The 72089-nt window shown below is 42.0% G+C and overlaps 1 protein-coding gene across 1 annotated transcript; it reads left to right on the top strand.

The window, feature by feature from the left end:
* Window positions 1–31260: 31260 nt before the first annotated feature.
* SLC22A15 (solute carrier family 22 member 15) lies at window positions 31261–65619 on the top strand (the record flags this gene model as incomplete). Its single annotated transcript, XM_080363674.1, has 12 exons — window positions 31261–31347; window positions 43041–43253; window positions 48337–48469; window positions 49468–49632; window positions 50641–50770; window positions 52547–52762; window positions 54790–54930; window positions 55743–55828; window positions 57896–58016; window positions 58956–59028; window positions 62362–62550; window positions 65533–65619. 12 exons carry the CDS (start codon window positions 31261–31263, stop codon window positions 65617–65619), a joined length of 1641 nt encoding a protein of 546 aa, XP_080219800.1.
* Between the last annotated feature and the right edge of the window lie 6470 nt (window positions 65620–72089).

The raw sequence follows: 72089 nt of genomic DNA, 5'->3' as shown, positions 1-72089 counted from the left end.
ATTAGCTGCTGCAGGGACAGATGTGCACAAGGGCACAATTACTGCACTTCTGTGGGCTTTCCCTTGGATTTGACCTGGTATTTTTACACTTTTCTCCTCTTCCTCTATCTCTGTCAGCCTCAGCCTCCACCCTCAAAGCAAGGCAGACTTGCAGGCAGTGTAAATGATCGCTGCTCCACCCAAACAGGTCCCTCAGAAATCACACCAGCTGAGGACTGGCTCCCATCTCTCCCTCTTTCCTTTCTCTCCCCTTATCTCTTTGCTTCTTTGTCTTCCCCCTCTCCACCTTTTCCTTCTTTGTCTCTTCTTTGTCTCTCCCCTGCTTGCTCTCTCTGGAGACAGGTCTAGTGGCCTGGTTGCCATCTGCTGCCTGTTTTTTTTCTCTTTTTTTTTTCTTTTTATTTTTTTTTGTGAGTGCGTGCACGTATGTGTGTGCGCGCGGGTGCACGTGGGCTTTTTTTATGAGGTTGAGATCAGATGGCATCTAATCGATCGTCATGGTCTCCATGGTTACCCGGGTGACAGAGTAGTTGGGAGAGACACATACTCCAGCCTGGGGCTGTCAGACCATTCCTGAGAGAGAAATAATAATAATAATAATAAAAATGTAAAAAAATAAAAATAAAAGGAAAATAAATCCAACATCTTCCATCATGTTTTACGCATTTACATCTTCCTCAGATCTAGGAAAACATAGCTCATGCTTCTGTTTTACACTGTTGCCCCTTGACTTGGCTTCAGGAGGAACAAAGCAAACTGGTTTTCCTCTCTGCGCAGCACAGGCACTAAGGTGAAGTACATCTTTAGCAAAGCAATAGAAGATCTCCTTTCCTCTTTTGCTTCTCAAAAAGGTTTGATTTTTTTTTTTACTTCTTTTTTCCCCCGGTCACTGTTGTAACCATAATGATTATTTTTATTCTTCTAAATTGGATGGTTATTCTCTTGAATTGGCTAAAGGCGAAGATATCCTCCGGGAAAAGAATTACAATCTATTAGTATGAGCAGCATCTTTTTCTCCCTGGCCTCAGCCCCTAATACTAGACAGTCTTTAGCCCTTGTTGTGACAGATCAATCAATCAGTCTATGATTCCTGGAAGCAAGTGAAGTGTGATGCTAAGGATGAATTATGGAATTAGGTGAGTTTTTTGTCTTTAAAAACAGATTGAGTTGGGCAAGGTAACATCTCTGACCAAGGCAATTAGTACATCAGAAACATGGAAACTGAAACCGCACAGCACAGAATACGATCCTGAACAAATCATGGGAGGAGAAAGAGGCTGCATTTCAGGCAATATTGTTGTGGTAGCCACCCCCAATAACTGAAGAACTTCACAAGGTTTGCCTACAGTCCACTGTCCAGGTACACAGAGACCTGCCCAACTCCCTGACAGCCTCATCCTGGCTGGGCAGACATGAATTAGTCTTGGTTTGACCTCAGCATGGCCCCAGAAGGCAGTCAGGCTACATCTTCTGTCTGCAGCCACAGCCTTAATGTTCATCAAAGCTCATCCATTGTAGTGCTGTGGCTGGTGCTGCCCTGGCCACATTCCTGTTCACAGGAGCACACAGGGCTTTGGAAAATTCAAGTGTAAACACATGAAAAGAGAGCTAATGGCACCAATGCACACAGCTGCAATGGGCTGAGAGGCTGGTGACCCAGCAGAGCTCTCCAGAGACCTAAAAGTGCTGACTTATGGCTGCTAACTAAGCAATGCATCAGATCAGAGCATCCCCGGACAAGCAGAGATCTCATGACCTACACATGGTTTAACAGCTGGATATGTCTTCACATGTCTTTTCCCCAATTCTGAATTAAACTGATTTTCAGTCAGAGTCTGTGTGTGCTTTTCTCTTTTGCCTTCCTAGGAAAAGCAGCAGGTGCCCAAGCTGGGCTGCTCATTTCAGGCTACAAATATGCACTAAGGGTAGGATTAAACTGTCTAAAAGCTGTCACCGTAGGTGACATCCTATCCACCCTACATGCACTGCCCCAAAAAGGCACAGGTCTTCCACTACCCACATGTGTGATCTGCCAGACCCCTTTGAATGCTATAGGGGTTTAAAAGACCACTAGACAGTCAGGCAGCTCAGCCCCAACCCGACTCTGGGAGCAAAACATCAGCCTGATGCAAATATCCAAGAGGTGCAATGATATGACCACTTCCTCCCCCTGCAAAGGAAGAGTGAGGCTGGGTGTGAGGCAATGAAGCAGGAAATGTGATGGGGCAGGAGGAGGCAAGGTGGCATGTCAAGGACTCTCCTCATCTTTGGAGAGGGGACCAGCTTGCAGGGAGCTGTTTCAGCTTGTACCAGCTCAGGGCTTTGCACCAGCTGGCTGCTTAGGCTCTGAGAGAAGCAAGGGATCATGAAGACAGGCTTTGCAGCCATGTCAGGTACTCCTTCCTCCCACAGGGACAGCAAACAGAGCTTTTGGTGTGGAAGAATGTGGTGTTTGTACCACAAAAATCCTCTCCTCATTCTTTGAAAAATACGTCACCCAATCCCCCTATGCCCCAGTTAAAACTGTCTTGATTAGAAATATTTCCTCATTTGCAGGCAGCCAGGGGTGATGTTTCTCTGTATCCTACTTAAAACCAAAACAAAACAAAAACAAACAAACAAACAAAACTGTCATCTCATCTATTTGAATTCTGATTCTGCTCCCTCTGAGCAGCATAACAAGCATAACACCCCTGTTTCTAACCAGCAAGGTGGAAAATCCTCTGCTCTTCAATATTCCCTAACATTAAATACCATGGGCCTCCTAGATTTTCATACTATACAAACACAAACTAATTAAAGTCGTACAAACACATCCCAGGAAGAAAATAAGATCTGTTCACTTGAGGGACGACCACTGGCTTCCATGTCCCAGGGAAAGCTCCCTTGCAGTTTACGTTGTTCTTTTTGCAAGGGATAATTTACAGTAAAGCCAGTTTCCACTGAAACAGCAGATGCCCGCATGGAGAGGAAAGAAAAAATGTAAATACAACAGCATCTTTGTGAATGCAGCAAGGTGCTGGTGCCTGCCTCTGTGTGCTCCATAATATATTAATACGCACTGGCTAGCCAATCCCACTGGAGCATTCAATCATGCCATATTATAATAGAATTTAATGGAGTTGACAGCTAAGACTTAGTTGCTGGAGACATGCGAAAGACCTTTGCAATGAGGATGTACAATTAATAAAGGGAAGGGCCATAGATTTTTGGAGAACCTCATAAAAAAAGTAAAATATCGACATTGATCACGGCATGCAAGGATATTAGACACGTAAATCTAGCTATTGCCTTTATTTATTTATTTGCACATCCTTAATATTATAGGCACAGGTTTCCCTGAGGCCAAAATGCAATTTCTCTCTCCATTTCTCAGCAGGAGCTTTTCATCTCCCTATTCACCAGCTTTTGAATTGCACATTTAATAAGCGATAAAGAATTCCTGTCTCTTTTCCTTGGGCTTTTAGCCCACCGTTTTTCCTTCCTTCCTTTCTGTTTTTTGATGGAAAAGACAATCCCTTTTACCTGGCAGTGGGTTCCTGTTTGACGAGGGGATGGTGCAAGAGGGGAGCCCACTGGGAGCACCTGGACTTGTGTCTGTCTATGTGCTTTGTGTGCCAGGATGCGCTAGGGAAGGCAAAGACTGCATGGGACCAGCATAAAGAGGGGGAAAAAGGGTCTACAGCACTGTGAACCACTTCCCCCAGTTCCCTTCCACAGAAGTTTTTGGCAAGAGGAACAGCTTGTAGCTTCATTGCCTTCATCCTGCTGTCTGGGGAGAACATGCATAGCTGTTTTAAAGAATTGATTCTGCAAGTAAACTGCATCCACCTCCATCCTCTGCTCTGACAGAGCTGGCAAAAAATTTGTAACCCTGCAGCTGGGAGCACTGCTGGGCTCCAACAGGCTCAAATCCCTCTGGATTTTCCTGGCTGTGTGCAGTGAGCACACTCCTGAATCAGGTCTGGTCCTTGGCCTTTGGCCTCGAAGGGGTTCAGAACAAGATCCACAAAAGTATTTAGATGTGAATTGGTACCCGGTGGGTTTATTCAGGAACACCTGAACTTCTCACTGTCCATGGGTGCTGCACCACTCAAACACCTGATGCCTACAGTCCCTGCACCTGTAAATGTCCATGTAGCACTGAAAAGCTTCCCTCGCAGGCTGACACACTTGAGCTCCTTACGACTTCAGTTTTACATCACTGCAAGCCCACTCATCTCACTGGGCACCCTCCTAATTTACACCAATGGATGACGAGGTCAGGATCAGACCTCAGTAACCCCAAGCCCCTAGTGATGTAAAGGTCTGGCTTTCAGCGGTGCAGCCTCAGGAGCTGGAGCTTGTGGTGTTCAGCTCATGTCAAAGCCTTTTGGAGCAGACAAGAAAAATTTGAGGGGCTGAATCCATCCCTGGTTTAGGACTGTAGAGACTGATGGGGTTAAAAGAGGGGTGACTTTAGCGCCATGTTTAGAAATGAAAAGCAGCTGAATGGATATCTGGTAAGCAGGTGAGATACAACAGTAAAAAAAGCGATGGAATAATTAGATATTTCAGTTTGAAGACCAGCTGCAGTAGGTTACTTTCTTGTCAGGTAAATCAACCTTGTTTTCCTTCCACTTACCTATGTACAGACACGTTTCCCCAGGATAGGTGATGTCTTGTTTGGAACGAAAGAGGCCATTTGTCCATATCACAGCAACAGCGACTGCTTGGTGTCATCTCACACTCTTCTTTAGTAAATTGAGTTTGTCAGTGCTCAGCCACACAGCTGAGCGGAGTGCTGCGTGATGCCTCACCTCTCCTGGGAGAGAGGAGTTGGCATAAGCCATATCGTAATGGGATCCAGAGACAAAGAAGCGTGAATGAAGTGCTAATTGCATTCATAAAGACATTAACAAAGGAATTAAAATGGCAGAAGCTTCCTTTCCCCCCCAAGATTCATATAAACAACCAAAAATATATTAATAATCACTGTGGTTTACACTATTTTGAGGAGATTATACAGACACATTACACCAGAGCTTGGAAAGACCATTTCAGTGGTCTTTTTTGTTGGATTCTGTGTTAGAGATTAGACACTTTACTGCTTCTGTTTAATCATATTTGCTCTCTTCTTTTTGTTTTTTCTCCTATCTTTGTGCTTCATTCGAAGAACAAGAAGATTGCTCCTCAGTTTCCTTGGAAAATCTAACATGTGGTAAAAATAATAAAGCCATATTAAATACTGTAAATTTTCCCAAAAAAGCCCACCCAAACCAAACCAAAGCCAACCAACCAGACAAACAAAAAGACTCCAGAAGGCTGGCTAATGACACAATGGAAATTTGCTGTATAAAATAGGCTAAAATATCCTGCCTGTTTTGTTTTGTTTTGTTTTTTCATGTCATTCAGTTCTGCTTACCTTTTCATGGAAAAAGGAAAAAAACCCATGCTTTCTGTTTTTTTCCTGTCAGTTTCTACACAATTTCATCCTTCTGTTACCAAACTCCAGCACCATGCTGTCATTTGCATTGCTAATACTGAGAGAAAACATTTCCCTGTTAAAATTCTCTCCAATCAATGGGGTCTTTTTCCCCTCCTTGGGAATATTGCTATTAGTCTTAAGCTTAGAAAGAGCTTGTTTCACAGACCCTACATTTAGAGGCTACTCTAACTTGCTCATATCAGCAAAATGGTAGGTCTTTGCTTTTTAGACTACTTGGCTGTATTTATTGCACCTTCCCATCTCTTGTCCTGCCTTTCCTTCTGCTTGGTGGTGTGGGTGCTGTGCTAGCAACAGCTGCAGCTAAAGCCAGCTAAACATTTTTGTTCTATTTGCCAATTTTCAGTCACTCATAACTTTCTAAAATGTTAATTCTGGAAACTGCAACCTGTCAGTTCCTCATGACCACTCAAAGGTGGACTGATCTGGGAAAGACAAGCCCAAGCCTTTCAGCAGTACTGTAGAAGCAGATATCTCTATCACCTTGGTGACTGTAAATTCTGACTGGAAGGATGAGGCTGAGAGGTGGCAGAAAGGCATCCTTCTGGGAGGAGAGGACCCTTAATGGATGTAGGAAGGTTTCCAGACTCCTGTCCTCCAGTTTGCTCCATTGCCAGGCTGTAGATCAGGACTCAGTGGGTGCCAGGATCAGTTTTTCCAGCTCTGCAGGCAGAAGACAGGGAGATGGAATGTGCCGTGAGTACCTGAACATACGAGGCTCAGATCTTCAACGAATGTGGGAGGTTTGTGGGATCATGGGGATGGGGTCCAGGATGAGGGTTGTGACAGGATGGTGGGGAAGGCATGGACCAAGTGGGGAGGGTTGTATAATGTGGGACAGTGTAGACTGAGAGGGCAGAGGGGCACAGTCCATCCAGCATGCCCCTGCCATCAGGAAGAGGGTCTTCTCCAACTGATGTTAGGACACGAGCAAAGAAGTGAAGCCTTACTCAGAAACATTTTGAAAGAAGAAAGAGAAGAAAGCAAAGACCTTTGTACCGCATGGAGTATGGCGGGAGAGACTACACACCCACCTCTGAAAGAACAGAAATACCCAGGCAAGCCTCCTTTGTTTGAGATAACACCTCAGCTCTTTCCATGAAAGCCAGAATTGAGTTTGTTAGGATGATGAGGAATATCAGAGCTCATGCACCCATAACAGCGGGATGATCAGTAGGACAAGAGGAAATGGTCTCAAGTTGTGCCAGGGGAGGTTTAGATTGGATATTTGCAAACATTTCTTCACAGAAAGGGCTGTGAAGCACCGGAACAGGCTTCCCAGGGAAGTGGTGTAGTCACCATCTCTGGAGGGGTTGAAAAGATGCGTAGATTAGGTTCTTAGGGAGATGGTTTAGTGTTAGAATTAGGTTTTGGTTGGACTTGATGATCTTAAGGGTCTCTTCCAACCAAGATGATTCTATGACTCTATAAACCCTAATCCTGAGGTGGATTCAAAGCCTGTAGACCCTCCCACACTAGTGTGACATCTCCCAGCCCTGATTTCCCCACCTTTGCTTGCCTTCTTTACTCCCAGGCACACTAAAATCTTCCAGACATACACCCACAGCCTATCCTTTCCCCTTTGCCCCTGCCCTGTCTCCACGAGGTCCTGCAAGGACCTCAGTGTGACCCTAGTCCCTGGTGTTCCCCTGGCACTACTGCAACCACCCCAAGAGCTCCTGAGTCTGGGAGCTAAAAGCATGATGGAAAGAGTGATGAAAATGGACAGCGATGAGAGGAACAATGAGCAATGCTCCTTCATTAAATGAAAAAAGTAAAATTAAAGCAATTTTCTATGTTGCAGACAGCTATAGAAAAACTGAGTACCGGTTAGCAGCAGTAGGATTTTTCGGGTGATGTTGGGAGTGAGCACAGGGCTCAGCTGTCCTAGCTGTCCTTCTCATCTCAGTATCCCTGGCTCAGGAAGGAAACATGCCCTGACTGTCACTTAAGTGAAGGTGAACAAAGAGCAAGGGCAGCCTCAGCCCAGGTCTTGTTTCAGAATAAATGGAATGTGTATCTTCCACGTGGCCAGTTGGGAGGGAGAAGCCTATCTCAGGAGTGATGGCAGGTGCTGCTGAGCTATTTCCATTTTCCAGCTCTGCAACCTCAGGAACCTCTTTAATGCAAGCCAGCCCCAAGCTCCATTTACTGGCACTAAAGATCAGCCAGTGTTTTTGGATTAATTTTTAAGGCTGTCTTCAATTTTTTGAAGCATTTTGCTGGCAGATTTTTGGTCCCACCTGTGACTCAAGAAGATATTTGAAAATCTCATTTTCACTTTTTCAGTAATTTAAAGGAACATATAATGCCAATAATTTAGGCTCCATTTTTAATAGAGGGAATGTGGGGGTAAAGGGATATGAGAAGAAAACCAGGAGGTACAGAAATGCTTTAGTAGATTTGTTATCAATGGAAACATTCTTTATTTAATTTCTGTGTTTTCTGGGGCAGTGAGGGGAACACATATGCGATTGCATTGAAGTAATGTATGAGAATCAGAGAGTGAATTTGACAAGAAGTTCCACCAAACTCACCTAGAAGCTCAGCAAAGTGCAAAATGTAAACCTAGCAGAGTAAAGAGTGGTGTAGCTCAGGGGCAGGATTTCAGATACTGTAGTTTAAGCCGTTAGTAACAGGAATAGAGGGAGGAAAATCACAGAAGATATACCCTGCCATGATTTTACTTGGGGCTTATGCTCTACAGTGTTGAGCGCTATTGATAGATGTCAAAGGTAGATAGCTATTTTTTAGTAAATTGTGCTTTTTGTCAATTGTGCAATTTTTTAGTCAATATGTGCTTCACAAGCATCTATGCAAACACACACACAGACACACGTGCACAGCTCTTGGTCCAAGTGTTTTCTGCTGTCTGTCTTGTTGAAATGCTTTCAATTAGGGTTTGGAAAAGGTTGACTCAGCCTATATGACACTTGCCAAAGACAAAATTAGTTTTAGCCACTGGTGTTTTCTTTCCAAAAAGACAAAGACCCACCCTCCCTTTCTCTATTCCTTGTATATTAAGTGGAGAGTATTTCTCAGATAGGTGTTTAGCTGATTTTTAATGTCATGGAAACTTCATCTGCAAATTCGTTAGAAACTCCTTAGTAAAGCAGCCTAGTAAAACAGATGATTAATATTGCTAAGCTCCTCATTTGCATATTAATTAGTCTCTGTACTCAACTAATTAAAACGAGCCTGACTGTTTGTAGACTTTCTGAATTCCAGATTGTTGCTATTGCTCCCATGTAAGTGCATTTAGCACAGCTAAGGCAGACCATTGATATCACAAACCAGACACCCCAAACAGCAGTAGCAACATTTTAACGCATTTGAGGGAGGCACTTGCAGTGTTTTCTTCGAAAAAACACGACTGATGCTTGAAATGGCAGGATGTAATCACTAAGCAGTGCTCCTGCTTGCCTGTGGTGCTCTCAGGGAACAGGACAACTACAGAAACCAGACAAATCCAAGGCCGGAGGGAGAAGAATGTTGAGGGGCACAAACAAGCTCAGGCTGAGCTGCCTTTAAGCCTTATGGTACTTGCTTTTCTCCAGAGATGCAACCTAAAACCAAAGCTCAGCCTGACTCCAGAGATAAAAATTCAAGGTTCATTCTGACCTGTGTTGCTGTGGCAAAGCTTGGTTCAGCCTCCCCAGGCTGGAGGTGGAACTGGGACTTGGAGTCCCCTGCACATCAGCCAGAGTTGCACTTGCAAGCCCAGCTCATGGCCCCACATGCTCTGCAGAGATGTCGCAGAGGCCAGGCACTGGCTGAACTTCCATAGGTGAAGAGTTGCACTTCCCCTAGCCCTCATTTCCCTGACAAGGCTGGCTGGGTACATGGATTAGAAAGAAACTCCTTTATTGATTCCTTGCCTTCAAGCTTTAGCACTCAAAATGCAGCACTCCTAGCCCCAACAAAGACCTCCTCAGTCACAGAACCAGCCAGCACCAGCTTCTCCGGCAGCATCCTGCCTCCTCCTCCTCCCTTTGCCTGACCACAGACACACCATTACCCACTCTCCCACCCCAGCCAACAGGCAGCCCCTTCATGAGCTTCTCAGCCAACACACCTGTTGGTGGCCATGACCCTCGTCTGTCCTCCTACCACCCCTTCCAGCTCCTCCTGCTGTTCTTGCTTCTGGACTTGTTTCTTGGCTCTTTTTCTTTCTCCTTCCCCTCCCTGTGCACCTGTTTTTTGTTCCTCCTAGCTGCTAGCACTCCCAACATTGCCAACCCTGCAGTAGTGCAGGATTCCAGTAAAAAATCAGGAACTGGGGATAAAACACTACAGGCTTAGAGGCACTTTATGAATATATATTAATTGCCGGAAAATATTTTGCATGGCAGTGACAAGTAGGTTTTCTCAATCTGTCTCTGCACAGAGAGTTTTTCCTCACCCTAGCTGCCAATAGCAGTTTGACAGGTTTTATTATACTCCATTATTCACAGCAAGCCAGGTCGCTGTGCCATATGCTGTCCAGTCCTGCTAAAGCTAACCATGTGCCCATGTTGGCTGCAAACCAAGGCTGGTTAAAACCTGCTCTTTTTTTTACATGCTATTTGTTTTGAAAGAATTGGAGACAAGGGTTTCAGGTCAGACGTTCCAGTGTGTTTTATTGCACAGCTTTGCTCAGCCTCAGCAGCCCAAAAGCTAATTCAACTGGAAAATCTGTGGTCCTGGTACGGTTTGGACATGAGGTTCTTTTAGAAACCTACCCTGCCCTGGGGCTGATGCAGTTTGAGGCAGGAGGAGAGCTTTAAATCCCCCTAGGGCCACTGGCAGTGGATTCAACCTGGAGTACAGCTTTTGAGATTATTTCATGCTTAGCAGGACACACAGCAAGGAACAGTGCAATGTTTCTAAGCCTCTGTTTAGTCACTGACAACAGCTGTTTTAGAGGGATTGCAGCTGCAGCAGGAGTTGTACCTGCATGTGGGTGGACAGAATTCCTGGGGCAACATCCAGACTCCAGGCTCCTCCAAGCCTGCACTCACTGCTCCATGGCCCATGCAGCTTGCTATTGCATCCTTTTTACCTGCTTTTGTTGCACTGTTTTGTTTGAATGTTTGGTGACTTGCTATACCCTGCAGTTACCAGTGCACAGCCCCATCTAGAAAGAACATCTGTTACTGCCTTTCAAGTTTGCCAGACTTTGAATCCCTCTCTTACCCATTGTTTGCATTGTTGCTGTTATCAGGGGCACAGTTTCTTTTCCCTTGCTGCATCCATTTTGCTGATCCTTCTTGCTGCTCCCACAGCTTTTTCTTTCCAACCCTCCTATGTCAAGCAAGCTAATGGCAGAAGCTACTTGTAAGTGCTCTCACTTCTGGGCATAGCTCTTGTTTCTTTGGGTGTGCTGTCTGCTGCTTCTCTTCCATTGCCTTGTGTGTACCCTTCTGTTGTGAGACTGCAGCTACCTCAGCACTTGCATCTCACCGCAGCTCAAACTGTTGCCTCCCGCTCTCCCTCTGCATGACTACTTGATAGCTGAAGCAAACCTACTCAACCACAGTCTCAGACTCCTTTGCTGTAATGCTGGCCTGCCTATCTTCATAGCCCTTTCAACAGTTCTGTATCCCACACATCATTCCCACCATGGGTTACAGGAGACTGCTTATCAGGTGAAGAAGCATTGCTCTTCTGGCCAAGCCTTTACACTGGGTGATTCTGTTACATGAGGAGGTTGTCCTGTGATGGCCTGGCTCGGCATGTACCCCTTTCTACTGCCTTTATTGCTTGGCTGCCTTTACTACTGACTCTGCCTTCCCAAAGATTGCTGTGTTCAAAAGGGACAGTATCTGGAGGAGAGCTTCTCAATTAGTGCTAATTAGTCATGTCTTTCAGTGTCCTCTGATCCATCCTGTGAGTAAGGTGGGTCTGGTAAGCTATCCCTTGCAAAACTCACTATCAACTTTCTGATCACAATTTTTGCTCAAGTAACTTTTCATGATCCTGTCTCTGAACAGTGAACAGCCCCTCTGGCCCTTTCCAGAGATGGGCTGGGGTTTTTTAAGTCTACATAGAGTCTCTTTCAGTTACTAGTCGCTACATTCTTCACTCAGTTCACACATCTCACACACATGGCCTTCCCGGATCAGATGAAATGTACTTCAAGCCCGGTGTGCTGCCTCCAGCAGCAGACAGCAGCAGCTGCCTAGGGAAGATTGTGAAAAACAGGATACACAGAGGGGCCTTTTCCAGTGTCACTAGTTTAGGGATCTCTCAAAGAAAAGTCACAGAGAGTGTAGCACTTCAAGTTTGATTCCTTCCATGTGTTTTCCTTTCAAAGATCTTTTTGCAACTCCCTGGCTGTTCTCACACCGCTTCACTGGTTGTGTTTACATATTTTCAGGAAACGGGCAAAAGCTGTGTTGCGTTCCCCTCACCATGCTCCACTTCACCAGCCTGTGACTTCTTTGATCTCGCTGCTATAAGGACGCTCCAATCTTGGACTACCTATGAATCCCAAGGGCCCTTGTAGTGTGTGCCACTGTAAGGACCAAACAGAGGTCTTATCTGCCCAACACTATCCAATTGATATCACTGCGATGGTATGTATGAACCATGGTGGCAGCCTCAGGCTGAAAACAGTGTGTTTCACATTGCCCACTCCGAAGGCAGGTGCTGCCTATGTGTGTGCTGATGATGTGAGGTAAGTTTGATTCTAAGTGTATATTCAGATTTACACTTGAAATACAGTAGATGTACCAATGGGGTGTGGCCTGATTCAGAGTATTGTACACTTTTCAGTGATGTAGGTAGAATCATAAGTTCTTGGATTCCTATCACACCCTTAATGTATCTCAGTTTCTAAGGGTCCAGTCATTCATGGAAATTATCATTTTATTGCTGTGTGTGGTCATGAACTCTCAGCATGTCTGTGGCAGACTGCATACTCCATTTTCACTATATGACCAGGGCTTGTCTGGCCACTGGCTTTTCCTCTTCATGCTGGCATAGAAAGTCTGTAGATGGCTACAGATGTGGATCTGTTCTTTGTTGTTTGCTGGCTTGACAGAAAAGGCCAGCAGAACTCTATACTGCAGTAGTCTCACAGGTGGCACAAAGGGGTCAATATCTAATTTAACCTCACAGAGCTTTCACCTCTTGAAATATTTTGCTACAGTGCTGGATAGGATTTACAGTAACCTCCTAATCCTTACACTTGCTTGAGGATGTTCAAGCATTCCTCCATGATCTTATATCTTAAACTAAGCAAGGGCATATCTTGTTTCCTGAGGTTTTCAAATGGAAAGTTTTAAATATTCGCTACTTGAAAAGGGCGTTTCTGTGTACTTTTAGGACCCTGAGGGCACCAATTAACTTTAATTGACCTGCCCATTGCTTATTAGGCTCTCCACCAACACACCATCTGCCTGTAGGCCCAAGGACTCTATATAAGCTCAGGGCAGAAGTGCCCAGGTCTATCCCGAGCTGTGTCTTAGGTGTACCTCTGTCTTGTCCACCCTCACTGGCTGGTTTTCCAAGGCTGGATGCCAAACCTGTGTTGTAAGCAGCTTTATTCTAAGCCCTGGCTCTGACCCTGTCTCCTGCTGCTCCTGATTGGGCTCCCTGACCCATCACTTCACTTTATCTGGGACTGTCACCTCTTTGCCCTGCTCAGGTACCATGGGACTGTGCTGTGCTGGTGAAGGTGCTGCCCTGCCTGTGCTGAGGTCACCCTCAGGTCCCTGACTTCCCTTCCTTGCAGAGTAGCCCTTACCATGCTGCTCCTGGACATGTGTCATGTCAGGCATATCCTGCTATGTCCACTTAATGGCAATAACATGCATTCAACTTTCTGGTTTTTTGTCAGGAGAAATGGCTGAATGTTGCTGCGATGGGTCCAGAGAGACAAGGAACTTCTGCTTAGAGCCCTCAGGGAGGTGCTGGCATCCAGGTAAGCTTGCTTTAGTGCACTGCACACATCAGTACTGAAATTCTTCCCATTGTCGTGGTTTTGCTCTCTACTTTTCTGAGGCATGGTTGTGGTTTTCTTCAAATTCTTCCTGAGAGCAGGATGTGTTTAACTGTTTCAAGCACATAATAGGCTGCTGTTTCTTGTACAGAATAATGCATTTCCTACTTTCAATTGCATTTGCCCTGCACAGGCCAATGCATATAATCAGCACACAGATGTATTTCTCCCAGCTCATTTTCCTGCTTATCATTTTTGCTAGTATAACATGGCAGCTGGGTCTGCAGTCCAATAGAAATCAAATTGGTCATTGATCTTAGAGCAGAGTTACTACAATGGCAGCTGAACAGCTAGCAGTCTTCAGAGATGTCCCTAGTATGTGTGAATCTCCCTGGCTCTGTCACCATACTACAGAAATTCTCTTTGCTGGATGTCTGTGTCAGGTACCTTACAATTCATTACACAGCTGTGCTTCTCTTCTCCAGAGGATACCCCACTGGGAGGTGAAATTATGCTGTTTCTCCAACATCTTCCACACCTGCTCATGACCTGTATGTTATCCACCTTGCCTCTTGAGTTGTTTCTGCGGGGGGCTGTGTGTATGATTTATTAGTTGGCTTTCCTGCATCATGAAAATACACTTGCTCTGATGTAGGAACCATTGTTTTGATGCTGTCTTTGGTTCGGTTCAACTGCCCTTAGTGCTCTTTCCCTAAGCCTGGATCTGTGTCTCTGGACAAACTGGAGTTCCCCAAGTTCAGAGGTGGGGTCGCTTACAGAATCTTTAGATCTTTAGTGGGTCTCAACGCTAGATTTGTTGTTGTTGCTTGAAGTACATGTTTCTTCGTCTGTGTATGTTTCTTCTACATTATATGTTTGTATAAGCACCAATACATTGTAACTTCTCCAAAAGCACCTCTCTGAACTCTAATATCCTTCTGGTCACTGTACTCACCAAATATATTGCAGGTTTCCCTATATCATGTGGGTGTGGGGTGTTTATCTGCAACCAGTGAATCTCACCTACTACTCAATCGTTTTCCCCAGTGAAATGTGAAAACAGTAGCTTTAACTTTTTCAACTTAACTCCATATGCCCCTTGACCAACGGATGTTAGCACCAAAGCAGGAACACTGCCTTGCAGGCTTGGGCACTTGGTTTTGAGACTGGAAATAAGAATATCCCTGCAGCATTTCTGCAAGCTACTTTCTTTCCATGCAGTCTCATTCTTGCTATGGATCTTGCAGAACTACAGGCAGTCATCCTTTTTCTCATTGCCACATGCTCACTGGGTAAGAACCAGAAAGGGCTCCACCTAGAAAAGAGAAGTCTCCTTAGGAATGAAAATGTCTTTTTACAATGATATGGCAGCCAGCATTAAAATACACGCATGTAGACTGACTTACCAGGTCCCTCAATATTTCCTTACCACTTCAACACAGACTGCTACATCAGAAAAGGTGTCCTTTGATGGATCTTCAAAATCACTGCAAAAGATGTTCAAGGAACTGTGAGTCTCAAACAATAGATGGGTAGGTTTCAAAGGGTGTGGTCTCCACTTTGTTTAGTAGTAATTTTGCTATTGCAAAGCAAATGTGTGTCAAATCCCTTCTGTTGGAGGCAATGTCTTCGACCCCTGGTAACTTAGCTATTCATCTGTGGAAGGAGTCAACAGCTCAGCTCTAGTAACAAATTGTTACCCACTCCTTCCTTACTCCCTAGGTTCTCTCTGAGATGAACTGATGGCTTTGGCTTATTACTTGACAGTCAGAAATAAGGTGCTGGCAGTTTGTTCCAGAGGTCCTAGGCTACATAAACTGAAATCTTCAATATCTGTCCTTCAAAGATAGCCCCTGAGGATGAATGCTGCAGCACACTTTTGTAACAGGATCTGAAGACAAACTTGCTGATCAGAGAAATGTACCCTGAAACCTACTGATTCCTGCATAATGCTGTTCCTTTTGCCCAGCCCTGGGAAGCAGCTTGTGAGAAGCAGCATGATTGACTTTTCCTGCTTACCCACCCAACACGGTGTACATGCATGAGCGGCACCACTGAAAGCGAACAGGGGATTCTCTGCATGTGGCACCACTTCTAGGCCAGGGAGAGCGAAATGTCTGTTGTGGTTGGTGTGACTTCAGAGTGGCAATTCAGATTTGGGGACTGTACCTCTGTCCTTCGTTGACAAACAATATTACAGGGTGTATGATCCAAAGAGCTTGCTGAGTCTCACAGGTCAGTGCCTTTGTTTAGACATATAACACACTACTTCCAACTGCCTGGCAAAAGGAATGTGTTTGGAGATGTAAATGATTTTGACAATTCAAGTGCTGTGTGTTAATACACTGATCAAAATGCTGAGAATTTTCAGGTCGAGGAGCATCTGTTAAGAGGTAAACCCTTATAGCCTGCGAGACACTGAGGAAATGTTGCAGGATTTCTCCGTCTGGCAGTATTTTTTTCCCAGTTTTAACTAGTGCTGCATCTTCACCACAGAAAGGCTTCTGTCAGTGTCTTGAACACTAAACAGAGACCTCATCAGATCAGTGTTAAACCAAATGGGACCTAACAGGACAGCAGTACCTCCACACTGCTTCACAGCATCAGCACTGATGAATGGCTGAAGCAAACTACCATTCATCAACATGGCAAAATGAATGCAAGGAGTTTAGACAATGCTAAAAGAAGGAGCAGAATCATGCAGCCAATCTGCAGAGCTACTGTTCACGTGAGGTCTGGGTCAATTCCCTGCCTGTGCTACCGATTCATTAGATAAATCTGGGCCCTTCTGAGGTTAATGGGAGGTTTCCTGTTGTCTGCTGTGAGCTTGGCTTTAAACTGTCATTGCCTCCTCTTCCCTATATAGGAAATAAGGATAGTTCTGCTCACCAGGGAAGGTCTCTCCAGGCTTGCACTGCCCAAGATGTAACAAAAAGCTCAATGTCCTGTGGCCATTAAACTTCCTAAGGTGTCAGTCCCACTGTCTAGATGCGATGCATCTTTTCTATGAAGAAATGCCCCAACTCACTTTTGGTGAGTTGCTACACTTCATTCCTAACAAAAGCAGAACAATTTACATTACAAGTCAGTTGCTTTAGAAGATAATGGGTGAAATCTGGAGCTCAACACTTGGCTTTAGCTCAGTCTGTCTTCTGTGGGGAATATTGTCAGCCGAAGAACTGACTGAAGATGGTATAAGACGCACTAATACTGAAACAGTGCATATCTACAATGCTGTTTGTCCAAAGACTTCAGAATATATTTATTAACTAAGGTGAAGCCTGGGAAAATCAGTTTAAATCTTTGTATTGACCTCAAGCAGCTTTTGGATCAGTGCCAGAATAAGGAAATATGCACGTTCTGGAAAATCCTGGCGTGTAGCAAGAAGAATAATCTGTTTCTTTCTGGGGAGTGGAATGGAGGCACAGAGGTGAAGTGGCTTGTCTGGTTCTGCTTGGATAATCTGAGATTGACACTAGGTAAATACAGACATTTCAAGAAGTGCTGACCATAGGGTGAGGATGTTCAGCTGATGTGGGATGGGCTAAACTTCAAAGTGCAAATTCAAATTGCTTCAAGAAACTTTTCAATTAAAAAAAATCTCAAAACCTCCCATGGATTTGGTATAGCACAAATTAAGGGCAAATGTCTTCTAATTGAATCCAAAAAGCTCCCTTGACTATTCTCTCTTCCCTTTCTGCTTTCCCCCTCCTTTGGTGTCTGTGTAGCTGTTATGTTTTGTTTATAGATAATTGGAAATGGAATACGAATTCATTCAATGGGCTCAACTAGAACTCCAAAGAAATCAGCAATTAATGAGTGTATACTTACAACAGTCTCATTTAGAGGCAATAATGATGGATGGAGTGGCAGCAAGTATATTCTGGCACATGGGGTGAAAATAACTTAGACTATCCAGATATGGCTCCAGCTTTTCCTGGCTTAGGGAAAAGCTTGGTTCCCCAGCCTAAAAGCTAGGAACAGACTTCCTGAGCTGCTGTGGATTCTGTGTAGGACTGACATGGCTATGATCACAACTCTCAATTGACAAATCTCTATTGACTTTCAAACAGCTGAAAAACTAGATCCCCATCTGAATTATTGAGTATGGTTCCTATTTTTGTACTAGGTATAAAACGTAAGTAGCTGTCAAGATGAACCAGAATGTAACAGAGGGGAACATGGGACTACTAAAATCACAGCAGGTTTTGAAGAAGGGACTGTTCAGTTCTACTTTCAGTGTTGCATTCCCTTTTCCAGGAGATGTATCATCCATGCTGGCCGATGGGTAGTTCTTGTCTCCTTCCCATGGTCAAACCTGGGGGTGCCACCTCTCAACTGTTTGCTTGTAAGCCTAGCAGTGCATCACTATGAAAAAGACTCTCCACTTTGACTTTTTCCCCTTCGGTCTACTTAGACATACATGCAATTTTTTTTCACTTTCTTTATTAGCCAATATTAAACTATAGAGAAGTTTAGGTTGCAGTTCATATGGCAGATACGATAAAAATAGAGTGGTTCTAAGTGTCACTGTGGACTAATCACTTCCCAACTATTCTCTGCTCATGAGGAGTAAAGGCAGGTCTGCTTATATTCTTTGCAAATCTTTCCTTGCTTTTATTGGCAGTGCTTCTGTTTTGGCAGCAACCTGTCAAGTTTAGAACTGGCAACCACAGTTTTTTTTCACATTCTCAGATGAAACGTAAGCAACATGTTTTCTATGAAAACAACCTTCCTACTCATCATTAGTGTTTCCAACATTATTGTTCTTGGTACAGAAAGCAAACATTGGTAGCTTTCCCTCTCTCACCACTGTAACTTGAATGGAGCAGGGCTGAACTGATGTGGAGTTTTTGACCAGAAAAAGTGTCCAGTGAAGAAATAAACAAAGTCCCTCTCAGCAAGTCCAGAATAGCTGAGTCTGTCATATAGGTTGATATCAAGGTTAAGAGTTGTAAGTTGTTTTTCGAATGAGCTGGTAGATCCACACTGTGCCATGCAGAGATACTTGATTCAGGATATTGGAAATGCTATAGCATGTTAGCATCACTGCACCATGCTCTGTCCATGTCCCATGCACCTCTTTCAGCTCCACAAGCTGGTTCTTCAAAACACATCACACAGGAAGCAAAACAAGTCCAAGAAGATGTGTTTCTTCTCCCACTCAGTGTGTATATGTATATATACGAAAAAAAAATGGCATGCATCTGAGTCATCAACTGGATCAGGATTCTTTTTGTTTGAGCAATGAGCTTGTTAAATTATTTAAAATCCAAATCCCTGTAGAGACCTTATTTTATCATCCTAGATCTCTGTTGTCCTATTGTGTACCCTTATTGGGAGTTTTCTGCTGTTGGTCCCTCTCCTGCAGGAAGGTTGCCAGCTCAGAGCATGCTAGACTCTGGTCCTTCCTCATAAAATATATGTTTCTCTGTTCGTTACACACTCTCACTTTGCAACAAGACCAGGGACAGTGGCAGTCCACTTCACAGCTACATGTGCAAAAAGACCTCTTAACATCTTCCAGCACTGTTGTTGACTCTCTGTGCATTTCATAAAGCTAACAAAATCAGTTTAGCTCATGGCCTCTGTTTTCCTAAGCCTCCTACACTGATTTCTGAATTCTTTCTCCACTCTACCCCTTGGAAGATCTGGTAATCTAAGGTGGGATTTGGTTCCCAATACCCACACATGAGGATCTTAAACACAAACTGTGAGGAAGCTAATGTCTGCTGAGAAGCTTGGAGCCTTTTCTCTTGCCCACCCTGGGGTTAGGATGGATATCTCAGCCCCAGTGAAGAGTTACACAGCTGTTCACACTTGTGCTTCCTTTATCCCTCCTAATAGAGCCTCTGTCCCCTCGACACAACTCACTTCAGTGACTGCAGTCATTAAAGGGGTTGGAAATAGGGTGTGAGACTTATGCAAACTCATGCCTCAGGTGTCATGACCAATGAACCGATCAAAAATGCCAGCTCCTCTTAGAGTTCTGTCTCTGAATTCATACCCGATGGCAGATCTGTCACACAGTAGCCAAACATGTTAATACAGCTGAAGCCTTTAGGTGCACTTGTACCCTCAAAACTCAGTGGAGTTGCTGTCATCCTCCAACTGTTCAGTGGCCTAGATGAAATTAGGTAGAAGTCTAAATGCAGCTGCTAACAAAGATCCTGTCTTTCCGCCACAGAAAAAGCACCAGCTCCCTTTGCTACCAGATGTCCGCTTTGGCAGTTCGAATCAACAAGGAGCTAAGTGATGAAGAATGAACCTGGTCTCTAAGAGGAGCCCTCAGGCCCAAGTGGCAATAGTGGAAATGGCAGAAGATAAGTTCTCTGTTGCTCCTGCCCACTGAGGCTTGGAGTTGATGTCAGTTCCTGCTAACGTTGCTTGTCACCAGAATCCAATAGAGCTGCTTGTGCTAACTGTCTCTTGCTCAGGAAACTTTTTCCCTTGGCTCCACACAGGTCTCCTGGAGACAGGTCTGGGAGTGGATGGGCAGAGGAATCCCAGGAAAAACTGCAGTCTGAGGCCAGATGACAAATACAGCTTGTGCATGTTCAGATTTTTTTGGGAGGAACATGTATTCTACCTTCTATGCCTGTCTGCTACTATCAGAATTAAACTGGGAAACCAAACTCAGTTGGATGGACTATTCTCACAATCCAGAGCTGGAAATAGAGCAGGACCACTGCCTGCAGCTTTCACTGAGAGTGTAGACATGAAGGCTAGTGTAGTTTGAATTCAGCACCACCACCACCTCTAGCAGCAAAAGTTCTCTCCAGCTTTCATTTCATTTACAGCAACAGCCCTAAATCAGATTGCTCCAAACAGCCAGCTTTGGACTGAGCACAGTGGTTTGGGAGCTGGTCACAGAAAATCAATTATCTGAGAAACTTTTACACACTTTCTCCCTGTGTTTCCAGCTATGGAACTTTCCCCAGAAGTTCTTCCTCTGTGCACTGTCCCAGAACAGTGGGAGATCTAACAGTGCCCGTCAAGGTTTATAAAACTATAAGTGACGTAGAGGATATGAACTGTCCTCTTTGGGAAATGGAAGAAAACCTGTCCAGATCTACTAAGTATAAAGGCCTCAGCTGCGGCTGAACCACATGTTGTAAGAAGACTGGGAAAGGGGGCTGAGAAGTCTTAGGGTAAGTTTTTCCCCTTCCCTATACTCTTTCCTTGATATTTGCAGCTGGTCAGTGATGGAGACAGTTCTGATCTTTGTTCAGACCCAGTACAGCTCCTTTTATATGAAGCCCATACCAATGATACTGGTAAGGGTGGATGGAACTAAGCAGGTCCCCAGAGGAGCTCATTTCAAAGCCAGATAGGCCACTCTGGCTAACATGGGCAGAGTATGCCTTCCCTGCAGTCCTAAAGCATTCACAAGAACAGAAGTGCAGGCATTCGTGGATTTTGACTCTGGATTGATAGGGATGTCCAGAATCACTCCCATGGGTCTCAGAACTTTTACTAAAATCCTCCCAGAACAGCAACACTAAGTTTTGGAGAGACCATCCACATTTTCAACAGACCCACAGAGAACAGAGTCTGGCCTGGAATGTGAGCACAGCAGCAGAGGCACCAAGCTTGTTCAGGCAATCACCCACATTTTTTCAGGATAAAAATACACATCCAGAAAGACCAGCAATTGGGTTGCCTCTTGCTGAAAGTGTTTTAAATTCCTCTAGAATGCATTGTACTAGAAGAGCATGTATTTTTAATGCAGAGGCATCCTTCTCCTTTTGGAGGACAAGGGTGACTCTTTCAGATTTCAGTATCATCCAGATCTCCTAAAAAGTCTTTGAATTGCTGCACAAGACATGGATTCTGCCATTTTAGTTTCCTGAAAGGATTTCTCCCATCCAGCCTAAGCTAGCTCAAATTTGTTTCTGTGCAATAGCCCAGAGGCTCAAATAGGTGTAAAAACACAGCATACATTTAACTCCAAGAATTCAACGATGTGATTTAGGCTTGGCATGGCCACACTCTCTGTCTTCTCCTTTCCTAGGTTTTGCCATTCTAAACATTTTTTTTGCAGCTATTCTGTATCTATTATGGTAGTTTAATACTTCCCAGCAGTCTGGAAAATGTGACCATGATGTCCAAGTGGCCAATACACTGGTAAGCTAGGTAGTTAATGTTGCCACATCAAGTGACTTAATCCTCTATAGAGCAGCTGCTTTTCTCACCTCTGGCAGAAAAATGTTTGTTAGCTTTTGTTGTATGTTATAGCTCTATGCCTGTACAGCCTGGTACAGTGATCGGCACAGTGACTGATAGCAATAGAAATTAAGAACTAGATTTTTAAAAGTCTGAATGGCAAATTTGTGTACATTTTGCCAGCAACATATGAGGACACTGCCTTCATATTCTGACAAAGACCAATCTGGGCTACAGCATTCAAACACAGATTTCAGACATGCCAGTGTCTTCATTTAAATAGTGTATTTAAGCAACAACATGTGAAAGTTGTTGTAATCACAGAATCACAGAATGTTAGGGATTGGAAGGGACCTCAGAAGATCATGTAGTCCAATTCCCCAGCTGGAGCAGGAACACCTAGATGAGGTTACACAGGAAGGTGTCCAGGTGGGTTTTGAATGTCTCCAGAGAAGGAGACTCCACAACCTCCCTGGGCAGCCTGTTCCAGTGTTCTGTCACCCTCACTGAGAAGAAGTTTCTTCTCAAATTTAAGTGGAACCTCTTGTGTTCCACTTTGAACCCATTACCGCTTGTCCTATAATTGGTTGTGACCAAGAAGAGCCTAGCTCTATCCTCATGACACTCACCCTTTATATATTTGTAAACATTAATAAGGTCACCCCTCAGTCTCCTCTTCTCCAAACCAAAGAGACCCAGCTCCCTCAGCCTTTCTTCATAAGGGAGATGCTCCACTCTCTTAATCATCTTTGTTGTCCTGCACTGGACTCTCCCCAGCAGTTCCCTGTCCTTCTTGAACTGAGGGGCCCAGAACTGGACACAATATTCCAGGTGTGGTCTTGCCAGGGCAGAGTAGAGGGGAAGGAGAACCTCTCTCGACCTACTAATCACCCCCTTTCTAATACACCTCAGGATGCCATTGGCTTTCTTGGCCACAAGGGCACAGTGCTGGCTCATGGTCATCCTGCTGTCCACTAGGACCCCCAGGTCCCTTTCCCCTACACTGCTCTCTAACAGGTCGTTCCCCAAGTTATATAATGCCCTGTGTGATTCCTGCTTCAGGAGACATGCCAAGAGGACTGACGGCTGAATACTGCTGTGTGTAAGCAGTTTGGAACAGACACTCGTCTGGCCGCAGAACTAATGTGTAGCGATCAAATAAACCACACAACAACCTGGAGCTGTCCTTTGCTCCCTGCCGCATTGTCCCAAGTTCCGGCCTGAACTCGAGCACACGCAGAGGACGCGCCGGCTGCGGGAGAACACCCGCTCCAGCGATATGGGGAGATTTACACCTCCGGCCCCCACGGCCAGCCCGCGCCCCGGGACCGCCGCCCCGGGGACGGGGACAGGGACCCGGACCGGCCCCGCGGGCGCGGCAGCGCTCGGCCGCCCCCTGCTGGCCCCGCCGGGCACCGCAGACACTCTTTGTTCCCAGCGTGGAGAGAACCACACACCGCTGTTTATTTATTTATGGGGTTTGTTTGTTAGTTTTTTCCCCTCCTCAAAAGGGACTGAAGCACTTTCCTCTGTTCCTTTGATCGGCCCTTTAGCCAGTGGAAGGAATCCGCTCCCCTGAACTGTTTCATCTGTGTTGAGCAAGCATTGGCGCTTGGAGGGAGCCTCACCGCCACCTCAGAGGGGCACACTTTGCTTTCTGCCCAACTGGTCCCTTTTCCAGAAGTGCGAATTGCTGAGGATGCTGAGCAGGAACACGATAAACTGTGCCCTGCACAAAAAAGGGCAATAATCCTGCCCAGCTGAGTTGCAAAGCCCAGTTCTTGGGCTTAACTTATGAATTATTTCCATAGTTATGCTTGACTTTGGTGTTTAGGTGATTTGAGATTGTGTCAAAGCTGGTTTTAACTGCATAATAAAAGAGAGGTGAGACTGAAATGTTTTGAATCCAGAGTCCCTTCCCAGACTCAAACAGCTGCTAGTGTTCCAACTATGAGCAAAGGAAGAGCCAGACTTGATGCAGATTTGACTTTCTCCGAAATTCAGATGTAGCCAGGTTCTTTCTTTGTACAGCCAGCTGAACATTTTGACCCCAGCTGGATGTCCATCCTATTGCAGTGGTTTGCCCATGGTCCTGAACCAAATGTACAGGAAGGTCCCAGCTTCCTGAGGTCCTTAGTACATAGGCAGTCAAGCATCTTTCCAGTTGTCAGGACACTGTGATATCAGCTATCACACCGTCTGCACTTTCGCATCCAGGATATGTAACATTCCCTGCCATTGCATCTGCTGGAGAAACCCCATGTAGTCCAAATCTACTCCATTTGAAAGCCTTTCTCAGGACCTCTTTCTGCATGAGTGCCTGTGGAAATCTGCTGGCACATACTAGCTGTAACGGGCAGTTCAATGCTAGCATATTTATCTCATTTGTATTGTACCATTTACCTCAGTGCTAAAAGCCATAGTCTCCATGTTTTCTGCATCCAGAAAACATGTATTGTGTACTCATTTGAATTCACATTACTGCTTCCCTGTTTCACTGTCACTCCTTGCTTTCATTGACTCATATCTGGTACCAGACAGTAAATTTCTGAGGCAACAGTCTCAACTTGGGAAAATAAAATCTAGTATCGTGGATGGCTGAGAGATCCTTCTGCCTGTAGGTGTCCAGGAGCTGCAGGGCAAAGCCAGCTGTTTCTCTGGGATGCTGTGCTGGGTAATGTGTTTGATGTCTTTCTTTTCCTGCACATCAACTGGAATGTCTGAACACAAGAATGACTTAAAACCTGTTTCCATGGGTAATGGGAAGTACCTGAAATTCTCCTTTTCCACTGCCAAGCTGTACAAGCTTCAAAAGTGTTCTTTGTTGCAAAATCCTGATTGTGTGCAGTGTCTCTTTCTGGTACTATTGAGTGAGGGTCTTATCTTGCATATATCTTTTGTAGCTGGTCCTATGTAATTCCAAGATCACTTTGTGAAATACAGCTCTTTGGAGAAATGAAGTCCATGAGACTTTTGTGTCTTGAGAACTTCCTCAAGGTGCAAACTGGTTTGCTAGAGAAATGTCCTACTACTACATACAGAAAACCTCTCTGTGGCATCCTAATTATTGTCATAAAGAGTCGTTCCTACCTCCCATGCTTAGAGCTAAAAATGCAGGACCCCTTTACCCATGGATGCTTTCTCTTTTTGTGGAGAAATGTAAGGTGTGTCTATACAGTTCAGTAGATTATACTTCGGATAGCCCTGAGCTAGTGGCAGCCAGTGCCTGGCAGTCCACATAGCGCAGCTGGTGCAAGCCCAACTGGTCAGACAAGCAGGGCCTCATCAGACTTCCCATGTCGCTGCCACAGTGCTCTTAGGTCCTAAACTTCTGCAAATTTTGACTGTGAGTTTCCATCTGACACTCAGCAGCATCTGTCTGATGTCTGTCTGTCTTTACATCTTCATTTCTAAGGGGTTTTCCTAAGCTGTCTCACTTCTTTTGCAAGGACAGGACAGGACCAAAAGCCTTATTTTGCAGTTTGGAGTTGCTGTTGAAGGACAAGTTACTCCTGTGATAACCTCCAGCAGTGGTGATTAAGAAATTTAATGGGGGCCAAACATACTGAGCAGAATAGCAGTACTGCACCACATGGCACACTAGGGTAAGAAGACCTGCTGACATCCATGTGATTGTCCTTGTTAAGGGCATTTTGAGGGCATTGTGAGGGAGTTACCACCTGTGAAGTACCCTCTCTGTCTCCAAGTGCTGTTGCTTCTGCCAGACAAGCCACCTGTAAGTGCTTTTGTGTACTTCTGTGGGATCTCCAGCAGTCTCCAAAGTGAGAGATACAGTCCAAACAAGTCTTCTGTACACTGGTGAAAAGGCAGAGAATGAAGGGTATAAATGTGAAGATTATGAGCACTGCTTCAACCAAATTATGACTGCTTGGAAAGAAAAGAGTCTATAAAGAGCACATGGGTTCTCTCAAAGGTAGCGTGGCACAACTGTTCAAGAGAACCGTTCTGAGATACAAGCACTCACCTTTATGTTCAACATCATTATCTCTGTCCCAGCTGCTGCTGGGAGACCACAATGTCACAATAGCAAATCCCACCTCTTAGGACCACCTTTTTTTTTTTTTTTTTTAATGTTTACATTTTTTGTATCTTTAAGCAAAAAAGCCTGGCTCATAAACTCCTTTGCTCAGCTTGAAACCCCTGAAGGTGATTGTGGTAAAAACAAAGCTCCCACCCCAGGGTGGACACTGCAGATAATGTCTAAGTGATGGGAAACTGAACAGCATCAGGACAGTAGTAACACATACTGTTGGGCAATAAGGGTGTTGGACGCAGATGTGCACTTTGGGACTTAACCAGGGGAGATATCCTGAGAGCAACTATCCACTGTCACAGATATGTGATGTGTGAGAAAGCTCAGATCTCTTTGCAACCTGAACTGAAGCTGTTTTGCAACAGTCAACTGTCCATTTAGCAAGGGATAGGGAATCAGCTTCTAAAGCCGTTCACAGTGCAGCCAGAAATTCAGCACCCCCAAGCCTCATCTAAAATTGAAAAGTGCCTCCAAAGGAATTGTTTGTTGCTTTGTTTGCAAAAAGCGCAAACAGCACATCAGAGAAGCAAAAGTGCCTTGGTGGATTGTTTGGCTGAGCACTTAGTCAGGGTATATTGTAATGAGCCATATGCTAGCTTTGCATAGTATTATGGGGTAAGCCAGCTGCAATGTGCAGCTGATTAGTCTGGTTGGGAAAAATCTTCATTTTCCATAACAGGAGGCCAGCAAAGGCAAGCATTCTGGCAGGTGCCATCAACCCCTCTGACTGCTCTTGTCATCTTGTTGTGGATCAGATGAAGCTAGGGGAACAACAGAACCTCTGCTTTATTTTTGTCCTAAGGGAGGGACCCTTCTTTAGCCCTAAGCTTGTTTAATAGTAACTGTTTTTATGAACCACAACCCTTTAATTTTCTTATGGAAGAGGTTTCTACTACCTCACCCCGCAGCTGCCATTCTCATTGCCTCAGTCAGAGCTCAGTCATTCAGTGTTCAGCTCAGCTGATGTGGTGGAAACCTCCTGTGATGTAAGGGGATGGAGGACAGGAGGGTCTGGGAAGCTGATGTGTGAGAACACAGAAGTGGCTGTACAGCATGGGAGCAAATGCCCTTTCTGCCTCAAATTCCACCTCCTGCTGTGGCCAAAAGCCAATGCCTGGGCAAGAGTATAAGAAGGTATTTCCTCCAGATAACAGCTTTGAACAATTTGTGTCTTAGGCACATTTTGCAGACAGAGGTGTTTCCTCTTTGCATTTGATAAACCTCAGTGGACTTTCTGTCTGTGTACTTGTCCAGCCTTCCCTTGAACCCACTTGACCTTCTGGCATTCACAGTAGTCTGAGCTAAGGAGTTTCACAGCTTAGTCACAATGTCCACTTATGGACAAGCTGAAACTTTCTCCATCAGGAACAGATCTTCTTTAGATCTCAGATGTGCTAAGTGCTAAATCAATGATTTGTGTGGCCACCCTTTGAATGGGTGAGGAATCCCCACCTAGAAGCTGGGAACATCAGTAGCTCTTTTAAGGTCTTCAAACAGTTATTTGTTGTGTTTCCAAGCCAAAATTAACAACCATGTCAAAATCTACTATAAATGAATACAAAAAATCTGGGAACACAATGCCAATGAACCAAAATGAGTTTTTAGCTCTAAGATACCTGATATTTTTTTTTTTTTGAGACAGAAACTTAGCCTGGGGTTATCCCTTTGCATTTACATATATCTAGTGCTTTGAATGCTCTGGGTCATCATTACGTAGAGACAGAAAGGGGCTAAACATACATGGAACTATATTTCAGAATGCCTGAAAAAGAAGCCATGCAGGTGTCTCAGTTTTGGGGTGCCCGTGTGAATTTGACATGTGAGCCTCTAAAGAACAACACAACCATGAAGCAGTACTAGAGAGGGGGGACTGGGAGCAATGTAGGAAAACCTAGGAGATAGCGTATTTATGTCTGAGTAAGAAGCCTGAATCACTCTCATTAAAACAAAAAATCCCCATAGGCAGCATTGTTAAGACTATTCTTATTTGACATGGTTATTAATGAGGAGGAGGAGGGAGCAAATTGCACATTAATGAACTTCACAGACAATAATACTCTGGGAAGACCTGAGAGCTTCAATGAGGAGAAATCATTGGCTGAGTGCAGCGCTATCACTATGTCTCCTCTCCTCTCCTCTCTTCCCCTTCCCTCCCTTCACCTGGGTTTCTTGCTTCACACCTCTGGTCAGTGTCCCATAAATACACTCCTGCCAAGTCCCGTCCTTCAGGCTGACCCTGAAACAAGACTCTTTCTGCCAACACTCAGGTTTCACTGCAAAAAAATGAAAAGCCTGATCACTACTAAAATCAGGCATTTTTGGTGGTATGATCAAAATCCACAAGGTTTAGAATGAAGTGGGAATATGAGAGGCTCAGTTATAACTGGGGTATGCAAACTACAAAATCATGAAATGGTTGAGGCTGGAAGTGACCTCTGGAGATCATCCAGTCCACCTCTTTTACTCAGACAGGGTCAACTAGAGCGGGTTGTCCATGACCATGTCCAGTTGGGTGTTGAGTATCTCCACAGATGGACACTCCATAACTTGTCTAGACAAGCTGTTACAGTGTTTGACCACCCTAATATAAACAAACAAACAAAAAAATGAATAAATGTTGCATTCAGATTGAGTTTCATGGTTGCTTTTCTGTGTGTTTTTGGTTCTTTTTTGTAATTTGTGCCTGTTGTCTCTTCTCCTGTTGGTAGGCACCACTGAGAAGAGCCTAGTCTTCTCTCTGTATTTATACACACTGGGAAGTTCTTCCCTGAGCCTTCTCTGATGTCGGCTGATCAATTCCAGCTCTCTCAGCCTCTCCTCACATGACAGATGCTCCAGTCCCTTCATCATCTTCATGGCCCTCCACTGGACTCTCTTTGGGAAGCAGGAGAAGATAGCTCCCCTGATAGCTGTCTTCCCCAGGTGTAGGGCATTGCTGGATGGTATGGACATGCCTAAAGCCCACCAGGTAACTTTGGTATGGTCACAACTGGAGGGTGCAGCAGGCAGAGGTGTCACCTTAGCAGGGCCATCGTGGCAGGAGCAGAGCAAGAGCAGCATCTGGAATGCAGTGTCACAGGGAGGTGAATACAGCAGAGAGCTGCCAGTTCTCACTGTTGCCCAGGCAGCAGGCAGAGTCTGTAGCTTGGCTGGCTGTGAGAAAGCAGGGAACATAGGAAGGAAAACTCCCAGGAAGAGGTGCTTGAGATCCCAAGCAAGAGGGAGAAGTGCCTGGGGGTGAAGGGAGCACAGCAATTTGGGAGGCAGTACCCTCTTGACAGGGAGCAAGGATCATCTCCTTCCCCTAACTGTGCTCACTTTGACTCCAGAGTGAAGGAAGGGCTGAAAGTCGATGGGAAAGGCAGCAGCCTTCCCTGGCACTGGGCAAGCTGGAATAAAGCTGCGGTTGCCACAGAGCACGGCTGAACTGACTGGGAGGGTAGGAAGGATGTAGGGTAGAGGCACATAGAGTGTCCTGAGCACCTGGACACCTCCTCTTCATCTTAGCATGCTGAGTAATAAAATGAGACAAGTGCGGTTGGCTGAACACCAGAAAGGTCCTGACATTTCAGAAATCCTTTGCTGTTTTGGCTTTAATCAATCCTAACTAAGCCTCAAATATGAAAAGAAGTGCTTAGGGCAAAGGTGACTTTCATACTAAGAGTAAATTGCTTTCATGCTTGTCAATTTGCTGAGAGTTTTACAGCGAGGAAATGGTATTATTTCGCAGGCTCTTGGCATGGTCCTAAAGGTCACATCTCATGACACAACTCTCTTCCTTTCCCTCCAGCTGTTCATCATACAGTAAAACCTACAAGCATAAAGATGCTGCTGCTGCTTTTTGGTACCACCAGGTAAAAAAGTCTCAACAATCTATGCTGCTTCATATTCTTGGAGCTTTATTGTAAAGGTGGAATTAACATGGACTGTGAAGAGCTCATTGCCACTTTGCATGAATGTTATTTCAGAGATGTATTAATCTTCCTTTCATTCATCTTCTTTCACAAACCAGCCCCATTAATTCTAAGTGAGAACTTCTACCACATGTTCACAGTAAAAGGTCCTCAAATAAATAACAAATATTTTTCACAAAACACATTACAACCAGTTTTATGAAGACTGCTGTAATTGAAAGAGATACGTCCTCACCAGGCATTAAATCAAGAACAACAAGATTTGTGTAGGTCCAGAACTGAACTCTAGTGGCACCTACATAATAATCTCACACCAAATTTGGTTTTGTGGCTTTTTTTTTTTCCCCCAACTATCAGCAGATATGCTATGAAGTATAATTACAGAATATTCCACAGTTGAGGTACGTTAGCATTTAGGGGTCTTGCATTAATTTACACAGCTTAAGCAGCATGCACTGTGTGGGTACAGCTTCCCAGCCAAAGGGCTAACACTGGACAATGAAGTCACAAACCCACTGAGCACAGACTGTAACTTAGTTGTGCTCTTATGATAAAACCGGGTCAGAGCTAAGCTGCTGCATGGAGAATGCCATAAAACCCAGAACTACCTCACTAGCATGGACCCAGAGCAGCTTTCTTGCCAAGTCCGTGGGGCCAGCATGCTGCCTTGGTCTAACCAAGGATCCAAGGGTAATCATAAAATCATTAAGATCACAGAGTCCAACCACAACCTAAATCTAGTACTAAACCATGTTCCTAAGAGCATCATCTACACATCTTTTCAACTCCTCCAGGGATGGTGACTCCACCACTTCCCTGGGCAGCCTGTTCCAGGGCTTTACAACCCTTTCCGTGAGGAAATGTTTCCTAACATCCAACCTGAACCTTCCCTGGTTTCTTCTCATCCTAACACTTGTAACTTAGAAGAAGAGACCAACACCCTCCATGCTACAACCTCCTCTTTACACCTTCCCTGCTGAACAGCTATGACCGGAGCTGCTCTACCCTATGATGACACACCCCCCTCCGCCTAGCGCCCATCTCGCTGTTGGCAACTCGCCCAAGGCAGCTCCGCGCTGCATCCTTGGCACCCCTCACGCACGCCCCTCACCCTCACGCACCCGACAGGCCTCTCACGCCCCCTCAGGCACCTCGCACTGCTCTCACAAACCTCCCCGGGGCAGCCCTCGCAGACCCCACAGTGCCGCACGCACCCCTCAGAGCCCCCCTCATAAACCCCCTCACGGTGTCTCGCACAGACGCCTGGCAGCGCTGTCGCTCCCTCATACGCACGCACACTCGCAAACGCCTCACACTCCACCGCTTCCCACACCCCCCGCCCCTCCCCGCTGCTGACGGCCACTAACAGCCAAAGCAACACACCACCCTCCCTTCCCTTGCCCCCCCCGCTCCATTTAAATGAGGAATGTGCGCGTGCGCTAACGGCCGTAACGGCCACACGGTGGCTGTTGCGTTTCCGCTTCCCTAGCAGGTGCCGGGGAAAGAGGAAGGCTGCGCATGCGTCTCTGGGTGGGCCGCTTCCCCGCCGCTCTCCCCGGCGCCTGCGCATGGGCGCCGCCTCGCACCTCCCGCCCTTTCCTCCTCCTCCTCCTCCTCCTCGGCGAGGGCCCGGCCGTCACTCCGCGCCCCGCCCCGGCGCCGGGGATGCGCTGCCCGGCGGCCGCTCCTCGGAGCTGCGCGGCCGGCGGGGAGGGGGATGGAGGTGGAAGAGGCATTCCCGCTGGTGGGGCAGATGGGGCCCTACCAGGTGTATCTGTGCGTCCTGCTGGCCGTGCTCCTTCAGGTGAGAGGCCGCCTCCCCTCCCGCCCCTTTCGCAAGGGTGAGGGGCAGCGCCCTGGTTGGCGGTGGGGGGAGAGAGGGTGCCCCCACCCGCACAGTGTGGGTGCTGTGGGCAGATGCCCTCTCAAGTGGTTGGGTGGATGTGCCAGTAGTGATTGCTGCCTGGTGTGAAGGCTGGTGTTGGGGGTCTGGGGGCTGCTGGTGGCAGTAACTGGTCTCCTGCTCTGGATTTAGCCTGCAGCAGTTTGCTGTGCTCCTGGGGGCAAAGGTGATCTCTGTCCAAAGGCAGGGTGAGCTTCTGCTGAATTAATTTGGGGCAAATGGCTGATGCTGTCTGTGCCATGTTGTCTGGGAAGTTATGCCTTGTGTCACTTGGTTGGCAGATTGGGAGTATGCAGTTTGTCAAGTGAAGGGCTGGTTGAAGTGAAATTGAACTGAGATTTCCACGAGCTAGACTGGAAGAGAGTGAGTTCTGTCAGAGACTCTGCTGGGAATCACACAGCCTACAGTTAATGGCCTAGGGTAGTGATTTCTAGGTTGTGTGTGGCTTGTTTGTGGTGGAAATGTTTGAAGAGCTACATGTGGTCACTGATACCTCTGTATGCAGAAGCTCTTGTCTAATCAGCTGGTAGGCTATGGCTGCATATGGTACTTTGATTTGCCTTGACTTAACTCTTAGAAAGTAGGGGCAGTGTCTCTGCATTAGGCATTTGAATGAGGCTCTACATTATAGGTAGTCAGTTTTGTATTCTTTGAGAAATAAAACTGGAACTCTCATAAGTTTTGTGATAAAAATAGAGTCCAAAGTAATAGTGGAATGCTATAATATAATTCGGAGACTACATGACCAAGTGATTTGCTCTGCAACCAGGTATGTCGTCTTCCAGCTTTACTTCATGTTTGTGCCTGTACCTGTGAGAGTGGGATGGGGAGATGAGGATAATGCGTGCACCTTCATAGTCAGGCCTAGGCATGACATATATTTTCAATCTGGCAGGAAGTTGGTTTACTCTGTGTTAACTCTTCAATAACTTAATTGTAGTGAATTCAGCTATGCTGACAAATGCTGGGTTACTGTCACTGCGGAAACTTATCAGATGCAAGAGGGAAGAGGGGAACTTAAGTGTCTTTCTGCTTCTGCTGACCAGTATTTTGTAGTAATCAAGAACTTCCAGTCATGAGCTGTAAGTCTTGAAGATGTCTTCTCCTGGCATCTAGAGGACTGACAGAAGTATTAAGAAGCTTTATGAGATGACCAAAGAAAATTCAGATGCCCAGTCCTGTCATTTGAGAATTCTGTACTTGGTTGCAAAACTATCATGATGAACAGTAAAAACTTTGTAGGTTTCTGTTTCTTTGTACTGTTTTTCTTTTTTTTTTTTCCAATTTTTTTAAAATATTGATTTATCTGATTAATTATTTAAAACTAGATATTGCTTAAAGCTTGTTCTCCAGGCTGACTCGCTAGCAAGTTTTTATGCTCTATGAAGATTAGGGATTAAGAAAGCAAAAGTTGTTTTTTCTTCCAGTATTGGTCATGTTCTGGAATGAATTGCAACCATGACAAATGCTCTGTAGTCCTAGAGTTTTAAGTAGTGTATATCAGCTGTTCTGTAACACTTTTGTTTTCCTTTTAATGGATTAACTTGCATTTCTCATGAGAGAAATAAACAAGGAGTTCTTTACAAATCCTGGAACTAATTCAGAATAAGGAAGGAAAAAAAGGTAGCAGGTTTGCAGGTCTGTTTTTTAATTCTCATATTAACTTTAATTATTGAACTTTACCAAAGAGGATCATCCCCTGACTGACATGTACAGGAATATGTAAGGGATTCAAATGTGAAGCTTGTTGTCTTTCAGTTCATTAGTAGATTTGTACTTACACAACTGGTTCCTGCTTGAGTGGTTGATTGCTTTCTGTGTTCCTTTATTGGTGCCAAGTTACATAATGTGTCACTGGGATGTGCAAGAGCAAGACTGAAGGCAGGTGCCACAACTGGTGTTAGCCTTCTGTCTGGTTTATCATCAATCTTTGGAGGATGAAGCCAAAGGTAAGTAATGTATCTGGTGTGTGTGACAGATGTTGGTAATCATGGGCTCTTTTAGTGGATTAGTTGCAGCAGCATCTGACTGTGGAAATAGAACTCCTGTTAGTCTATGTTGCTGGCTTTACCATGGACTTATTATTCCATTTTATTGCTTGTTTCCCTGTCCCTTTCCTAATGCTCTCTCATTTGGCTTGTGTTTTCACATTGACCTATTAGTATAAAAATAATTCTACATTCTTAAATATAAGAATATCACATGGGTGAAAACTGTTTTTGTCTTTGCTGTGTTAAGTCCCTTCATCTCTGATGCTAATATTCTCTGCTCTCCCTGGCCTGTAAGATTACCAGCAGATGTGCTTGCTTTCCTTGTAGGTTCTTGTGCTTTTTCATCTCTGCATGTTTCTTATCTCTTGAGTTTCATACTTTATAGATATTTTCCCTCATTTTAGTGTTTTTCTTCTCATATAAATTTCTACAGTAAACTACTTCTGCCATGTAGCCTTACTGATATTCCAGGGTATCTGGTCTCTGAGCTCTAATGACAAACATAGTTTAGCTCACAGAAATTCTTTGAGGCAAGTTGTACCAAACACTTATGTCTGTATGGGTGGGACTTTTGTTAATGGTAGTCAGTTTTCATGTGGGCTTGAGTGAACTGGTGCTCGACCTGTTGAATGCCCTTACTGACACTCTGGCAAAAAAACCTCTAGATTGCTTGTAGTCAGAAATATGTTTGTGTGTGTCATCAGTGTAAAACTAGATTAAGTGTATCTTGTGGGCTGCTTTTTTCATCTTCACTGATTTGTATTATTCCACTGCTACCTGCTGCTAACTTGCTATATTTTTTTCTAAAAATAATCCTAAATGGAAGGGAGTCATGAATACCTTATCAGCTGCCTGCATTTCCATCTTCCCTGAAAATATGTTCTGTCTTAATCCAAACCAGTGCATCATCTATATAGCTAAGGTTTAAATTTGTGCTTGTATGCAGAGGAAAAGTATCATCAGGGCAAGCTTGAGGTATGGAAGAAACATGAGGTGTAACTTTGAGACCTTCACTTCTTTACCTGCATCTGAACTGCAAAACAGATGTAATTCAGCTCATATTTAGGTGGCTCTTAAGTGTCATTCACAATTGCTGGGTCTTCTTGCACTTCTAATATCACTACATTCACTGTGACACTGAAACCACATGTATGTGACACTTCTAGTTAGCTGTTGTAGTTTAATTTACAAGGCAGACTTCAGTTTCTGCACAGTTCAGTCCTAGAAGATGCCTGTTCACTGTGCTGTTGTAAAGACCTTAACAGAATAATTGCTGATGGGCAATAGCAAGAAGCATGAGTTTTGGCAGAAGCACAGACCGATAGACATTCTGAAGGCCTAGGAACAGAGAGAAGGAAGCAAATTGTTCTGCCTATTTACATTGGAAAGTAAACAAACAAACAAAAATCCCAAACAACAACAAAAAAGCACAAACAAAACTTTTTTGTAAAAGTGAAAGCTTCATGCTATGTGAAGAGTGAAGTTGTCAGAAGGAACTCTTGCTGGGGTTCTTTAGCTGTGACTGAATGCCTTGCTTTTGCAATGTATTTTTAACAACTGGAAATGGAAGGTGCCTGGGAGGCACTGTGTCAGCAGTGACGGCATCTTGATATGAAATATGGGTGAAACAAATGGGGAGATGTTTTCAGATTATTAACAAAAAGTATTGTTATATGAAATATCTTTGCAATGGGATGATGTTTGGATTCAGTGGGAACTGAAGCAATCCTATCTTCTGCTCTTGAGATGGCTTTCAGCCTGAAAAACTCTTGTCATGATCCATCTAGCCAGTTTATCCTCTGAGCACCCTCAGAAATTGAGCCTGGGAGTCAACAGGCATAATTCTACTGGATAGCAAGGACTATGGATTAAAAATATTTGTACTATGACACATTATCTCACTTTCCTTCTTCCCTGCCCAAGTGTACACACAGTCTCTAACTTCCTGTGTTTTTTAAGCAATAAATTACCTGTATTTTTCCACTAGCAAGCCACATCATCAAGGCTCTCCTCACTGACATTTCCTCCATTTTAGAGACTCTAATTGCCTTTTCTCTCAGGTGGTAAAACTAGTAGATGTGTAATCAAACTCAATATAATTGTTTCCAACTGTTGCTCTTTATTTCTGACCCAAATAAGGTTTTGTGCTCTGAAATGCCCTTTTTTTTTTTTTTAAACTGGAGTCGTTAATACAACTTATTCTACTTATAGGTAATGTAGCCCTTCATGTGCATTGTTTGCATTAAGTAAAACCTCTGTTTGCTTTTTGCAGGTACCAGTCCAGTGGGACTGGAGTCCTTCTGGAGCAATAGCATCTGGGTTTTTAGGTCTTGTCTGTTTACAGTATAATCTCTGACTAAGGTTGGGTCCTAACCTGCTTAAACGTTGTATTTGTGTTCTCCTGATCATTTTCCTAATCCTGGTGGGCTTGGTGGGAAAGGGTGTTAAGAATTTGCCTTAGAAGGCACAATGAAGCTTTTGAGATCCTCAGGTAAGGAAAGCTGAAGAGAGTTGTCTGTATAGCTTATTCCAGCTTTCTGTTTGTGGTATGCTGTGTAGTTATTGGTGTCTTAAAAATATGTAAAGACCAGAGCTTTTCAATCTCTTTGAATTTGCGGACACCCCTACAGATGTTAAATCCTTGTATGGGTGAATTTAAGATTGCTGACAGCTTTGTGGTTTGTAATTATTTTTTCCAGAACTGTAAGAAGTAATTCAGGGATTTCTGGGCCTGTAGGCTGTAAGTTGAAAATCACTAGTTTAGCAAATTCCACCACAAAACTGGAAAGAAACTGTTCTTTCTTTTCTGATGCATCATGTGGCTCTGAAATAGCAGTAAACCCGAGACTTTTTTAAATTAAAAAAAACAAAAACCAAACCAAAAAACCAAAAACAAACCAAACAAATATGAACAAAACACAAGTAGTTCCAATTGCTTATCCTCAAGCAAGTCCTTAAAATTAATAAAGGAATGAGAGCAGCTTATAGAAATGTCATCAATGTCTTTTAGTTTGGATACTTAAATAGCATGAACTTCTGAAGTAATCAGTGTATGTGTTTATCGCATCTTTTTACCAAGTTAAATGCTTTAATTGTTTGATAGCAAGGAAGTCCAGGCACAACCAAGAATGTGTTCTTCTCATAATCTTAGCAGAACTTCTTCTGTGTGATCAGGATGCTAACCCAATATTCTTTGGCAGTGTTCCAAACCAGCATGCTAAGGTGAGAACTTCAGTCTCTTATGATACTGGCTGGGACTCGGATGTGTTGATAGCCAAAGCAGACTGGGAGATATAAAGAGGAACAAGGGTGAAATGCCAACAAAAGAATAATTATGCTTGTGGAAGGAAAGCTAAACTCTGCCTGATACTTGTCAGCCCACAATTCCTGCTGTTTTTTACCAGCGGTTGCAGTTTTTTCCTTCATGTTATCCTACAGTGCCATTAAGATAGCTCAGTCCTGTGCTGGTTTATAGTCTGTTCATAAATTGATATAGGAACTTATGGCACTTTTTGGCTTTCTTCTATAAGTACTTCTTTATGTAAAAAGAGGGGAATGGCACTTTTGATGTGGCATTGATGAAACTGTATAGCTGGTGTTCAGTTGGAGACTCTTGGCACATGATTGCACATTAATGTAATTTAACTTTCTTGAATATTCCTGTGCAAGCAGAAGTAGGATTTATAGTACTTGTCATAATTTCGATTCTTGTTTATTGGCTTGGTTCTCTAACTTACCAGTGTGTGAGCGTTTTTGGCAGAAAGCAACCGGAGGTTTACTTGTAGATATTTTAATAAGGTGCCTGCCTTTTGTTTTTAAAGGCAGAAAAAGAATTCTGCCAACTTCCTCGCTCATGTTCAGAGTCCTGTCAACCTATGGTGTGAAGGTGACTTTATTTCCCTTGCTCATGGTGATATAGTTGTAGTACTGCCAAGTCCTTTTCCAACCTTCTGAGGTGCAGTATATGAGTCCATGCTGGCCAAGTATGTTTGCTTTTCTTGAGTGTTGTTGCATGTAGTCTAGCATACTACAGAAATGCAAATGCTTTAGGCTATACTGCCTGAAGCAGTTCTGGACTCACGTTTTCAGTCTACCAGCATGCAGTCAGCTGCTGTGCTGTTTAAATATACAGGAAAACTTCCGTTAATTTCTGTCACTGAACTCTGCTTTGTAGGGCAAAGCTGGGAGTTTTGGTGGTGTACTTTGTAATGTACCAGAAGCTTTTTAAGCACATGCTTCTCCATTCTAGGTCTCTAGAAAATTCCAGATCTCCTTAGTATCACATGCATTGCCTATATCTCTGATGTTATTTTAAAGAAAAAATTGTATTTATGGTTATTTTTAATGTTTCTGTGGTAGTAGCACACTAGGTGTGTTCATTTAGTCAAGAGACTGGTATACAACAGTAGTCATACTGAGCACTCTTCAGTCCTGTAAGTTGTTTCATCTGTCCTGGAGCAAACCAAACAGATAACTATCTTGCAAGATTTTGCTTCAATACAAGACTGACAGCTGACTTCTTAACGGCAAACTCATTATTTGTATCTATAGCACTGTGGAGAAATCCAGCTTCCAGGATAGTCATAGCAATCTGTCTTTTGATGGTAAATTTTCTTGTTTGTGTATTATGGTGTTTGGAAGAACAGGATGGTGGAAGAAGTAGAAGAATCCAGTGCTGTTGGCATTATTTGATGAAGTATGCATATTCACGATTAAACTTACTCCTGTGATCTTTTGTGAAGAATGTGGTTCTGTTCTTAGACAACCCTTTGTGGAACTTTGTTTTGACTTTCCTTTGTCACTGTCTGCATTCCACTCTGGTTTGCTCTCCACTTATACACTCTGTCTCCAGATATACCATCTGTCCTGGGTTCATTGACAATAACTAAGCAATCGTAAATGGTATCGATTTACCTAGAAATACTGGATCTCTAGGATGTCACTAGTGAAAAAAGTGCAAGGCTGAAAGTACTTCACTAAATTTTGCTGGTAAAGATCACTTCAGCATGTTGGCAGAAAAAGGGTAGATTCATTTGTTGTGATAGACTACAAAATACTTATTAAAGTGACTTGAGCACCTAGATGAGTGTTCTATCTATAGGTGCAGTACTATCACCAAAGCTAGAAGTGGTTTTGTCATCATTAGGTGGTCAGGAGTACAAGTACAAGGCTACTATCTGGTCTGTCTTTGCAGAGAGCTTGTACAAGGAAGTTATTTGCTCTTGAGACTCAAACACTTGCCTATGATGATGGGATGTAAAGCAGTCCTTGTCTGTGCATGTGCTGTTTGGTGGAAGCAATCTCCTGACTAATTGGCACGTGTGCTGGCTGGCCAGTCTGAGCGGAAGGAGTACCAAACCCTTATCGCTGCCATTGCCCATCAAAATGATACTGAGCATAAAACAGAGTTCAAGTGTGTGTTTGGATGTTTAGAACAGAGGAGAAGGGGAAGCTAAAGGGACTTTTCCCACAAACCTGTAGGAAATGAGGCTCTGAGCATTGTGGTGTGCTGTATAGTGTTAGATTTTATTGTAGATGTTGAAGAGTTTCTAGAATAAAGTTATGTATGGGTTTGGACAGACTTTAGACTTTTTTTTCTATGGATTCTGGAGGCCTTCATTTTAAGGTCAAAAAACTCTAAATTGGGCAGGTTTTCTCAGTTTCTTTACAGAAACCCGAAGTTCTTTCAAAATACGTGTTGACTGTGTGGTTACACAGGTAATGATCAACAGTGGTCACATTCTTCAGGGGGAATATCTCTTATCAGTCTGGGGTTGAGGTTATTAAGTGTTACAATGTGTTCTTCTGCACATGGCGATTGTTTGCTTTGTAACTACAACGTAGATTTTCCTTCTGTCTTACGGTGTTCTCTCTCTTACTGTGGTACCTAGAGGGGAAAGAGACTTCGGTAGAAGAGCATATTGTCAGCAGCAGGCAATAAAATTTGCAGCAGAAAGATGTTTTAGGGCTTTTCTACACAAGAGAGTTATTGAGGGGAAAAAATCATGTGAATTTAAAGACAGATCACCCTTTTGAAATAACTCAGTGGATGAGATTGTCAGTCTTTCAAAAATAAGGTGGCCCTCCAGCTCTTCAGCTGCTTGTCATGGGTTCAGGAGAAATTACTCTAATCCTAAAACGTAACCATCTCTTCATCGTAGGTGTCTACCATAGGAAGGTTATTTGTTGTTCTTTCTTAATTTCTGTCTTTTCACAAACTGCAGTTTTAATGTTTCTGTATTTGAAAGGTCAGAAGTTAGTGGCTTACTCTTTATTTGCTCAGCAGTGAATGCTTCAGCTGATACTTATCTAGAATGACCAGGCCAGTTATGAATTGCTAAGGAGCTGATTAAAAAGGTTGAAAGCACTTAAGTCTTGCCTTTGTTTTTCATTTGTGCATCATAATGGGTAAATTATGAGGTCTAAAATAGCTTCATACATTATTTTTGTGTATCTTCATTATATACAAATGAAACTATTTAAGTTCTTCCCCTGCCTTGCTAGTCTTAGAGATTAAACATTTTTCTTGGAAGTAATTTATTATGAAAATGAACACCAAAAAAGCTGGTGTAAGACATTCCAGGCATTTATATTAATATTAATTTTAAGTTAATTTCAAAACTTTTAATGAAATAGCTATAAATGGCTAACTAAAATTCCTTCTACTTAGCAGAGAAAGTGAAAGTTTGATTATTAAGATGTTGCCTTTTAATAAATCTCCTTACACCATTGACTTCTAATCTAGACAATTCAAAAATTTTAGCTGAGAATCTAAACAAACACGAGAAACTTAAGCAAAACTAACAAAAGTCTAAGCATTTCATCAACAGAGATTATGAGCTGCTACCTCCTCCCCTTGTGCTTGGTGTTCATTTTGATTAATACAGATCAGTGCAGGGAATTTGGCAGGGAACTGTTAACATTCATGTAGAGCCAGTTAAAATGTTTTATGAATACAAGGTATACATAAAAAGACACAAATTTGATTTGTACTGTATGGGTTGAAGAAATAAAATGCTTTGTTTTCCATAGTGCATATCATGTAGCCATTTTATACCTTATAAGTTTGTTATATAATATTTCTATTCTGATTTGATAGCATTTTATATTGATGACTAGTCTACACAAGTATGTTATTGCTAAGGGCAAGCATTTAGAATTCTTAAGGGGGGAATCTCCAGATTTACTAACAGAAACCCCTGCCTTTTATTTGAATGTTTGAACCTGTATTCTGAATTTCTTTTAAGCTTAGAGTTTACTTTGTCATGTTTAAGACCACTTATAGAAAACATTTCTGGTCTTCAGAAGTGTAAACAAATAGGGGAGGGATGTTTTGTGTGTTTAGGTTTTGTTTTGGTTTTGCAATGAAGTGAAGAAAGTTTGATATACCTGTTAGTCAAATACAAGGCAGATGATCACTAGGAAAAGTCTTATGACAGCAGTGACTTCAGTGAATGTGAATATAGAACAATATTTTTTGATAACATCAAACCATGTCCCCATCTTTACACATTTTTCTAATTCAACAGATCAGTTGAAAGTGTTTGTATCTTTGATATCTTTCCTTGCTGCAGCCACTAGGATGCTTAAATCTGTTTTTGTGTGGCTTTGTTTTTTTTTTTAATTGAGAAAATATCTATGGTGTTTCTTGGTGTGCCTGCAATCACTTATATTTTGTCTTAGCTTTCTGTAGCTGGGGTGGGTTTCACCTAGAATAAAAATGAAAGCATTATGCTTTTTCTCTAAGCCAAATGCCTTGAGGATTTAATTTCCTGAGCTATTTCAAAAATATGTTTATTATTTCACAGTACAAAAGCAAAGATGTTATCACTTAGTCCTGACATGAAATTGAACAATTCAGAGTACAGGGATGCACAACAGTTCATGACCAGTAATTTTTATTTCTCAGTAATTTTAGACTGTTCTTGAGAGTACTATATCCATATATCCCTAGCAACATGGCCACTCAGCATTTTAACACCTCTTTCCTCATGTAATCTTAGTCATTGCTTTCTTTTGCAGATGAGGTCTTTGACTTATCATCATCCATCTAGAAGTTGTTCTTTAGCTTCAACAATAGCATAGCTAACAAGTTATGGTGTTTCTTCCAAATTTTATATTAAAAAATTGAAAGAGAATAATTTGTGAAGTATTTATTTACCTCCTGCGACTACAGTAGCAGTTTATCATGTAGAATGCAAAAAGGATCTAATAGAAAGGGGTTTATGTGTTAATTTAATTGTAATTCTCATTTAGATCTGGGTATAATTCTGACTGCTCAGCTGACTCTCAGCTCAGAACAGAATAGGATTACCTGGTGTGGCTTACGTCAGAATTCATGGATCCTCAGACTTCTTTTTTTGTGCCTATCTCTGGTCTTCTCAGTTTTGAGAATTATTTGTGTAGCAGGCTTTTGAGAGAGCACATGTCCTGTTGTTCCGTTCTTCCCAGGAACATAAGGAAGAGATGCTGGCAGCAGAGCAAGGACTGTATTCAGGATGTATCTGAAGTGGGGTCTGAGGAATCGAGTGGCATGGCTGAAGTGGGGGTTTGTTATTACGAGTTGTGTGGGGTTTTTTTGTGTGTGTGTGTTTTGTTTTTATTTTTTGGGTGGTTTTTTTTTTTGTTGTTGTTGATTGTTTTTTCTTAATGGAAAAAGTAGGCAGGAGAAGCAACTGGACAGGATCTTTTTCTTTTTTGTCAGAGACTACTGTACTGAGTTACTGTTCCTCAGTGAGGGCTTGAAACAAGCGGCAGTTTTATTTGGAGAGTGAGGGTCTTTGTGTTGTTACCAGCAACTGTTTCTGTCTCAGAGTTTGTTGTCTCTGTCTTCTGTTGCAGAACACATGATGCTTCTATGTTCAAAAACCATGGGGTTTTTTTAGATGGAGTTGCAGTGTAGGCTGTTAAAGCGGTGGCCTGTGAAGGTTGTTGTGAGCAAGCAGTAGTGACACAGCTCTAGGTCAGGCTTGAAACATCTGAGTTTCCAGAAGTTTTATTTATTCTTTCATAAAAAAAAAAAAGTCATCTGTTAATCATTGTATTGAGACTTTGTCTGTGTAAAGTGTGTAGATATATCAAAATGCATATGTACATTCACATATGTGCCTTGTGTCTCTTTAAGAGTAAAAAGATTAAAAATTAATTAAGGAATTAATTGTGGTAGAACTGGAAAGATTAGATATGAAAGAGTGAAGAGGAGATGTATTCCAAATAACAGGTTGGAGGAACGAACAACACAAGTGGAGAGATAAGGTATAGTAGAGTAATATACTTCCATTAAATAGTAGTTTTATTTTGTCTCCTTAGTACTACAACAAGTTTTCATGCATCCAGGATATGTGTGTGTGTGTTGTGTGGGGGGGACTCTGACTGAGGGAAGGGTGTCAGGAGGGGAACTTCTTTCAAATAATCAAAAAAAGTTGAAGGTGTGGTTCTTTAGTACCTGATATTTGGTAGATGTGGGCTATACATAGCATCTTGTAGTAGTAGAAGGCAAATATAAAATAGGATTTTTTTTTTTTTAATACTGATTTGATCCAACTGCGGAGGAAACATTGCTTGGATATGTTTAGCATCTCTGTCTCTTGTCTTTCATGCCAGCTCTATGTGGCCACTGAAGCCATCCTCATTGCGTTGGTGGGTGCGACACCTCCTTACCATTGGGATCTCCAAGACCTCTCAGCTAATCTGAGCCATAGCAACCAGTCAGCAAGTGAGCAGAGAGCTTTTGGGCAATGGCTTCTGACCGCCAATGGCAGCGAGATGCGTAAGCATGTACACTTCAGCAGCAGCTTCACATCCATAGTCTCTGAGGTAAGTCTGAAATGTGTTTTGCTGTCTCGTGTCTGACTACTAAATTTTATTGGGTCAGTTATGAGGGGCTCGATGTACTGCTCCTTTCTCCTATATTAATGTGTGTTTTGATTAGCAAATGAAACAAGTGCTGCCTCCAGGCAGAGAACATGTAGGCTATTAATATCTGTACTGGCAACAGAAACTAGCTTTATTTTGCTGTGCAGATCTTGATCAAAATTCTGCTTCAAAACTTCACACCTTTTCCATGTGGAAGTTGTGTTGGATCCTGTAGCCTGGTTCCACAACTGAGCTGGAATCATGTCATTCATTGTACTAATGTGCTGAAAAACCTTTCTGGACCCTGAGCTCTTTCTGGCCACCTCTTGTGATTCCCTTGCTAAGATCAAATGCATGTAGTGTGTCCGTCAGGCAGTTCGTGAGCAGTGGAGGAACTGGAGAGAGGATGTGGCTTATGCAGCCTTTGGAACTGCAGATATGAGGGAAGACATAGGCAGTGGGGAGTCAGGTGGACAAAGCAACTCCCCCCATTCTATCCCAAAACAAGCTTTAGATTTATTGCTGTGGCTTCTGTTCTGTCTTCTTTTGTGGTCTAGCCACAGTCCCTACAGAAACTATTCCAAACTCTGCACTGATGTGTGCAACACTTGCCCTTCCTGGGGCTTTCACTATCTGTTAATGTCAAATTACAGAATCACAGAATGTTAGGGATTGGAAGGGACCTTGAAAGACCATCTAGTCCAGTCCCCCTGCCAGAGCAAGAACACCTAGATGAGGTTACACAGGAGAATGTCCAGGCGGGTTTTGAATGTCTCCAGTGAAGGAGACTTCACAGCCTCCCTGGGCAGCCTGTTCCAACGTTCTGTCACCCTCACTGAGAAGAAGTTTCTTCTCAAATTTAAGTGGAACCTCTTGTGTTCCACTTTGAACCCATTACCCCTTGTCTTACGATTGGTTGTCACTAAGAAGAGCCTGGCTCCATCCTCATGACACTCACCCTTTATATATTTGTAAACATTAATAAGGTCACCCCTCAGTCTCCTCTTCTCCAAACTAAAGAGATCCAGCTCCCTCAGTGTTTCCTCATAAGGATGATGCTCCACTCCCTTAATCATCTTTGTTGCCCTGCCCTGGACCCTCTCCAGCAGTTCCCTGTCCTTCTTGAACTGAGGGGCCCAGAACTGGACACAATATTCCAGGTGTGGTCTCACCAGGGCAGAGTAGAGGGGGAGGAGGGCCTCTCTTGACCTACTAACCACTGTCCTTCTAATTACACCCCAGGATGCCATTGGCCTTCTTGGCCACAAGGGCACAGTGCTGGCTCATGGTCATCCTGCTGTCCACCAGGACCCTCGGGTCCCTTTCCCCTACACTGCTCTAACAGGTCATTCTCCAACTTATATTGGAGCCTGGGGTTGTTCCTGCCCAGATATAACAAGGGCAAGTGTAGAGTCTTGTATTTCAATAAATTTTTCCCTGTCCAGCTCTCCAGCCTGTCCAGGTCTCGCTGGATGGCAGCACAGCCTTCTGGTGTGTCAGCCATTCTTCCAGTTTGGTGTCATCAGCAAACTTGCTGACAGTGCACTCTGTTCCCTCATCCAAGTCATTGATGAATATATTGAATAATACTGGTCTCAGTACTGACCTTTGAGGCACTCCACTAGATACAGGCCTCCAACTAGACTCTGCCCTGTTGACCATGACTCTGACTTTCCTTCAGCCAGATCCCAGTCCACCTCACTACCCGATCGTCCAGACCACACTTCCTCAGTTTAGCAGCAAGGATGCAGTGGGAGACTGTGTCAAATGCTTTACTGAAGTCAAGGTAGATCACATCCACTGCTCTGCCATCATCTGTCCACCTTGTTATGTCCTCATAAAAGGCTATGAAGCTGGTCAAGCATGACTTCCCCTTGGTGAAGCCATGTTGACTGCCCCTAATGACCCTCTTATCCCAGATATGCCTTGAGATGGCACAAAGGATAAGTTGTTCCATCAGTTTCCCAGGGATGGAGGTGAGGCTGACTGGTCTATAGTTACCCAGGTCCTCCTTCTTGCCCTTTTTGAAGACTGGAGTGACAATTGCTTTCCTCCAGTCCTCAGGTACCTCTCCCATTCCCCACGACAATCCCTAACATTCTGTGATTCTGTGACTTAGCAAAGATGATGGAGAGTGGCCTAGCAATGATTTTAGCCAGCTCCCTCAGCACCCATGGGTGCATCCCATCTGGACCCATGGATTTATGGATGTCCAGATTGCTTAATTGCTCCCTAACCCAGTCCTCATCAACCAAGGCAGACTCCTCCATTGTCTTGCCTTCCTTTGGGGCCCCAGGGGTACAGGGCTCCTCAGGACAGCCTCCTGCAGAGTAGACAAAGGCGGCGTTCAGTAACCCTGCCTTCTCTGTATCTTCTGTCACCAGGGCACCCACCCCATTCGTCAGTGGGCCTACATTGCCTCTGGTGTTAGTTTTATCTGCCATGTATTTGAAAAAGCTCTTTCTGTTGTCCTTAACCCCTCTCACCAGGTTTAATTCTAAGGAGGCCTTAGCTTTCCTAGTTGCCTCCCTACATCCTCTAACAGTAGTCTTATATTCTTCCCAAGTGGTCAGCCCCTCCTTCCATGATCTTTAAGGTTTCCTCTTCCACTTGAGCTTACCCAGCAGTTTCCCTGTTTAACCATGCAGGTCTCCTGGTTCAAGAGCCCTATTTAAGTGCATCTGTTACAAGACCTGAATTTTAGAGCTTTACAGTTGAGTCAAGTGTAGTACCCTTTGATAATTCATGGCTATTGTCCAGAGGTGTTAATGCTATCTGGATTAGTCCTGTAAAGCACTTAACTTCATTGGCTCTGAGCATCTTAATAAAAACTACCAGCTTTGGAATAGTATCAAGCAGTTGTGTACAACAGGCATTGCTGCTTATTCCAGTAATAAAAAGGATATGAGTACTTATGCTACTATTTAAACTAAAATCCTAATGGACAGTTTTTTAAACATTATTTAAAGCTCAGTAGAATTTTAAAACTTTCTCTGGGCTTGTTCTCTTTTGCTTTTTGATCTACCCAAGTATCTTTTGTTGTGTTAAACTTGACAAGTCAGACATGTTTGTGGAACCTAGCGGTGTATTTTAGGACATAAATTTTGTGAAGATTCTTGTGCTTTTCAGTTCAATAGGTAAGAAATACAGCTAAAGAACGTTGTTTACTTGAAAAATGCAGAACTAAAAAAAAACCCCAACCAACAACAACAAAAAAACCAAACTTCTCAGTAGATGTTCGTGTATAAGATCTTGTTACTTCTCCCATTTCCCACTGTTAAAATACTGTTTTTCTTCAAATTTGTTAGCTGAATGTTTGCTATGTTTTGAAGTTATGTGCTAAATACAAATATTTTAGTGAAATTGCACATATGAGAGATCAGTGGCTTATTTCATTACTGATGTGTAAAGAAGCTTTTTCTACATTTGAGGAGGATGTTTTTGATGCTTATCTTGTAGCATCACTTACTAATAAAACGAACGTTGCAAATTTACACTGAAAAATATTCTGATGTAAAAAAATTGATTTATGAATATCAAGCATACATATATAACATGCTTTATGTACAAGAGGAAAGCCTTGAGACCTTTAAAAGGCTTCTTGGCTGTTGAGATTAATTTGCAGAACAAATTTTACTTTGCGACCAAATCATCCCTTAGTTCATGAATGGGCAGCATCTAATGTCACTGAGTTTCAGTGTTGGCAGCTGTAGTTTTTATACCAAAAGTTAGGGCATGATTCTTATAGCTCTTATAAAACAAACTGGCCATGTTGTTTCAAGATAAAATTAATCTCATATGCTATTATTATACAAATGTATTTTTCTGGGAATTGTTTTTAAAAATCTAGAGAAGCTTGAAAAGCTGATTTGTGGTCACATGATTAGTTTTAGAATTGAATTTTATCAGTCTTGATGCTTTATGGGCACATAACTTACCATAGTGGTAAACACCTCACCATTAAAGTGACAATTCAAAATGAAGCATATACTGAGAGTAAGAAAGTTATTTTCTTGGACTTTCTGAATGTTGTTGTTTTTTTTTTTTGTTAGTTCACTAATATTGGTGGGGTTTAATTGCATGGCTCGGTTCTCATGGTGAAGTAGTTTATAACTGAGCTTTGAAATAATATAAGCTTTGCTAGAAAGGATATCTAATGGGATTTTAGTAGAAGAAAAGAAGATTATGAGGAGATTATGTCATTATCCCTGCAATAACACTCTAATCACCAGCTTTACCAGCATAGGAGGAAAAGTTGGTTGTCACTAAAGGAAAACATTGTCTCGAGAAGCAAGAGGTGTAGAAAAAGAAAATAATACAAGATGTGGAGTTTTTATAAAAGTGAATAATTTTGAACAGTGGGAGCATGGCATATTTTCATTGTACAGTTTTGTGGGAGTGAAAAAAATTCCTCCCAGGTTCAACCTGAGACACTAGGTCTGTAACAATGTATCATTTGAAGATCAGGTTTGTATTTGAAATTGAGAAGAACTGGAAATGACACAAAGTACACTACAAAAAATATGAGTATTTGCAATACCAGAAAATGTCTGTTACCAAAGTGTTTCTCAGTGACAAGGCAGTTCATAAAGAGGAGCATATGCAGGATTATCTTTCGACATAAACCATGATTTCTGGTTTTGCATAGTGTGCCTAGATACTACAGTGACACATGTCAAGAAGTAGGAATGAGTCTATTTAAGCTAATAGATTCATGTCAGAGAAGGCAATAAAGAGGAGAGTGGGAGATGGCTGCAAACATTACAGTATTCTGAGGGATCAGTACTTGATTTCAGAGTTAAAGACTACACATGATTTGGGGGAACTCTGCAATTGGTTACTACCACCTCGGGAGTTGGGGAGATGGCAGTTGGTTTTGGTGCCTATCTGATGACACTGAATATGACGTTTAGCAGGTTTTATGCAAAGTTTGGTCTTCCTTAATGTGTCCGCCCCTCCAATGGTTAGCTGTTGGTGAACTTCTGAACTACTTGGCTTCTGGTTAATTTTCCCGTTTGTTTTTGTTTGTTTTTCCCCCACCCAGTGGTTTTTAATTGGAAACACCTCGTACAAAGTCAGTGCTGCCAGTTCTTTCTACTTCAGTGGTGTGTTTGTTGGAGCAATCTCCTTTGGCCAGCTTTCAGATCGCTTTGGGAGGAAGAAAGTCTATCTCACAGGTAACCACTGCCACATAACAAAATGAATGAAGTGGAGGTGTTGTGTCCCTGAAGATCAGTGGCAAGAGCCCAGTTTCTGCTAAGAGCTTGATATGCAGCAGTGAATCACATGCTGCAATTTTATTTCTTTCCTTCTGGTATACTTCAGGAGTGTAAGTAGGGACAATAAATTAATATCTGACTGTTCAATCACCATCTGAATATCTGAGAGGTGTTCTGAATTTAGGAATCATGCCATAAGGGCTAACACACATCTCATGCTTGTGGGATCTTTACAGGATGGAATTAATATTTGTAGTAATTTGTTATCAGTGTTCTTACATATATAACCTGATACAAATTTATTGTACCTTTTATCTCCCATCTGCATGATTTAATTTTCATGTATTTGTGATCCTCATTGTGTTTTAAAGCTCATGGGCTTTTTTGCTGTTTCTAGATAAAACAACATTTGGAACTTCATGTTTTGTATATGAGTTTATGAAGTTGAGTGTCAATGGATGAGCATGTACAATTAAAAAATGGATTATCTTTTTTAAAGAAACCACCTCATTCAAAGCAGATAAAGGTGGGCCTGCTATGCAGTGCAAACTCCCCTTGTACTGTCCCCTGGTAACATTTCTCTTCTCTAGTTTGCACAGGCTACTTTCTAAGAATGACGGGAGATATTTGGTCTTGTATTTAATCTGTGGCTTCTATATGGGGATAAATATCAAGCCATTTTAACTGGAGCCATGTTCTGAGTACATGAGAAAAATTGCCTACCGTGAACTGAATTTGAAGGTTTAGTATGGCAAATTATGTATCAGAAACCACTCCTTTTTTGTCCCTCCCCTTATGATATTTACCTTAGGAACTTAAATTTCTGCCTAAACCTGGGGTGTTGACTGTGATTACTTGGGAGAGATGCCACTGAGCATCAAGTAAAGATACTGATAAATGATTCTGGTTTTCGTTAGGTAGTCTTCTGAAATAAAACCTCTTGCCTTGTTTTCCAGGTTTTGCTCTTGACATCTTGTTTGCCATTGCAAATGGACTCTCACCCTCATATGAATTCTTTGCCATCTCTCGCTTCTTGGTAGGGATGATGAATGGTGGGATGTCACTGGTAGCCTTTGTTCTACTGAATGAGTGTGTGGGTACTGCCTACTGGGCGTTAGCAGGTAAAGTATGAGTGCCAGTGTCTATATTTTCAGAATTTATAGATTTCAGTCCTCATGCCAAAACTAACACCATAGCAGTTGTGAATTTAACTCTGCTTGAGTGTTTGTGTGACTCCAGTCTTTGAGCCCTGCTTTGTTTAATATGAACCTTAGACAAGTGCAGTAGGTAAATTGGGGCCATTCATATTTCTGCTTCACTCAAGTTGACAAAGGTCCAGTGAAACATCCCCTGTGAATATTACACAGCTAAATACTCATCTAGGGTTCATGATAGTTGGACTCTGTCCATCAAAATTTTGGACTCTACTAAACCTAAACAGAGCTTAGTGTTTGTATGTATGAAAGCTATCTATGAATTCTTTCATTCCTGGCAGTTCTCAAAAAGAAATCAGAAGTTTTTTTAATATAATGAGAAGATGAGACAACTGTTGTTTATCTGTTAAAAGAAAAGTTATCCCATGTGGTAATCAACCTTAGAACAAAACATACAGATGCCCTTAACTGTCTTGGTTGCTGGTGTTGAAGCTGTCCTTCAGATATGTTGTGTGTACATCATACTAGTACAGCTCTGGGGCCTGACTTAGCGAACTGTGACAAGTGCCAAAGAAGTGCTATGCCAAGACTGTTTTAAAACAGGATATCTTGCACATCGTGAAAGCTACAAATGAATACTATATATTCCTTAAAATATCAGTTTTCCAATGGTTTGTGGTGTTTATTTTGACACATAGAAAGCTGAAACATTTTTGGAATTATGGGGTGTTGGTGGGTGAGGAGTATGTAAAATGGTGCTTCCTGGACTTGTACTGATCTTTGCAATCAGATGTAATACTTCTCCCCTGCATGGGTGAAGGACAGAATGTTCTTCAGTCAAATAGCTATGGTTTCACCTGTATGACTGCTTGCATTTTTCTTAATGAAGTGTTAGTTTCTGTCTGATCCCATGTGTTGAGAGTTACTAATGTTCTTTAAAGGAGTGATAATGTTTTGCTTTTAATTGTATTTTAGGATCTATTGGTGGCTTGTTCTTTGCTGTGGGAATTGCCCAGTATGCTTTATTAGGCTACTTTATTCGTTCCTGGAGGACTTTGGCCGTTGTGGTTAACATGGAAGGAACAGTCGTCTTTCTTCTCTCTCTGTAAGTTATATTTCAAACTGAGTTTTGTCAATAAAGATGTCATAAATAACAGAAGGAAAAAAAAAAACAACCACCACCAAAATAAAATTAAAAACAAACAAACAAAACCTACAACAACCCGCCCCATGACCAACAAACCCAACAGCTAAGTCAAGGTGCTTTGCTAGAATGGTGTGAAATGGTGTAACTGAGGCATTTCCCTCACCACACCATGTTTGTGCTTTCTTTAAATAGCAGTGCTGCAGTATTTGAGAATGTAAGTGTACATTGTACTGTATAGGCATTGTTACTGTAGATGGGAACAGCCTCTAGAGTGGTATAGAAGCATATACTATTCTTCAGCTGATATATATAGATGATCTAGAGTGTTGTCTGGTATGCTACTAGAGACTATATATACATATAAAAAGATACAGACATTTTTTGTCATTATGTGATAACAAGATGTTTTTCTTATAATTGTGCTTACACAGAAGGAACAGCATCAAACTTGCTTGCACATAGTCTTAAAGGTGACATGAAAAATAAAAAATAGGCAGCTTCCTTTTATTTTTCAAATGTGAATAGGAAGAAGGCTTCATTGTTAAGGTAGTAAGGGTTTTACGTTTGTGCACTTCAGCACTGAAAGCTATATGATGCAGCGTGCTTTTCTTTTCTTATATACACCCTGACAGCAGAATCTCAATAATTGAAAGGAAGTAGCTTTAGCTGCTATTTAAAGTTTTTTTTCCTTCCAACATCTATTTAACTTCAGTAATGAACTTTTTGGATAAAGCTCTTTGCTGAGGAGTCAACACATAGTTTCAAAGGAGGCATCAGAATTCAAGGGAAGTTCTTAGAGGCTGGTCATGAGGTGAAGACCAGAAATGGCACTTCTGATATTTCAAAACTTAAAGTGGTATTTTTGGCCTTTGGGAAAGTTTAACTTTTGGATTGAACTGTACAATTTTTTGAAGTGCTTTATGCTTGGGACTTCAGAACTATGCTCAGAGCCATATCTTACTGTAATAAAGGATTTTCTTTTTTTTTTATTTCAGCCTTCACATTGCTTAAAAATTACTCTGTGCAGGAAATGCCATCATTTTTTTTTATTGTCGGGGAGAAAATGTGTTCCTTTCTAAGCTCTTATTTTTATAAAAGCACAGAATTGCTTTCATTTAAATTTAAAGGGAGAATGTCACTTCTGGTCAGAGGCAAAAGTTTTTAAAAGCTTCTGGCAAAAGACTAAAGTTTGAATTAGTTTTGGGAATCTGAAGTAATACAAGAAGACTTGTTTTGTAGACTATGTTGGAGTTATAGAGCTATCAAGTGAACAGTGCAGGTAGGGAGCAAGAACATGACCTTTTCACAGCCTCTGCCTTCCTGTCTACGGGAGAAAATTTGGGGAAAAGTTGGAAAATGAGGAACAGAAGGCAACTAGTTAGTGCTACAAAAACATCCTGTGGTAACTTATAGTAATGTGGTGCCTCCCTATTTCTGAATTCTCCAAAGAGGGAATCCTAATGATACGGTAATTTGTAGTATTGTGTGTATTTCTGTGTGTTTGTATATGCATATACTCAGTATAATTTCTTAGCATCTAAATTACGTATGACTTATGTTCCCTTTCCTTTCAACATGCTTCGTCTCTGTTTCAGTAAGTGAATTATATGCCTGAAGGGTTGTTAGAAAAATTCTTTGTTATACTGAAATGTATTTCAGCCTTATTTCCATAGACAAGTCCAGCCTTTTGGAAGAGAAAACCCCTAAGGCTCTCTGTGTCTCTCCGTGTTTCAGATTCATTCCAGAGTCCCCACGCTGGCTTTATTCACAAGGGCGGCTGAATGAAGCAGAAGATGCCCTCTACCTCATTGCGAAGAGGAACCGCAAGCAAAAATGCACTTTTTCATTAAAACTCCCAGCAGAGAGGAGCTCCAGAGAGACTGGCAGCTTCTTGGATCTGTTCCGATACAAGATTCTCTTGGGACGCACCTTGATCATGATGTTTACCTGGTACTTGAAATACTTTGTATGCCCAGCTGTGCTACTGTTGCTTCTTCAAGTCTTTGAGAGAGTATGTTGCTGAGAATTGGCTTATCCTGCAGATTGTACTTAGTCTCAGCCTGTGCTACTAGGGATGCGGTACCTAAAAAGGATCCTTGTATTATAGTATTTCTTTAGTACATTTGTAATGTGAAGCTGTTTTTATAATCTAGTTCTGAGGGGTTTTTATCTTTGAATTTTTCAGGCTTTTTAAGTCTCAAGTTAGTTGAGAACTGTCTTCCTTTCTGATCCTCAAAGGTTGCTGAGATTAGTGAGACAGTCCCTCTGTCCCGATGGACAGATGTCCCTTTGGCCCGATGCTGTGTGTCAGTACTTTCAGTCACATGGATTATTCTTTTTTTGTGTGTGTAGGGAGCCCATTAGCACATGGGTGGCCTATTCCATCTAGTGAACGTTTATTTTCTTAAGAAAAAGTTCTGCCAGTTCTAGCAGTTGCTGTAGTAAGGGCCAGGGACCCATGATGGGAACATGGAACAGAAACTACCTCTAGTGACTAGCAGAAATTTAAATCTCCAAAAGTGTCTGTTTTGTTTCAGGTAGCTCTGCTAGCCTTGAGGTCTTTTGCTGCCACTTTGAAATAAACCTTATGTATGACATGGTATGCGAGTCCTCTGGTATTACTGTTCATACAGTTGCTTATATAATACATATGTTTGGGGAAGATGTGTTGATGAAGACAAGAACAAATGGCATTACTGTGTCAGCAGACAACACAAAACTTTTTCTGTTGCTTTTTGAAATGCTTACTGCAGAATAGTCGATTTTTCTATTCCTTAAATGAGGATTGCTAATTTCCTGCAGAATGAATTAGTGACCTGTTCCTTTCCACTCTGTAAAGAAGTCAGCCAGTCAGTGTTACAAAAGAAAAGTAAAAAATCAGAATCGGAGAATAAGTAAATGTGGGCTAGGGTGTAGAACTTAAAAGAAGACAGAAATGACATCTCAACTATTTGAGAATGGGTTTACACACAGTTGGAAAAGTATGGACTAAAGTGAAATCTGATAAAAATGAAAAGGACAAAGACATCATTTCTCAAGTCAAATAACATAATTATAATAATATTTTAATGTTATTCTGGTTTATGCACATTCTTCTTAAGCGTAGTCTTAATTTTCACTGAGTAATAAGTCAGAAATTGGGTCTATGTGGAGACAAGATGGTTTCTTTACCTAGAAAGCATCTGTTGAGGGTTTGATTGTGTGGTGACAATAAAACCGTGGCAGATATATTGCTAAACCCCTCTCCCCTCCCTTCCTCCTTCAGCCCCACCCTCTTCCCCCTTCCCACTAAGGACAGGTGATTGGGAGGGAAAGAAGGACAGAGAGAAGAAAGTTGGAAAAATTAAGTGTTTTACTAATGCTACTAATAAAAATAGAGAAAATAATACAAAATACACAAAACCAATCTTGAAAGTCCTGGCAACTGCTCTGGCAGATGAAGTGCCAGCACCCGAAATCTTGGACTGGACTCTGCAGCCAGCCAAAACTGAATTCAGTCTGTCACTAGGCCTCAGTTTGCAGGGACGACTCGCGAGGTCTTCTCCTAGTGTCGACCATAAGGAAAAGGGACGAGATCCTCATGATCTCCCACTTTTGTGTGAAGTATCATGTGAATGGGATGGTATACTCGGTTGGTCAGTTTCAGTCACTACTTCTCCTTGCCCCTCTGTGGGGGGTAAGTACATCCATACTTACCAGTTCAGCGACCTTGCATACCATTGCTATATCTACCAAAACATGTATTTGGCTTTCAGGAAAGCACAGTTAGTAAGAATGCTTTAGCTGACAGGGAAATTCACTAAAAGAGAAACTTATTTTTAAAAAAACCAGGACAGCATCATATACTTACAGCAAAACATTTTAGATCTATCTTCTGAAACACTAAATATAGTTTATAGTGTATTGTGACAGACCAGTGCTTTGATTTGGCAGGCAAAACAGCAGCTCTGATTTTACCCTTTTTCTATCTTTTGCAGGTTTGTGTGCAGTTTGGTTTACTATGGTCTTACCCTTAATGTGGGTGACTTAGGTGGAAGTATTTATGCCAATTTAGCCCTTTCAGGGTTGATAGAAATCCCAGCATACCCAATCTGTATTTACTTGATTAACCAAAAATGGTAAGTATGAAATTTATTAATCCATTCAGGGTTTAGTTTTGTTGTAATTTTTATCAAAGTTAGGTTTCCTGTATATTGCATCTCCTAGCTTGTATCTGTTGCATGGGGCTTCCTGCTTCAGTTGTTGCTACTTCATTATGTTATCCTGGGAAATGCATTTTCATTTGAAAGTGCCGATTGATACATCATTACTTCAAATAACAACAGTTTAACTTCTCAGTAGCTCACTTATTAATGAGCTGTCTAAATCTGGCTCAGAGGTGAGGCTGATATATGTCAATCAAACCTGGCTGTGCTGGCTCCATGCTAACACAAGATGTCATTCTTCCTACTTCTGTTGTATTATCCCCATTCTCACTACTATGTCAAAGATATTGCAACTAAACTCAACCAGAGCTGTCATGTGGTTTTGTGTTATAGTCAACTATGTGTACTAGTATGTTAGAGCTGTTGATTCATATGTTTAGACTTTTCCTGAGCCATGATTCTCTGGACAATATCTTCTACTTTTTGTAGAATTCACCTCCCAGTTTCTACTTTACATGTCTCCTGAAGAGTTTTACAAACGTGCATGCACAGTGGAAAGCAAATTGAAACCCTAGAAATTGTCAGCCACTGCATAAAGGCTTCTTGGTGTCCATTTTGTTAAGAGTGCAGTAGAATCTTGTTAAAAACAGTGTGAGAAGAAGTGTTTGAGAGATGACATTCAGAATTTCCAATTGCAAATAAAGAGGCAATGTGAATTTAGAGGACTTATTGCTCTGTGAACTACAGATCTAATGCAGAATAAAGCTGTTATCCTTGCACATCAGGTTTGGTCGGAAGCGAACACTGAGTGCTTTTCTGTTCCTGGGAGGACTGGCTTGTCTTATTGTCATGTTTCTTCCTAAAAAGAAAGGTAAATGCTTCCTTTTGTTTCTGGAGTACATGATAAGAAGTTGTAAACGTGGCATCCTACACACTAAGGATTTGGTGGTTGTCAATAATGTAGGCTCATACCACATGTGAGTCTCAATTTTTGAAGTCAAAGAAGGTAATTTCCGAAAAGGATAAGTAGCAACCTTCTGAAGACCTTAAGGAAGGCTTGTTCTAAAGGCTTGGATTTGAATGTTTGTCTTTGGATTCTTCTGTTTGCTTCTGATCACATCAGTCATTCCTTTCTAGTGTTTCTGACTTAATCCCAAAGAATGAGATTTCTTGGGGTATCTGTTAGCCAAGTCAGTGTAAGTAGTACCTATGGAACTTGTACCTGTCTCTCCTAGTGAAAGACTAATGTCAAAAGATCCTAAGAACTGAATCTTAGAGCAAGTTTCTAGCTTTTTCTCACTGCTCTGTAATGTTCAAGGCTATGTGATTGTGGTGTTAGTAATAGGGCCACATAACTTGTAGTTCAGAGAACATTCTGAAAATTTTCTGAAGCAAGGGGTCTTTAAGAAATGTGAAATGAAATGTGTTTTTTGTAAAGACAGACTAATGGTAATTTCTTCATTTTCAGATGTTTTTCAAAATGATAAAACAAAATTGCACAGTGAGCAATTTTTCCTTTGAAAACTAGGTACAGAAATTCATGTCAGCTTGTAAGATTCGTGCATGTGTAACATCTGTCATAAGGAGAGAAGGTGCTTCAAACATTTGAAGCATGGTTCAAAAAGATTAAACATGTATTATGACAGTATGCATAAGTTGCTCTAGATGACAGTGAATCCAATAGGTAGAATGTTTTTTTTTTTCAAGAGGTGCAACTGAAATCTCCAAAAGTATTCCAGATGCTAGAGCCCAGACACTCTGCTATTGTGATTAGGCTGGTACCAGTCATCAAATAGTGTTTGAATATCAGTCCAAGTAAAACATGCAAAAAGAGATTTTTTTCAGAGGCCAGAACAGTCAGACCTCAGACATCAGCTGTGTGCTGAACTGCCAAAGTCAGGCAGGAGCAAAGTACCTTAGGAAGTGAAATGGGTGACTGGCCAGAAGCAAGCACCTGCCTCTATTGCCTTGAACAAATCATGCTCAGTAATGGCTTATGCTGTAGCCTTCCTTGGCAGGTGTTTAATGTGTGTTCTGATATGCCTGGCGTAAGTGAATAAACACTGGCCATTCTGACAAAACTGAGCTATGGGATATTTGGTATAGTTCTTTACAGCACCCTCCTGTCTTTTGTTTTTCTCCCAAAGTAATAATATTAGAAGCATGTTATCGTACTGTGGAATTGACACTGAATAAGGCTCTTGTCACTAAAAAAACTTGCTTACTTTTGAAAAATGTAGCAATTATTCTTCAACTTATCAGGAGAACTAGTTTAGTATTTTATTAGTGATAGACTCAAAAATTCTCTTTTGTTTCAGCTTTCGCTATGTTTATAGGATTTTTATCTTAAGTTTCCTAATTTGATGTTCTAGTAGAGCCTTAATGCAGGATTTTAATGCATTAAAGGTGTTGCTTATTGTAACACTGAGGACAAGGAAAGGAAAACTCAGTTGCTGTTTATTCTGGTATTGAGAAATAGTTCCATTCTGTAGTCTCGGGGACTGTTCAGTCATTTAACCCAGTCTTTTTCTGTTGGATTATATTTAATTGAATGGAAACAACTTTGGGCTAGTAGCAAGTCTGCCATGAACTTAAAATCCTCTTTTTTCAGTGTGTTATGTGGAGAATTTTCCTCTTTGTGCAAATTTGGTTGCCCAGATAAAGGTAGTAAGTATTTAGACACAAATATAAATTATGTTGGATGATTTCTGACATTGCTGCCTAAAAGAAGGCTCCTTGAATTCTCTTGAGTTTTGAGAGTTCTCCTGGAGGTACAGATTACCTCTGACAAATACTGTCCTTTAATGGAAAAATGCTCAGCTGTCATAACAGATTCTTCAGTAGGTTCCTTTTCACTCCATGCTGTTGTGTGGTTAAAATAATTACAGAGAAGTATTTGAATGCTTGAAAGCCTTAAGGGTCACATTTTCTCTCTTAGATACTGGAGTGTTTGCAGTAGTGAATAGTCGCTCTCTGTCTTTGCTGGGGAAACTGACAATCAGTGCTGCATTTAACATTGTCTACATCTACACATCAGAACTTTATCCCACAGTGATCAGGTAATACAAGTTAATTTTAGGGTCTTGATTTTTCTGGTTCTCTTACCTTATCACCTTTTACTTCTCTGTTACTTTTTTTCTATTAACTATAGTTTTTCATTTGACATTTTCAGTTATTATGTAATTATCTGTAGGTTTATATGCTAAATTTCTTCCTTTATTTTGTTCTCATTTCCTCCATTGTTTCTCCATTGCTGCGCTCTCCTCAGACTAACCATATTCTTTATGCAACAATAAAATAGTCCTTTGGCTGTTTGGTATGCTCACAGCCCTCTCCAATCAATACTGTTGCTGATATATATATTTTTTTTTTTACATGAGTGATATCTATAACTTTTTCAGTGCTTTATAAACCATACAACTCTGTTAAAATGTTCATACTTGCTTAACCAGCAACACCGAAGATGACTGCTCAATAAGCTTTGTAAATGTAACTTGATGCTTCATAGGCCATATGTAAGCAACAGTAATGTTTCACTCAGTAGAGGCAGAAGTACCCCCTGCTTGTGCTGTCAGAGCAGACAAAAACATCTATCTTATGCTTGCAATTTTTAATAGATATTTTAACTGGTGAAACTGTACTGTGATGTTTTTCATGGGTGGGCAAATCTGCTGACAAATATAATTTGGATAAAGGAACTTAGCTAAAGTTTCAGGCAGAGACAAGATGTGTTAACTGAAATCACACTTTTTTCACCTTTTTATATGTATATGTTTATTAGAATTCTGAATGTGCAGGTGTTTTTTGTTTCTCTTTAAGCACAAAGCATGCGCATTAATTCCTGTTTAGGGATATTTCCAGTTACATTTGACTCTGCCAGTTAATGTGGTCTGGGTTATGACTGAGATTTATGTTTTTTTTTCTTTGCTCAATTACACTTTTCTAGTCGTAATTTCTCCTATGCAAATGTCACTGATTAATGATTTTTGTTTTCTTAGGAATGTTGGAATGGGTGCCTGCTCCATGTTTTCTCGTGTTGGTGGAATCATTGCACCTTTCGTCCCCTCATTGGTTTGTCTGAACTTCTCACTGTTATGTATATCTTTGTTTGTGGCTCTGATGTATCAGAGGCTTACAGAGGTGGGAATATTTTGGATAAATTATGTATATAAACTAAGATATGAAAATTGCATGTCTTAACAGTATTGTGGTAGGCCAAAGGCATTGCAATATAATCTGTGTGATTAGACAAAAATTCAGTGTCATTTAGTTCAGGTGTTTTAGCCTTGTAAGAATTTTGGGACTCAGCCAGTGGACTTCAGTGGTATAGTGATTTCAGAATACCAAGGTAGTGATACCCAATTTTAAATGCTAAGCAAACAATAGCAAAAATCTCACATGGTTAAAAGATCTGTTGCATCAAGATTAAATATGTGGGCTCAAGAACTTTTTTTTTTTTTACAATAAATGAGTTTTACCATCAGTGCACTTCATGGAATATTCATGTATTATAATTATCAGCAAGGTGGCTTGTCTTTGAATGAAGGTGATGATACACTGGCAAGGCTTTTGAGCACAAACTTCACAGCAGTCTGTCAAGACAAGGAGAAATTCTGAAGAATGAAACATGGGGATGATGCTCTTATTTTGCTCTATGTTCATAGACTTGTGTGTATGCAGGTAAAAGAGTGTGCCAGTTTTTCACATAAACTACTTGCTGAGGTCAAGTAACAATTCCTTTAATATAGTAGATTTCATCTGGGATAACTTTCCCATCTGCCATTTGCCATCTTGTTATGTCAGGCAGAGGGCTTGCAAGAGGGCACATGAGCACAGTGAGCCTTTTAATCTGCAGAATGAAACTCTGGGTAGTTGAGAGTGTGAGCACCTCTGGGATACAACAGGCAAAGCTAAGACTGGTGTAGGTCTCCCAGGTAGCTTTAATAGGCAGTTTTTATGTAGCAGTTGGGACATTCATTATGTTGTATCAAGCACTACAAATCTTGGATCATCAGCTTTGAATGGGTCCCATGAAAGTGCAACTAGCTCTGTTTAAATAACGAATTAACATTAATTTGAGGGAAGAATTTTCGTGTTTTGGAATTTCTTCAACTATTTTAATGTGTTTTTAGTATCTTTTGTCTGGGTATCTTATAAAACAGGGGAGAATGGAAAAAGTTAATTACTGAGATAGATTAAATGTTGCTCTTCTATTTGATCACAGCCTGTTATTTTATCAATTTAGAATTGCTTTTACTATACAAAGTGAGTTTTTGAAACAAACAGCTAATCTCTTCCCTGTTTTTTTTTTTTTTTTTTTTTTAAAAATGAGCCTGCTTCATTGATCGTCTGAAAGTGAAAGTACACATTTTGGAACTATTTTGTAGATGACTCATATTTTTGCACACACCTTTTCCCAGTGTATTTTTGCTTGTAACAAGCCATGTGAAAACAGGGACAGGCATCAAAGGAGGAATATAAACATTGCTTAGGCTCTCAGGGGTAATGACAGAAAGGGAAAAGCTCACTTGAAGCTAAAACTAGCAAGGAGTTTAAATAGGGATTCCAATAGCTGAAGAAAATTTAGAGAAAATATTTAGTCCATTGTTGAATGGGATGGACATCCTATTGGTGGATGAGGTGGAATAAGCTGAAATACTTAACACTTTTGCTCTGGCCTTCATAGGCAAGGCCCAACCCTAAGACTGCATTTAAGCACAGTTGAGGAAGCAGATGGCCAGCCAGCAGTAGCAGAGCAATAGGTACAAGAACATTTATAGCTGAAAGCTTTCCATTCCATGGGATAGGATTCCCTAAGAAGTGGTAAAAGAGCTGGCTGTGATAGTGAGGCAAGTCTCCATCTGTTATAAACTTTTGTTGTAGAGAAACATCAGTGATTACTGTGGTGGGGTAAAAAAAGCTAATGCTGTGTGCCTCTGTAAGATCAAAAAGTGGATCCAGGGAATTACAGGATGAGGAGCTCAAACTCAGTCTCTGGGATGATCATGAGACATGACTGCTCAGTCTGTTTTGCATATGAAGGCCAAGAAGTTAAATTTGGATCAGCGAACGTGGATCTAGGACAATTCACTATCAGCCAGCTTGATTTGGTAGTCAGCCATTTCTTCACTGAAGACAATATGTATGAGGAAAGAGAGGAAAGCAGGAAAGGCTTTTGTAAGGCTTTTGACACTGTCTCACAACACTCTTGTTTGGAAGCTGAGGAAGGGTGTCCTGATTGAAAGGAATATTCGATTTGAATGTTGCATGGACCACCAGGCTCAAAGGGAATACTGACTCAAATACTGACAGGCTCAGTATTTGATGGCTGGTGACAAGTGGAAGACAAGGCAAGAATATGTCCTCTTCATATTTTTAGAGGATGCAAAAGGAAGAGTGATTGTCACACTAAATGGTAGATCTTGAGTCCAGTGGGACCTTTTGGACCAACAGAAGTCCCATGAAGGCCAACAAGAAGAATAAATTCTGTTTCTGGTGTGGACTAATTACATGGTCAGTACAGGATGAGAACCAACTGGCTGAGTAGCAACCTTCCTGGACAAGACCCAGTTACGATGACAGGTTAAATGGGAGCCAGTATTAACTTATCATGAACAGGCAAACTTTGAGCTGCATCAGGCTCAATTCAGTATATGGCCCACAGATTAAGTTCCCTTCTGGATTCAAAGGGATGTTGGAAAATCTGGGGAGGGTCCAGCAGAGGATAAGAAAGATGGTCAGGGGCCATAGGCTAGGCACATGGCTTCAGACGAAAGCTTGAGGGAATATTGCACCTTTGATTTCCCCAGCAGTGTGGAACACTTCAGCAGGGGTCCATGGCCACAAGTTTTGGTTTGGGGGTTAGATAAGAAATTTGGAAAACATTCTTTTTGAGAGGCTTAATGCAGCCCTGGAATAGTCTACTTAGAGGGGCAATCTCCATCCTTGGACTCTTTTCAATACTTGGTTACACAAAGCTATGACTGACCTGGTCTAGTGTTGGCTGTAGTTGTGCGTAGAGTAGGTGGTTGGCCTAGGTGACCTTAAGAGATCTCTTCCAACCAAGATTTGTGTGATTCTGTGATACCTCTTCCCTACTACAAAGTGATGTTGTGTTTGTTAAAAAAAAATATGGAAAATAATATGTTATTGAAAGTAATTGAATATAAATTCAGCAGGCATTTCTTTTAAAAGTCCATCCCAAAATATGTGTGAATCTGATAGTATTGGTAAGATAAAATTGAAAATATTGGTTAAAAAAATCAGTAGGACTGGTTACTTTTATGTTAAATGTGAACATAAATGCTTGTCAGATGGAATGATTGTAAAGGTTAGGTGCTTAGATATGCAGTATGAAGTAGAGGAAAGCAATCTCAACCTAACTCTCTCTGTTCTTTTTTACAGAAATCTGTACAGTGGTCTCTGCCTTACATTGTGTTTGGAGCAACTGGTCTTTTGTCAGGGCTCTTAAGTTTATTGTTGCCAGAGACCTTAAATAGCCCTTTGTTAGAAACTATTTCAGACCTGCAGATATGCTCATACTGGAGGCTGGGTGATGAAACCATGTCATTGCAAGCCCTAGATGGCTCACAGGTATATTCTGTTTTCCTGTTGTGTTTATTTTGGCTGTCAGCTTGAATATGCCATTCTACTTAGATCAGGATAGTGATTCTTGTCCTGTGGAGGACAGGCCCCAAGGAAATGCAAAGATAGTTTAGTAACCTTATAATCACATCTGAAATGTTGTCTGGAAATGCAGGCTGGAACATAACTGGGTTAATTCATCTGTTCAGGACTGAAAGCTTATGATCTTTTTCCTTTGGGATAAATGACTTGGTGGTGTCTGTGGCTCTCTGATCTCTAAAATGGATTGCTGCAGCGTGCTTCATGCAAAGCTGGCCATTGAAGTTTGACAAGCCTTAAGTTAAAGAAAACAGAACTCTGTTTCTGAAGGGCTGTTCTCAAAAGCAGCACACTGTTCTTCTGCCCTAACCTGCACTGGCCGTTCTGCAACATCAGTTGACAGGTCTATCCTAAATAGTCTTTAAATGGGTTAAATCTAGGCGAAAGTCTGAGATCTGTCCTGCTGTTCTGTAAAATGTGACCCGTTGGAAACATTGGAACTACAAACCTCCCAGGCGTAAGCATAAATAAATGTGACAGCAGGATGGGTTTCAGTGAGGTTTTCTTTGATGTAATTTGTTCATATTACTTTATACATTTTGTCAAACTCCTGGACACCTCTTGAGGTGTGTATATCTTCCAGTCTGTGGAGGTTTTTTTACATGGCTAGTCCTCCATGAATGGAGTAGGATTACAGAGAAGTAGCTATAGAGCTGGAAGTGAGTGTTTGAATTTGGGTAAAGTTTTAATGTTTAAATCCTGGTCCCAAAATTTTGAGTATAGAGAGGCTAGTAAAAATCAAATAAGTGGTCAGAAGACTTGAAGGGGAGCTCGTAACAAAAAAATGTTATTTGTCCCATTCAGCTGAGGTGAGATACGATCCTTATAATACCTTTTATTGTGATTTGGTTAATTTTTGGTCAAACAGCCTGAGATTCAGAGGTAGTCAAACTCATTTTAAAACAAATCAGGAGGCAGAGTAATATTTATTTCTAGAATGAGAACAGTTGCTTCCTTTCAAAGGCTTCAAGGTGTTTCCTTGTTTACCAATTTTATCTGTAATAATTCTTGATAGGACAGTGTGGTTCAGTGACAAAAGCACCCTTGAAGAAAGCTTGAAAGAGGCAGCTACTTTACATGCACATTTTATGAACATTTTTAACCATACTGGATAATGTGTTGTGGCACTGTGTTCTTGCTGGCTGTACAAACCCATCATATGTATTTACATCAAGTTTACACCAGCTGTTATTTAGGTAATGATATCATTATTATATCTTAACTGTGCAGATGGCTTACAAAAAACAATTCTAGCAAACAGTGCAGGTGTTAGAGGGGAAAAGTCACATTTTTATCATCCTTTCTAACCAAGTAAGATCAGTACTGCCCTTTAGAGTGACAGGTATTCTCTATCAGTATTTGCGCAACTTTGTTGACTTATGTCAAGCAGTCTTCTCAAGTTTAAATCTTCCCCGCTTGCACTTCTGCAGGCTTCTTAAATATCCCATCGTGAACAGCATCCACAAAATGAAAGAAATAAGAGAGCATTCTTCAGAACACTTTTCCTCGGGTGGATTAAAATTATTGAATCCAAACGAAGAAAGAGTCATTGGTTCAGGCCTGAAGCAGTCCCATGATTTCAGTGAAGTTGTATCTGCAATGTCTGTGACACATTAGGGGTTTATTTTAGAACTCACAAAGAAAACACTCATAAAATAGAAAGCTGTTAAACATTAACCTTACTTGACAAGGCCATGGAAAGGTCTTATGAAACTGCTGTAAGAAAGATGTAGAATTTATTTGGCATACTCTGAAGTCCCCCCGTGGAATCCATTGTCCTTTTGTACCACTTTCGGGATAACATGCATTCTGGTTGTCCCTGTTGTCATACATGAATGTGATATTCAAGTTGGACAGCATCCAGTGATAGCCTGACTTTCCTCAAATAATTTTAGAAATCCAGAAAAAAATCATAACACGATTCCCTTTATATCTTCTGACAGGTCTTAGTACTCAAACTGTCTGAAATTCATTTGCAGTTAACGCACATTGCTGTAGCAAAACTCCTCTGAAGACAGATCTAAAGCTACAGATTTTGCTTGCATGTTACTGTCAGTCAGGAACATCATTTCCATTTATCGATTTTTCACCCTCTCTCTCACCCTTCTCCACATATGACTAGGCAGGCAGAAGTCTTAGGGTGGATGCAAGCATACTGGGGAAAAAAATCCTAAATATTCAAACTAGATGGAGTTTATACTAGCAAGATATTTTTAACTGAAATAATTTGTTCCATGGAATCATCAGTTCTGTGGAAAAGTGCTACACTGGCCAGATAAAAATCAATTAGCTGTAATAGCTGACTTTAGTTTGGGTATGATATAATATATAATATAAAATATGTTGTTAAAAGAACTCTGGCTGGAGTAGGTATGCCTGTAATAGGGAGTTTACTCTCTGAACATATGAAGGGATACTGCTTTTTCCCTTTTCCGTAACACCTTTAGATAGTATTGTGGGGGAATCTTTTTAATTAAAATGAAAATGCCCATGCTATACGTGGAGAAGAAATAATTTGGGATGGAGAAGCTTTTACCTCTAATTAAGTAATTTATGTGTTCTGAGCCCTTAGACTTAAGAAAGCTGAGTAGATGATCACTTCAGAACCGTTCTAGCTAGTCTCTCTTCTGCATATATTCTGTAGTGTACTGATAGAGAAGAGCAAGTCCATCTACTGCAAGGCCATCTCTTTTGGAGAGATTTTGAAGAACCAAGAGCACAAAGAGATCTTCATTTGCATGTCTTTGTGACAAAGTTTTAATACAGTGATTTGACCTGTCCTTTCTTTTTCTCTACCAGCATTCCAACAGAGGTGTAATGGTTCGTGCTTATGTATTCTGAGATTAATTTAGTGGCTTCTGCACTAATCAAAGACTTCATTTTTCTTTCTAGTCTGGAGACAAAGACAGTTCTGCAGGGAGTGGAAGTGAAGATGAGGAGTTTTATGATGCTGATGAAGAGACTCACATGATCAAGTAATGGAAAGAAGAAACACTGGCCTGTTTGATGCCTTTTCATACTTGTCCAGTCAGTCCAGCTGTAAGACAAGTACTGAGGACCTCGCCTGTCAGGGAATGTAATTGGGCAAGTGCCTGTGTTTTTTCCTGACTGGGAGAGGGGTTTGAATACTATTCAGACTAATCACACTACTGATGTTCTCCATATGAGACAGCTGTTCAAATTCTTGTGGTTCAGAATGACAGTGCATAGGCCACATTTCAAACCAGGTGACACAGCAAGGGTGGGATCATATACTTCTGAAGCCTAGGAAATTACCTAGGCTTAGACAGATTTGGACAGATCATTAATGAACATGTTTCTCTTGTATCTTCAAGGTGGTTGATTTTTGGATCAGTATAAATTGTTAAACTTGAAACCATCCACTTTTTTTTTTTTTCTGTAGGGTAAAAGTGGTCACAGAATATACTCTGTGCTACTTCAGTGGGAACAAATGCCTGAAATTGTATGTTAAAATGGCTTCTGCATATTGAGTAGGGGAGAGACAACTATAAACATAAGGTTTCTCTTGCTGTACACAGACACCTGTTTAGGGTTACAGGGTGCAGCTGGTTAGTCATGAGCTGTGCATTAGCTTAGTGATAATGAAAGGCCGGGAGAAAAGACTACACAAAAGAGCAACCCATGAAGTCTGCAGACATAAAGGATATTACTAATTCTTTCTTTTTTTTCCTTTTCATCTACCGAGCATTTTCTTGGACTGTCTTATGCATATGTTTGGCACATGTTCCCCACATCTCCACACTGCTGTTCATAGCTTTGCCCACTTTTACCTTGTCCTCACTTTGCCATACATTTTGAAGCTCAGCAACTTCTGTGTGCAGTGAAATAATTCTGTGAAGGATATAATTTCATGGGTGGGACGTAGAGTATGTATTTCATTTTTGTGGATCTATCTCTGTTTATTTCTAGAAAAAACTTAACTCTGAAGTGATTAAGAGGAACTATGGGTTTCTGTTACAGTTTGGGGTTTATTGCCAGGAAGCTGCTATGGCATTTATTTAAAATTCATATGTGTAGATAAAGTTCTCGTTTAAAAAAAGACAAATCTCTTTGAGACAACTTTTGGTTACCTAACTTTGCTTCTTAACCAGGTGCTTGCTCAAGCACTTGATTACTTGACCTTATTGAGGAAGACAACTTCAGTGTCCTGTTCACACTGAACTTTTTGTAAGTGTTTCATTAGAAGGATGTGGAGTCCTCAAATATAAAACATGAACATGTGAAATGTTCCAATTACAAAGATGAGTCCTTGCAAGGATTCAGTTTTCTTAATTACATTGTTGTCTTCATCCTCCAACCTGTGTCTTTCTATTTATTAAGATTGATTTCCATAAAATATTTGTTAGTCTTTCTACTTGGAGTTCCTAGCAAAGTCCTACACAATGGCAGCAAGTGTATTGTCAGACTTGCTAGCCATTTTTGTGGATGTTAGACTAAAAAAAACAGATGGAAAAACATAATCTAAAAGGTGACTGCTGAGTATTTTCTGGTTAAAGTAGGAAGCTCCTTTACTCTGAGAAGAAGTGAAAGTGAGCAGCATCTGAAGCTTGCAGCTAGCTGCTTGAGCAGAGGCAGCCCAGAGATTGCAGCTTCATATATGCAGTGCTCCCACACTTGTCCTGAACTTTATCCAGACGCTGACTGTGAGCAAAGCTGGGAGCTTCAGTCCCTATGGACAATGTGTCAATATTCTTGTGATTTTTTTTGCCTGTATTAGGAGCTTCTAGTCTGCTGTCTTTACTTGCTTTTTCCAGACTGAATAGTTGTTGCAGATGTGGCAGGGCACTTTTAAATCGAGCTGGATAGTTTTTCTGCCTTATTTGGCCCTTTTGTGTGCAAGAAGAATGCTCCAAATAAGGTACTCGGAAATACTTGGAAAGGTTGAATCTGTTTGTTCAAATAACTTTTTAGTTTTGCATTCACATTTTGAAAAATGTGCATTCACAGTTTGCATTCACAGCTTGAAAAATGACTTTTTGTTGCTGATGGCTTCTAAAGAAATAAAACCTGCTTGCTTAGAAGTCAACAGTGGCAAGTCCAGTGGTATTAATGTGCTTCTAAGACCCAACAGGTTTTTTTAGGTGTTTGCTGCCTCTGTCTCTCTCTGGACGGTAGGTGGAGTAAGTCACCTGAGAGGCAGACAGGCGTAGTTAACCTTCCTCCTCCCCATAGTCTGACTGTCATTATCGGGTACTGGCAACCCTGGTCATGCAATGGGACACCTCAACATAATTTTCATTAGAAGAGTAGGGTGCTGTAGTGGTTCAGGTGTAGGAGATCACTCTTCACAGGACCTGAGCTGGATTTTGTGACAGTCCTCAACTTATAATTAAACTTACTTGTCCACTCATGTACTTTTATACGATAAGTATACATATATAAAATTGCAAAAACAAGAGTGAAGAAAACATCAGCATTTTTTGTTTTGTTTTGTTTTTTCTATAGAAGTTGCTGCTCTCTTTTAACGTTACATCTCTCCTATGTTTGCACTATAGGAACTCTCTATTGTTACTTTTCCTGGCCAGTTAATTCAGAATTTTTATAGGAGAGAATGCCTCCAGGAGGAGCTCAGCAATGTAGTATCAGACTTCTTGCAATTACTTGCTCTCCCCCTTTGTTCAAATCTATTAGGTGCATTAAGTTTCTTTTCAGAAAGATTTGTTTTCTAAGAACTGTCCTTTTGGTACAGAAAACGATCGGAGCACTTTTTTTCTTACCCATAGAGTATAATGCTTTATAACATTGAGATACTTGTGCTATATGTAGCATTCACTGGGGGGAGATGCTGCACAGTGTTTTGTAGCCTGTGCAGCATTTTCTGTATCTAGATAGGCTATTATTGCTAAGCTGATGTTCTTCAGTTGAACAGTAACTGTTGTTATGGGTCTTGCAACCATGTTACTTTAAAACCTGTCAGAAGGTCAGAGAGAAGTGACTTTGAAGTTATATGTAAGCAGTCTGCGTAGGCCAAATCAATAAGTCTTAGTGTTTGGGCATTAAATTTGCCCTGAGAAGCTACTCGGAAGCAAAGGCTGATAAGCACTAGATCTATCCCAGTTTGACATATTGTAATGCTAGGAATCCCCATGTCCTTGCTATAGTTAAGTATGATGACATTATTCCACTTTTTTTTTTTTGCTAGAGTAGCTTTGTATACTAAGCAACCTGCACTGTTAGCTGACTTTTGTGTTGTGCAGGCAGTAGGATACCTACCCCCAAGATGGGAGTTCTTTCCCTGAATTCCTTCAGTTTTGGTAACTCATTTTTTTCAGCCAGCTCACTTGGTGGGATTATGCAAGAGATGAGAGGCTTTCCTATGGTGCTGATCAGTCAGATCTTAATGCTGTCTCAGGTGAGGTATGTTTGGGATTCTAATATCTGGGAACCTCACAAGTGATTCTTGAATACAGCTAGGAGTGAAGGAGAGTTGTCATGTCATTGTCATGTAAGACAGCAGGGAGGAGAATTAGCTGAAGGGAGCTGAAAGAACAGAGGATTCAACAGAAACACATTAGGGCAAGGATGTCATGAAGGGACCCCAAAGTCAGTTTTAGGCAGCAAAACAAGTTCCAAAACAGACTTTATTCTGGCTGGAAGACTACAGCCAACGAACCAACCGAAACAGGGTTTATACAATCAGTTAGCCCCCCGATAACATAAGATAAAGGTTTGGATATCAGTTGAGGAAATTATTGGGGTGTAGCAAATGAGAATAACTATGATCCACAGCATGCATGCGCACACTCACAAAAACAAAGCCAGAGCCCCCCTCTGACTCCAGGATACTACACTTGCCTGATCGGCAAGGACTTAGAGTAGATTATCACTCACCGAAACGAGGAGGTAAGGTGCTTCTAATCCCGGGAAGTTTCCTTAGATGGCATCTAAGGGGAGGGCTTTAGCACAGACCTGCTGCTCCGAGAAGACCACACAAAGGGAATCTTTGGCAGGAACCCGGTTTTATAGTCTGATCAGATCTGGCTGTGGGCATTCCAGAAGCTTCTCAGTTTTTCTGGGCCACTCCTCCTCTGCTAACAATGCTGGCTAAGCGACTGAGGGTCCCACAAAAGAGCCACTTGGTCTCCAGTGGCAGCGCTGACAGCAGTGCCCATTGATAGTCCTGATACCACCTCTACTCCCCCCAGGATGTGTTTCTTTCCATGAGAGGGTTTTAATGGCCCAACGTAGTCAACTTGCCACGTATTCCAGAGAGTCTTGCCCTGTCTGATATGCTGGGCCGGGGCCTGATTTGGGTGATCAGCTTTAAGTCTTATCTGACACTGTGGACAGGCTTCAAGAACTGCCTCAGATGTTCCCATGGACACTGGCCATCCCTGAGACCAGCATTCATAATACAGATCTGCTTTCCCAGAGTGGCCTCGCTTAATCTGTAGCCATTCAGCTAACTGTACCCAATCCTCTTGTATGCCTTTAACCACTCTAATTTGGGCTAGATGGTCAGCCTGTTGGTTCCATTTGGCAGCTGGGGTTCCATGTTTTGTGTGTCCTTTTACCCAGCCCACACTCAAGGGCCGTGACCTGCCTATCTCTAGTAGTCTTTGCCAATCTTCAGCTCTCCACACTCTAGTGCCACCTACTTCCCACTGATTGGATTCCCATTGGCATATCCATTCAGTGGCACCCTTATAAGTTGCATGGGAATCAGAATAAATTGCGGAGGCTCCTTCTGCTGCTGCTAATAAGAGAGCACACAACTAACCTGCTTAAACACTACCTTCTCCCTCCTCTGTTATTGTTTTTCTGGTGGCAATCTCCAATGCTGCTGCCTTATATTGTCACTTTGTCCCTACCCGATGGGCTGATGCATCAGTAAGCCAGACCCCTTGTGTGTCCGAGTCCTGGGTTACCTCAGGTGCTTCTTTAATTGGCAAGGGCTTATAAGGCAGGCTCAGCAGGACTGGATCAGTGTTCACAGGTTGTTGGAGTTTTGAAATTTTGACAGAACTCTCTTTCAGTTGCAACAACTGACTGACTCCTTCCAAGTAGGCATACCACTTCCATACTGTTGCTTTCTGTGCCACCCCCTCGTGGTGGGGTGGGGGGTGATCCTTCGAGGATTGAATTTAGCAGAGGAAAAGGGCCTTGCACAACAACGTCCTGTGACATACGCAGCCTCTCTACCTCCTTAGCTGCTCGGGTGAGTAAGAGGAGTCCCTTTTCCCACTCCAAGTATCATTGTTCAGTTTCCTTGAATGTGGTAGAAGAGAACAACAAGGGTCTGGCTGGCCCTTTTGGCCCCCTTCGGAATATACCGCAATAGGAAGCATGTTCTGCAAGGCCCCATTCCACACTTAGCAGGTCTTGTGGATGCAGTGGGCCCAATTTCTGATAGGTTTTAAGCTCATGTTTTAGAATGTTAAGGGCCTCTGTATGCTGTAAGGTCCAATCCCATCTCCTGTTTTTCCAGAGTAGGTCATATAGTGGGTGGGCAATCACTGAAAATCCTGGGGTATGCTTTCTCCAGTACCCTAATGTACCCAGTAGGCATTGCAAATCTGCTTTGCTGTTTGGGGTTTGTCTCTTTTCTACAGTAGCTAGGGCATCATCAGGCACTGCTATAGCTTCCCCTCACCCAGATGAGGTTTTATTATCACTCACCCAAATGAGGAGGTGAGGCGCTTCTAATCCCAGCAAGTTTCCTTAGATGGCGTTCCCACCTATGGTGAGGGCTCTGGCACAGACCCACTGCTCTGAGAAGACCACACAAAGGGAATCTTTGGCGGGAACCCAGTTTTATAGTCTGATCAGATCTGGTTGTGGACATTCCAGAAGCTTCTCAGTTTCTCTGGGCCACTCCTCCTCTGCTAACAACCCTGGCTAAGCGACTCAGGGTCCCAAAACAGAGCCATTAACTGCCCCATTGAAGGAGAGGGGAATGTACAACTGCTGCAACAGTTCTCAGATGGGGGAAAGTGTAACTGCCACGAAGGGTGAGTGAAAAAAGAAGACAGTAGCCATTGGGTGGAAATATCCTTCTTGTTGCTTATGTTGACTTCAAGTGTTTCCTTTCAGAGCTAGCATTGATTCCAGAGTGTCCTGTTGGGGCAACTAGTTTGATCATTTCATTTTTAATGTCAGCTTTGTTCAGGACTGCTACTTCAGTAATGAAACACTTCATCAATATAAAATGTGGCATGCTTCAGTTTTCTTTTGGACTTGGCTTTTTTTATGAGATGGCATGTCACTAAAATAATTAAAATTTGTAAAGCCCTATTTGGAGAACGCTGTATAACTTGTCATTGCTTAATTTACTAGCTTCCCTTTAGAAAGATTGGAAGAACTAGATGCATTTTTGTCACACAACTTGTTATGAAGTGAAAGTTCAGCCTTCTAAAAGGATTTTACTACCTGGCTGGTTTTGATAGGCTGAAGAGAATAAAATAGAATAAAATGAAATCGATTTGACT

The sequence above is a fragment of the Nesoenas mayeri genome (genome assembly GCF_963082525.1).
Source record: "Nesoenas mayeri genome assembly, chromosome: 1".
Taxonomy (NCBI): Eukaryota; Metazoa; Chordata; class Aves; order Columbiformes; family Columbidae; genus Nesoenas; species Nesoenas mayeri.
The sequence above is the reverse complement of the archived record's forward strand: the minus strand, read 5'-3'. Positions and strand labels throughout refer to the sequence as shown.